This window comes from Ptychodera flava, chromosome 20 (assembly GCF_041260155.1).
Source record: "Ptychodera flava strain L36383 chromosome 20, AS_Pfla_20210202, whole genome shotgun sequence".
Taxonomy (NCBI): domain Eukaryota; kingdom Metazoa; phylum Hemichordata; class Enteropneusta; family Ptychoderidae; genus Ptychodera; species Ptychodera flava.
In genome coordinates, this window is record NC_091947.1 from 34,688,614 (window position 1) to 34,760,702 (window position 72,089).

The window sequence follows — 72,089 nt, forward strand, 5'->3', positions numbered from 1 at the left end:
AATAATCGATGAAATTTTTAGCGCAAACAGTTATTTGGTAATGACATGGCGTCTCTATCACCAGTCTGGCGATGGCGCAGCTGACTTCTTTTGTCCGTATCCGCGTGAATGGCAAACAAAACCATTCACACTTGACTTGATATCGATACCCGGGGTCATTTTAAGGGACCGTCTCAGATTGTAGCATAAGTTCAAAAAGCGAAATTCATTCATTTATGGGGGGGGGGGGGTGTTGACCTCCATTCAAGTAGTGAACTTCACTTTTGCACTTTTATTTTGTGATTAGGGGTGGCCCATTTAATTTCTGAGGTTGGGGGGGGGGGGGGCAGAAGGAAATATGGGAATGGCGACAATTCTCTTTTTGTACCCACCACGGTAGAATTTCATTCCAGAGGTTGCTTCAAAGCAAAATTTTTTTGACTAGTCGAGTCAAAGCAATTTTTTTCAAAATACAAAGTCGGTCTTTAATTTTTGGTAAACAATAGAAACTCATTACCATAAAAATTATATTTGTTGTCATGCAAATTGGCTGCCACTCTACCAGAGAATCCTGGGGAGAATACTGAAGCAGGCATACCTGCTTTTGATGTCATATTGAGATAATTGTTTGTGTATAGCATAGTTTGAATTTTTTGTATGCTAGTTGTTTGTCGTTGTAAAGGTCAGTTTGTTGTTTCTTGCATGTTCTTGCAATATTTTGTTTTAACAGTTCGTTTACTGAGTTGACTTTCATGTGTATCACTTGAGTTGAATTTGTTTTATTTTATCACACCTGGTTTTTTAGGTCGGCCACGTACCGGGCTAGGACAAGGGCCCAGTATTTTTTTAGCAATGTGAATGACATATTAGATAGACCTCTCATGTTTTGCTTACTTTTGAGCTGATATCTTCCTATGTCCATTTTTCCTTTATTTTTGTGGTCATTTTCTTTAGTTTTGTTTCAAAACAATCTCTGCAGTCGCTTGCCTAGTTACTGTGGAATTTGTTTAGAAGTAGACAGGGATGTTTTCTTTCAGTTTTAAATCATGGAAAAATTTGTCATTTTGGTCAAAGTAAAAAAAATTCAGAATCTGCTCATGCTTTTTCTCTGAAATCTGGTTTTATTGGGGTATTCTTATTAAGCATTGTAAAAATTATTGTGAAGTTATCAGTATCATAAATTTTTGGCAATTTTTATCATTTTAGTTATTTTATTCTTAGACACTGTTTTAATTGGAAAACGAGTTTAAAGTTAAAATCTAACAGGTAGACATCAGTGGACTGTTAGAAGTGTTTCACAGAGATTTACATGCTTTGTTCACTTTTTCCTACTTTAAAAGTAGTTAAACATTTTCAGATAAAAAATAGTAAAATTGTTTGAGTATAACACAGTTAATTTTTCATTTATTCTTTGATACTTTTTACGAAGGATTTATCTAAATACAGTAAAATATATTGTTTATTTTGATCCTATCAGGAAGTTTACAAATCTTATCCTTAACATTTCCAGTCATTGTTAGTCCCCACGGACACCGTCTGGGGGACTTATAGGTTTGGTCATGTGCGTCCATGCATGCGTGCGTCTGTGCGTACGTCTGTCCGTTCACGCAGATATCTCAGAGATGCAAGGAGTGATTTCATTCAAACTTGGTACAAGGATTACTTCATACGTGATACAGATGCACGTTGATTTGTTTTGTGATACGATCCAACATGGCTGCCAGGCGGCCATTTTATTACGATTTTTTCATGTACAGAGCCATAACTCAGGCATATCTCAACTGATTTTTTTGAAAGTTGGTACAAGGACATTGACCAATGTCATAGATATGCACGCCAATTTTTTTTGTGATACAATCCAATATGGCTGCCAGGCGGCCATTTTATTACGATTTTTTCATGTACAGAGCCATAACTCAGGCATATCTCAACCAATTTTTTTGAAAGTTGGTACAAGGACATTGACCAATGTCATAGATATGCACGCCAATTTTTTTTGTGATACGATCCAATATGGCCGCCAGGCGGTCATTTTGCGACGATTTTTTTTTTGTACAGAGCCATAACTCAGACATATCTCAACCGATTTTATTCAAAGTTGGTACAAGGACATTAACCCATGCCATACATGTGTACGTCAATTTGTTTGATGATATGGTCCAATATGGCTGCATTGCAGCCATTTTGTTACAATTTTTTCACGTCCTTAGCCAAAACTATTATTATTCGTTAGGGTGATTGCATTTCATCTGGATTTACTGTTACTAATGGTGTAAGACAGGGCGGTGTCCTATCCCCAAAACTGTTTAATGTATATAATGATAACTTGAGTGCTTTGCTTGTAAAATCTCAAGTAGGCTGTAATATCGGTGGAACGTTTATAAACCATTTAATGTATGCCGACGACATTTGCTTGATATGTCCTTCTGTCAAAGGGACGCAGAAATTGATAGATATTTGTAGTTCTTATGGTACCACTCATGACATTGTTTTCAATACAAAGAAAACCGAATACCTGTGGTGTCATCTCTAACAAATCTAGAGTTGTACATTTTCCTAAAGTTTACATAAATGGTATACAAATCGCATTTGTAGAAACTAAGAAGTATCTGGGCTGTCTTCTAACGTCTCACTTTCTAGACGATGCAGATATTGATCGTCAAAAGAGATCATTCTATGTTTCAGCTAATATGCTTCTGAGGAAATTTTCGCTATGTTCTTTAAGGGTAAAATGTATGATTTTTAAAGCCTATTGTTACCAATTGTATGGATCTCACCTTTGGTTTAGATATTCCCTTGGGGCTATGATGAAACTGAGAGTTGCTTAAAATAATGCTGCCCGTACTTTTCTGGGATACAGAAAGTTCAGTAGTGCAAGTTCCATGTTTGTTTCAAACGATCTGTATAATTTTGACAGTTTACTCAGAAAACAAATGTATGGCTTTATGGTACGAATATCTATATGTGATAATGTAATTATTCAGCAAGTGAATCAGTGCTTGAATTTCTCATCTGAATTACGCAAGTTTTGGATTGATTCACTTTTCTAGTGAGATAAGGTTGGCTGTCAGCACCCTCTCCGGTGCTTTATTCCAAGTGTCTTTAAGTTTATTCTTTCATTTCTGTAATAGTGTTTCTATGGACAATTGATGTCCGATTTAAAGAGAAATAAATAAAAACTTGGGCATGTCTCATATGATTTTGTTCAAACTTGGTATAAGGGCATTGACCTGTGTCATACATATGCACATTGATTTGTTTTGTGATACAATCCAATATGGCCGCCTTGTGGCCATTTTGTTACGATTTTTTCATGTCCGGAACCATAACTCAGACATGTATCAAGCGAATTCATTCAAAGTTGGTACAAGGACATTTACTTATTTATACATATGTATGTCGATTGGTTTCACGAGATGGTCCGATATGGCCACATGGTGGCAATTTTGTTATGGTTGTTTCATGTCGAGAGCCACAACTCTGGCAAGTCTCAACTGATCTTATTCAAAGTTGGTACATGGACATTGACTTATGTCATACATATACGTATTGATTTTTTAAACAGTAAGATCAAATATCGCTGCATGGCTGTGATTTTGTTACTTCTAATTTACAGAGCCATAACTCAGACATATTTCCACCAGTACCGTTCAAAGTTGGTACAAGAACACACAGTACGTGGTTTATCCTATGATGCAACTCGATTCGTACACACAGAGATCACCATTCTACCACCGAGGGCGCCATTATATATATGACTAAAGCTGTCCCAAAATAGCCCCCAGCTTGAAATTGAGGTCGAATGCGTACGCATGACTTTTATCCTCGTTCGCACTTACGTCAATGTGATAGCCCGAAAGACGTACATTTTATATTTTTTTCCGGATCTTTATAGCATGTTTCTATCCAAAGATCCATATCATGAAAATTGTTAAGTTTTTATTTTTTTGCCTTTTTGGGGTTATTTTTAGCTATCTCTTCTCTGAGTTTTTTATCAATGATGCCTGAAAGAGTGCATACGCCATTGCCATGCTTGCTCCGAGTAAAAGTATGTTCTCAGATCTTGTTTGACTAATATTTGGAAATTTCAGCGCAATTATTCAGTGAAAAATGAGATTTTTTACGGAATTTTGGCTATTTCTCAATTACAAATGTGGATTTTGAAAAATGATCAATATTGGATTGTCGTGCAACTAAATACGATTCCAACGATATACCGCTTGCCTATGTTGACCCCAAAATCGAGGGAGGAGATAGAGTTTGAAAACGGACAGTCAGATCGGAATGAAATATGTACTTTGCCATGTTATAATTTTGCTTTATATGCACATGCACTGTACTCAGGCTTACGCTCGCTTGTGCCGGGATTAAAATAGTACTAGGGATTTTAGGTCACGTGACATTTGTGTTGAACGTACGCGTTCGATGCAGGTCTAGTCCGAACTTTCGTGTTAATTCTTAAATAGACCAAATAATCAGAGAAAATGAAACTGTAGTGTTGAAGATTATTATTTTAACTTCATTTTGGGAAATTTTCACTTTTGTACTACGATAAATGGCAAAGCAGCACGACTACAAACTCACGCGTACCGGCGATTTTGGCGTCCATTATGAGCGTTGTGCCGTGACCTCGAATGTCCCGCGAAGGAGATCGAACATATACCTCTTTGATAGGCTCTCCGCATGACTTATTCTGATCGCATCACTATTTTTGGGGGTTGGTACGAAAGTAGAGATCATGGGCTTCATTTTGAGGGGGCAAACGTTAAAATCGGCCGAGAAAACTCAATCTGTGATCAAACTTTGTGTTTCGTTGTGTTTTTTTGAAAGAAATCTTGATTTCCTTAAACGTTCGCCCAAAATTAATTTTATGATAAATATTAATTGTAATTCTGCAATAATTACGAGTCTGACGATGCGAAAAATGATGCTTAAGGCCCTTTTTAGCGAGTATGGTTTCACCCAACTTTACATCCGGGCACTCCCAGGAATCACATAAAAGTAATCGGCGCTTCACCGCATGTTCTGTGTCGGAGGTCTAAGCTGAGTTCCGACGTTCATGATTTTGCAGCTAGATTTGTCTTATTTATTATCTAACGCAAGGATCTAGAAAAACATACTTTACCCTTTCAAACGTTTTCTTGTTCGAAGTAGTTTGACTTCCGGGTGATATTTTTCGATAGACACTGGAAGTTGTCAAGCCAGCACTGCACTGCAGTGTAGGCATACGCACGAGCACCACACTTTGCCGATACTATACTGAAATTTTAGTTTCTATCTTTAGTTCACGAGAAGGGGACTATTTTGGTTCTCTCTGAAGAACAAGGCCATAGATTATTAATTTGTTCTTTCCTCATTGATGGTGTCCCGGACTTTGAAAAAGTTGTATTTATACTGGTTTGTATTTCGGACCGCTGACTTCGACATGTTCGAGGGTCTATGTTATTTCCGGGGCAGCTTAACTTTGCATCCAGTTTAATGCAGTTGTTCATCTATAAATGCGTGTTGCTGTTTTACGGCATTGACAAAGGGTTGAGAACGAAGTTTTTTGACTTTTTGGAAAAGTTCTTTGTTTTAACTTTAAATCGACATTAATCAGACATATTTAATAATCATTTAATAAAAGTTGTAATCACACATAAAACTTTAAAAAAAATTCGAAGTTCAAATTAAAAAAAATCTAAAAAAATATTTTGTTAAATTTAAATCAAGTTCTAAAATGTCACAGGTATCATTTGATTGTTTACATGTATTGTTGTTTATTGTTTACCTTGTAAATATAAATCTAAATAACTTTTTCATATATGCAAAGTAAATATGATGGAATATGATTATCATATTTCTGTAGATGTTCACAATACATAATGCATACAGCGATCAATGTCACAGGTATCATTTGATTTTTTACAGGTATTGTTTTTTTGTTTACCTTGTAAACAGCATTCTAAATAACCTTTTTCATTTATAAAAATTAAAAACCATTGAGCATTTCGTCAGCAATATCCACAAAAAATTTCATCAATTTTCAATAAGAAATGCTTGAGTTATTGCAAAAAGCACAAGAAATTGCAATTCTAGTTTCCTCAAACAATGTTCAAAATGGGGTCACCTGGTGGTTATGATAACTACAGGTGTCTACCATGGCATAATTTCTAAATAGGAGAAAGTTTTTTTCAAATTCAACAGGACATATCTCTGCATGTACTGAACCGATTTTCATCAAACAAAATGCAATCAATTGGTCTTGAAGAGAGCTTTCTTTTGATATATAATTTATTATTATTGTAGCTGTCTATCAATTTCATGTAAAATCCCTAATAGTACGAGACACGGCGCTTGAAACAAATACAAATGACATGGCTGTATCTGTGTATTGTGTACCGGTATGTAATTTCTCGATCGCGTGAAATATGAATCAATGTTCATTTTTGAACGGTCCTTGAACTGTAGAGACTAGAACAGATAGGAACGTGGCTTTGCATTGCCAACTGTTGACAAAACCTTTTTGTTAGGACGTGTTTATAGGGTTGCCGGTCTTCTGCCGGGGACCGGCTGATGTAAACAACACTGGCCGTACGTAAAACTACAAAGGCTACGCACTAGTACGCTATCAGTACATACATGTTACTGCACGCTCACAGGATACTGAAGTGTCTACAGAACTTTCACGATCGCTTGTTGAAAATTGTGGTCTATTAAACGTTCACAACCAGCGTCAACAGCTTTTCTGGTTTGGAAGGGGTGTCGATTCAGTGCAGCTTGCGTTCGCGAAATGTGTTTCTGTCACCGCGTAGCCGCAGAGCTCACATTGACAAGTAACTCGGTAATGCATGCTATCAATGTATCATACATCCCCGCATTTGTAATAAAAGTTGCATCCTTATATCTACTGAAACCACAAAAACCGTGTCGTACATATCTCTGGCTGATGATAAATACATATACGAGCATACAAGAAAAACTTTCCACTGTCAGTCTAAATATTTTCGAGGCGATCGCAATGCGCTGATGACTGTAGCTGCATTTACTCAACTAATGTATCGTGTTTCTATGGGTGCATATGCGTAATGGGGATAACGCATGTGTAACGGGCAGGCCGATCTACCTGTGTACATATTGCATTGCATCATGGGTACTTTCACGTACCGTGGGACATTGACCTATTTCATACATATGCTCGTCAATTTGTTTCACGTCATGTAGCAGTAACATGTCAATTATTGAAGTTTTGTAAGTAGGCTGATATGTCAAGAATAGTGCATCAAATTTCATGAAAGTTTGTACAGATGTTAAGCTCACATTGTTTTAACATTGAAAAAGACATTTATCAGTGTCATTTAATTTATTTGTAATTGCATATGTAATGAACTTTCCTGATTAGAGTGATATAGCCACAAATTAATACAATGTCAAATTTGATGAAACTTGATACAGGTGTTGGTCTCATAGTGTTGTAGATACTTCATCAAACTTTATGAAATATGGTACCAGTGATAATCTGTTAAGTGTTAGGATTGTATGCAAAAATGTTTTGCAACATCCTCTTCAATTATTCCTAGTTGACTCATTTTATGAACTTTAGGATGGTGGCCTACATTGGTTTTATGTTTTCATCACCATGGAACTCATCCTTGGCCATTGAGCGCCATCTTTATCGCAGTATTTTTATCACAGGCCTAATTAATGAAGAGGGCTCTATCCTCTCTGAGGACATGTAATCAAAGTACCCATTAACAAGTGGGGACTGTGTCATCAACGATGACTTCTTTAAAGTACACCACGAAGGCAATGTCAACAAATGCTACTGAAGACTTGAGTTAAAGTAATTACGACCAAACGAATATTACAAATCATACATATTTACTGAGATATGAATGGCAGATTAATATTCTTTTCTTCTGCATGAAATAACTGATCAAATGGCATACAACATGACATTGGCATTCACCAGTTTTTTCGTTTTTTTCTAAAATCTATGACAATATGTTAAACAAATATTTTAATAGACATATATCTATTAATGAAGAGTTACCACTTTATGACATTTATTTGTTTATTGATTTCAATCTATTTTTGTAGACTTGACAAACATGTTTATCCTGACACTGGCAGCATTGCATCTATAACACAGCCTTGCAGTTGGGGAGTGCAGCAGCAGAATAAAGTACACATGTACGGTCAGCTGTATGAACGGTCACTCCACACAGAGTGACTGTGCTTCATGCTACTGAGAAGAGGTTCTGTTTCTATAGGTATCCATTCAAAAATGCCGCTGCAGGGTGGCAGCTCCAAGACAATATTAAAGCTGCAAGCAGCCTTCTAGGGGCACAGCAGCGCTTGCATAGTTAATGAGACACATAATGGGTCACCTTGAGATGTCCTATTATAACAAACATGGAGGTTTCGTACAACTGTTACGCAGTTTTAGGTATGTATGTATATTTTAGGTCAAAGGTCATTGAGGTCACATGTATTCAATACCTACGGTATGTCTATGAACCAAAATTCAGACCTCTATCTCTATTTATTAAACCAGCATAAGATATGCACATAATTAAAAGGGTACAAAATGTGCCATCATAAGGTCTCCTATCATACAAAATATGAAGGGTTTAGGACTTGTGGCTACTGAGTTATGGACATATACGTATACTTGAGATCAAAGTTCATTGATATCACGTGACATTTTGCCATAAATATTTGTTTCCATATTATACCTGCATACCAAAAAATTAGACATCTATCTTTATTAGCTATCAAATAATAAGATATGCACATAATTAATGAGTCACATGATATTACACCACAAGGTCTACTATATCACCGCAAATATGCAGGCTCTATCCTGATTTTTAGACATATAAGTATATAAGGGGTCAAAGGTCATCAAGGTCACGTGACAATTTGTCATAAATCATAGACCATATATTATCACTGCATACCAAAAATCAGACCAGCTTTATTGGCTTGCCCAAAATCAGATTTGTACATTATTAATTATCAGATCACTTCAGTGTCAGTTGTCATGACTATAATACTAGAAATTGTCAACTTCAAAACCTAAGTCCACATCATGCAATGACAAATTCGGCCAGTTTGCTGGGTTTTTACCTGGAGGAAGAGTTTGGAATGACATACCTTTTCATATAAAGTCCACAAACTCTTACATAACATTACGGGAAGGCTCCATTAACTTGGATGGTACCTGAAACCCGAGTTGCTGCCTGTCAACTTGGGTGACAAACAGAAGACTTTAATCCCCAAAGGTGTTAATGTTCCATTGTTGCGATTATCTTATCCAGCTGGTGCTATGATAGGAACGTCAGGGCTGTAACGACTCACTCAATACCACGGGCACACACATATGCTTGCACATGGAACTATGTTGACAGGAAAAAGTGAACTACCCTCTTTGCAATGCAAGTAATCTAGTTTCTTCTTTAATTTAGGCTCTAAACTAAGTTTTAGAAATATGGTGAAACAAAATATCGTTCTTCGTTCATTTTCATTCAAGTGTCCTATTTTCGGACGCTTCACTTCAGTAACGCACATTGATCATATATGGAAATGTATAATCAGAACAGCATGGAACGTTCTTTCCACGTGTCAAGCTTTTTCATGCACATGCAAACAACGTAACGTTGGAGGAAGGACTCCAAGAGCTGCTGCGTATCCTGTGACATGACATCTCCTATAGAGCGAAATCAATGAATTGCTAGCTGGATACGTTTGTAGACAGTATGGCCACTCTTACAGAAAGGAGAAATAGTAGAGGCAGTTGATGAGGCCGGTCGGTGGACGGTAGCTCGAGTAATTGATTGTTCATGTTTGATAAAATCCCAAATTGACGATACCCAACGCCAACCTGTATGACACCGTATGTGTACAACACACCTACAGTCGACTATAGTTGATTGTGACACAGTAAGCTTACACACAATGCAATATCGGTCGACCTGAAATTTGACACTGTGATCGACGTAGCGTTTCAAAAGTACGAAAAATGAGACCAAGTAATTGTTTGTTTATTTAGATTTGATCTAAAACCTCCGGCAACCAACAAAGTCATACTCTTACGCAGAAAATCAAAGTTTTCAAGCATAGACTTTCCCTTCCGCTTATAACAACGGCCCCTCCACAAAACGCGATGTCGATCGACTTGAATATTGACACTATGATCGACCATGGATGGATTGACATGGCGTTTCAAAAGTATGAAAAATGAGACTCAGTAACTTTTGGTCGCTTTACATTTGATCAAAAATCTACCAAACCCATCAGACAAGGCCCTACTCTTACGCAGAAAACCAAAGCTCTCAAGCGTCGACTTTCTCTTCCGCGTTTGAGACTTTCTTCTCTTTCGCGTTTGAGAGAAACAAACGTCAGCTTTATTCGGAAATGGTCGGCTATTCGTGGGCGTAATGTCAGTCCAATGGTAAGCTACACCCGGTGTGAACGTCAGAATAATTGGGCTGTAGTCGGGAAAGCAAGGTTGACCTCGACTGCGATTTCCAGTATAGTACACGTTCGCAGATTTCGGTACTACAGGCTGATACTAGATAGCAACAAGTTCACCGCGTAAATTGCTAGACTACATATAGCCACATCGGCACTTCTGAAATGTTATCTCCGGCTTGCAAGACAACAAAAATATCAAAATATTATTATCAAAACCAAATTTGGGGCTAGAGAGTGAAACAAAATACTGTGAAAAGTAGCCAGCTAAAATACGGAAGTCGCTGGTCAATTTGGCCGGCATCCGGCTAAAAATGAACACGCTGCAAACAGAGGGGCTTGTTGCGATGGACAAGTAGCCTTTGGCTCTTTGACCAGAAAAATAAGTCAGTGTTTGTTGATAATTCAAAGACTGGATCCGTTGACACCAAAGTTTGCTCGTGACTTTCCTGATTGAGAGGGCGCTGTTCATATAGCGACCTACGACAGCGTTTCGTGTCTGATAAATCCTAGTTTTTAGTCCCCACGGACACCGTCCGGGGGGACTTATAGGTTTGGTCATGTCCGTGCGTGCGTCCGTGCGTGCGTGTGTGCGTCCGTCCGTGCGTCCGTCCGTTCACGCAGATATCTCAGAGATGCCCAGGTCAATTTCTTTCAAACTTTGCACAAGGATAGTACCCTACCCCATACAGATGCACGTCGATTTGTTTCACAATGCGATCAAATTTGGCCGTGTTAGAGGACTTTTTAGTTTTCACCTCCATAGACTCCCATGTATAAGGCAGTGTCCATAGACTCCCATGTATAAGGCAGTCCATAGACTCCCATGTATAAGGCAGTCCATAGACTCCCATGTATAAGGCAGTCCATAGACTCCCATGTATAAGGCAGTCCATAGACTCCCATGTATAAGGCGAGAAAAATAAAAATTTAGTTTCTCATCGTATCATATTGGCTAATAGATTGGGTCATGTCCGTCCATGAGTCCATCCGTGAGTCCATCCTTTCACGCAGATATCTCAGATATTTTGACAAAATGTCACGTGACCTCGGTGACCTTTGACCTCAAATATTACATATTTGTCCATAACTCAGGAACCACAAGTGGTACACCCTTCATATATGGTATGATGGCACAGCTTATGACGCCACATATTGTACCTCATTAATTATGCGCATATCTAATTTTGAGCAAGCCAATAGAGCTAGAGGTCTGATTTTTGGTATATAGGGATAACTTAGCAATAAAAATTTTTTGACAAAATGTCACGTGACCTCGGTGACCTTTGACCTCAAATATACATATTTGTCCATAACTCAGTAACCACAAGTGCTACACCCTTCATGTATGGTATGATGGGACACTTTATGATGCCACATATTGTACCTCATTAATTATGTGCATATCTAATTTTGAGCAAGCCAATAGAGCTAGAGGTCTGATTTTTGGTATATAGGGATAACTTAGCACTACAATTTTTTTGACAAAATGTCATGTGACCTTGGTGACCTTTGACCTCAAATATACATATTTGTCCATAACTCAGTAACCACAAGTGCTACACCCTTCATATATGGTATGATGGGACAGCTTATGACGCCACATATTGTACCTCATTAATTATGCGCATATCTAATTTTGAGCGAGCCAATAGAGCTAGAGGTCTGATTTTTGGTATATAGGGATAACTTAGCAATACAATGTTTTTGACAAAATGTCATGTGACCTCGGTGACCTTTGACCTCAAATATACATATTTGTCCATAACTCAGTAACCACAAGTGCTACACCCTTCATATATGGTATGATGGGACACCTTATGACGCCACATATTGTACCTCATTAGTTATGTGCATATCTAATTTTGAGCGAGTCAATAGAGCTAGAGGTCTGATTTTTTGTATATAGGGATAACTTAGCAATAACAATTATTTTGACAAAATGTCACATGACCTCGATGACCTTTGACCTCAAATATACATATTTGTCCATAACTCAGTAACCACAAGTGGTACACCCTTCATATATGGTATGATGGGAGACCTTATGATGCTTCATACTGTACCTCATTAATTATGCATATATCTAATTCTGAGCAAACCCATAGAGCTGGATGTCTGTCATACATATGCACATAGATTTGTTCTGTGATACGATCCAATAAGGCCGCCATGTGGCCATTTTATTACAATTCTTTCATGTCCTGAACTACAGCTCAGACATGTATCAAGCGAATTTATTCAAAAGTATTTTTATCACAGACCTAATGAAGAGGACTCTATCCTCTCTGAGGACCTGTAATCAAGTACCCATTAACAAGTGGGGACTGTGTCATCAACGATGACTTGTTATCGTTGTTTTCCTGTTCAGATGTGTGTATTGTTTGTAATCGTCTATAGCAATGTATGCAGATGTCGCTGGTCGTTTCCTGCTTCTGTTTTTACTGGCATTAGAGAGTTTCAGCTATTTTGCAGCTGGCCTGCACCATCACAGTGGACAACAGTATCAACAAGATGGCCGTCTATGGTATAGCTGTGAGTTTCTCTGCAGTCTTCAAACTAACTCTGTTCAGACCCAAGTGACTTTGTCCCCCCAACAATGTGGTCTCACAACTCTTCCAAAGTCGTGGATCTCAGGGTAGAAACAGTAATTTCAAACCAAAGAAACGAGGTAAGAGAGGAGGAGTACGTCTGCGGTGAAGAAACAGGGAATAAAGCGCATGCCGCTTCCGACCATTGTTCTCTCGAACGTACGACCTCTGAAAGGAAAGGTCGACGAACTCCAACGAACGTCGTTTCCAGCATGAGTACAGAAATGCTGGTATACTTGCCTTTACAGAAACGTGGCTGGACGACACTATTCTGATTCAGAGCTATTTCTTGACGGGTTTTGACTATCCACTACGGCCCAAAAGTATGCCTCATTGTACGGTATTCCGCGAAGCTTATTCTATGGAACAGCGCTTTCAGCCGGTCGCTATTGACAACGGCGAACATTGTATCAATTTATTTTCAATAGATTATCGATCGAAAATCTGTTTGGGTGCCGCTCGTGCCGGGCGCTCGTGTGTTGAGGTCACGTCATAAACATTTCCACAATTACCCGTATATTGACTTATACACTTTAACATCAAGGTATCCGTTGGTTTCCTGTACTGAAAGTATATCGACGACACTTTTTTCAGTTTTGGTGATAGTTTTACGTACGTTTCAGCACATTTTGGCGCACTTCTGTGCAGTTTGGCGCCATTGTGAACGGGGAACTACACGCGAGTGAGTGAGAGATCGATAACGTTCACTGCACGATTACAGTGGAGACTCTGTGCCGGTTCGTCTCTGTTCTCTGTTATTTTTGCAGTTTTCTGAATTTTCATAGTTGATATTCGCCAAAATTTGGTGTAAATTACAACAACCTGACAGGTATTGGTCTGTACAATTTAAGGGACGCTAACCGATTAAAATGCGTCAATATAAGACCCTGATTCTGCATATGCAAACGCCGTAAGATCGCCATTTTATTGAGGGCAAGAGCAAAAATTCAGCGATTGAAAAAATAAAATGCAACTAAAACATGTTTCGTCGAGAAATTCAAAAAACTAAAACGACAGGAATTTTGTATATAAATCAAAGAAACACTGTGCCATTTTTCACTATCATTGGTTCAGAATTGAGAAATTTGAACGAGCGAGAGTTGTACGGTCTGTTCAGTACATTAAACGCCATTGTTTTCTATGGGAAATCGAGCTGATTAGACATATCGTAAAATGAAAAATACATCTGAAAAAACAAGGTTTAACTTTTTCATTTCGCTGTTATTTTTTGTAATATTTTGTATGACACATATCATGAGGGGTAACTAAAACTCTATGGTTTTATTTTTTTGAGTTTCCCTCTTATTTTTATGAAATGACGAGTTGAAGATCGTTTTGCTGTTGACTGTGTTTTTACGTAATTTTGCATATGGCTGTTATCGCTTACGTATTTTGGAATTCCCATGTGAAATTCTTCCCAAAATATTATAATTGTAAGGGCAGCATATACGGGAAATAGGACCTGTTACTCTTTATTAATATTTAGCTGTGCAGCAAGGAAATACGGCAAAATTTTCAATATGACGCGGGAGGTGAAATTTACTCTGTGAACGCGCACTCCACGTATGTGTGGCGAAAATTCGGGACGCTAATACCGTACAAAATGGGGCGCCTTTGGGCCGTAGTGATCCGTCCAACCTTGACCGCTAACAAAGAAACAACAGGTAAAGTCTAGGAGGAGGAGGTGGTTATATGTGAACCAGTGCTGGTGCAAGACTGTTGTTATCAGGGAAAAAGTATGTACCTGTGACATCGAGCTCTTGACAGTTCTCCCTCCGTCCTTTCTTCTTACCTCGTGAATTTCAACAACTGTTTGTTACTGTAGTTTATATCCACCCAAAAGCCAATGTAAACAAGGCTGCTGATACAATATTTAACGTATCCAGAAACTGCAGACAATTTCACCTGATGCGCCAAATTTCTTCCTTGGCGACTTTAACCAATGTTCTCTCAAAAAGACCTTACATTCTTTTCATCAGTATGTTACCTGTTCCACACGCCACAATAAGATCTTAGATCTGTGCTACAGATCAATCCCAGGAGCTTACAAATCTTATAGAAAGCCACCTCTCGGTTCTGCTGACCACAATACAGTGTACTTAGTACCAGTCTACAAATCTGTGCTCAAGAGAGAAAAGTTGCAGACACGACAAGTTCGTGTATGGTCTGAGGACAGCATACAATCTCTACAGAGCTGTTAATGCACAGACCGGGACTTGTTTAAGGATACTTGCCACGACATAAATGAACTTACTGATGTTGTTAGTAGTTACATCTCCTTTTGTGAGAGTAACGTAGTACCACAGAAAGTTTGTAAAATTTACCCATTGGAATCAGTATACTAATGTATAACTGGACAGATTTCATTTATCAACAGTAACAATAGTTATTACACTTGTGAAGGACATGTTTTCAAACAATGCACTGTACTTTTAAGGATTCTGTGGGGAGCAGAATATAAACATCAAATGGCATTATTACTAATCATAATGTCTTTATAATATTGTATTTCACTTTTTTTTTCTCAACAGAGTTTTGTTTCACAAAAGAAAACAACTACGAGCTGGATATCAAAGACTTACCCATAACCTCGAAACATTAAATGGTAAGTAAAATTCAACCTTAAGATTCCTAAATGAATAGTACTCTCAGTGAGTCTCTGCAATTCGAGCTTGGCTTAAAGAGGAAGTTTGCCAAGGGTGATATTTACATATGTTCTAGCTTTAAGGTCAATTATTCCGGAAAAGCAATTTTCGCCATTTATAACTGGTGCCGTTTTTTACAAATAAGATAAAATCTGTGGCAAAAGTTGCATTATAGGGCTTCATCACGGGAAAAGGTGCCAAGATTGGTGCTTTCATCAGGTCATATGGCAGGGACCATCTTCCAATGGGTATGGCATTGTCATTCACATTTACACCAGGCTTTATGTATTTGCATAACTATTGTGTATGTTATGCAAATACTCACAGCCTAGCATGAATGTGAGAGAGTGGACAATGCCATACCAATCAGAAGATGTACCCTGCCATATCATGTGATGAAAGCGCCAAGCTTGGTCTATTTTTACCATCATTCAAAATAAATTTAGTTTATGAAGCCCAAAAATGCAACTTCTGCCACTATTTTTATCCATTTTTGTAAAAATTATCAAGTTATAAATGGCAAAAATGGCAATTCTTGAATAAGTGACCAAAAACAAATGTTAAAAATCTTCTTTGGTGAACTCCCCTTTAATACAAAGACCTACCTTTTTCCTATGCTGCATTCCAATTTGACTTGAGAATGTTCATGTAGATATGCAATGAAGTGTACTCAAACCAAATGAGTGGACGTTACGTAGTAGACTCTGTACAATTTTAATTGAATTATACCAATAAACATTTACTTCACTTGAACCTTTGCAAATCATACATAATTGACTGATGAAGTTTTAATTAAATAATAACATACTTGGATAAAATGTTTTGGCATATATACATTAAGATAAAGTACAGATCAATTTTTGTGGCAACGTTTCTGTCTTATTCCGTACATGAATAATTTTAAAAATTCATTGACTTAATAAAGAGGGAATCAACATTTTTTCCTGCAGGATAAATCATCTGAAAAATATATTTTGTTTTATGCCATTGATTCCACTGTCTATGGATATACTAGTTTGAAGCTATTTGCAATATGAACAGATTGATACTTGTACAACAAATCACATCGGGTCATTCGCAAATTGAGGGTACATTATTTTCTGATTACATGCGAATTTCATTCTTCAATGTTTGATGGCTGTGGAAAGAGTCAAAATTGTCAGCTTTTAGCAAGGATTCTAACACACTTGCTCTTAACATTACATATTTTTGTTATAAGCTTTATATCTAACTTGATGTTTTTTTATTTTTTCCAGCATATGCACAGGACAACCTCAAGATAACAGGTCAAGCAATAACTAAAACTGTAACAGACAATCACAGCTCTTTAAAAAGAGCTCATGGTCATGACAATATCAAGTTCTGGACTTTATGGACACTTGAACATTTTTTCAACTTAACAGTTTAATGTTGATTATGTTGATTGGCTTTAAAAATCTGGTGGATTAAATTTTATTCCTACCAAATTTTTTAGCTCTTGCATTATTTTTGTCTGCGCAGCAGAGTGTGTTGAAGTGGTAAGGTGATGGCAGTTTCTCAGCAGCACTGATAAAAAAGTTTCAAGTTGTTGGGGTGACTATAATTCAGAGTGCAGAAGGTAGGTTGATTTTATAAAGCACAGCAGTAGGAAATCTACTAGCAGAGAGGCAGCTAATTGCCAGGTAGAGTGGCAGCTAACCTCCAGAAGAGATAGAGAAAATCTAATTCTGGGCTCTCCGGGAAAGATATTCCACGAGCTCTTGTACCCTTGAGAGGGACCTTCATGGAAGAGGATAGATTCTTGATTGCCAACATGTCAGAGGGGTGTTATGTCCATGTGACAAACATGTTTCATTGAGCAGCACAGATTTCGGGTGCAGCTGCCTGGATTTCAAGCCATACATGTTTCCAACATGTATTGTCCATGTTGTCAATACATAACGAAAAGTTAAAATCAATATGGTCAGACACATGTTTTGAAACCTGTAGGTAACATGCATATGACACATGTTTGTTACCAGTAGGAAACACAATGTAAATGGGTATCATTTCGGTAAGGGATATTATCACAAGGAAACAAATCAGTTGCCTATGCATCAAGATTGATGACAGAGACTGCAGAAATATGACACCTCACTGAAATATACACTTGGGAAGGAACTATTACCAGTTACCAGACATGTTATCGCAAGCATACATCCCTCGATGTGACAGTGATCATGACATGGATGAAGAACTATTAGCAGTTGTACAGCATGTGATGTCAGCACTACCGGTATCAGACAACAAACTAGAGGAGATTAGAAAAGAGACAGCAAATGACCAAACCCTAACAGAACTGAAATCTGTGATATTGAAGGGATGGCCAACAAGCAACAATCAAATACCAATCAGATTAAAGCCATACTGGAAGCACAGAGATGAACTATCGATAATGGATGAGATCATATTCAAAGGTGAGCGAATATTAATTCCGCACAAACTTAATGCTAAAGAACATCCACACAGGCCATAAAGGAATAGAGAAGTCCAAGAAACATGCAAGAGACGTTCTCTTCTGGCCAGGTATGAATACACAAATAGAAAATATGGTATCACAGTGCAGCACTTGTCTGGAACACCGTAAATCAACCAGAAAGAGCCAATGATACCAAGCAAGTACCAAATGACCCCTGGCAAGCAGTCGCTAAAGATCTCTTCACCATCAACAACGTCAACTACTTGGTTGCGATGGACTACTACTCCAAAAATTTTGAAGATGCAAAATTGGACAATACGAAAAACAACACTGGTAAGCTACACCAAATCCATTTCCCAAGACATGGAACACCAATCGAAGTAAGAAGTGACAACGGTCCACAATTCACATCCAGTGAATATCGACGATTCTCCAAAGAATGGAACTTCAAACACACAACTATCAGTCAATCCGATGGTATGGCAGAGATAACCGTACAAAAATCAGACTTACTACGAAAAGCTGCAAAGATGGAAAAGATCCCTATCTCAGCATCCTGGAGTACAGAAACACACCGGTTGATGACATTACTGATGAGTAGAAGATTGCGTTCTATCATACCAATTACTCAAAGTCACCTGAAACCAAAAGCCATCAACCAGGAAACCATCAATGGCAAGTTGAAAGAAAAGCAAGATCGTCAAAAGCAATACTACGACAGAAATGCCAAACCACTCCTGTCACTAAACACAGGACACACCATGAAAATTCAACAACAAGGTAAATGGGAAATAGCAAAGGTCAAAGGTCATGCAGGGAAACCAAGATCGTACTACATTGAAACACCTGAAGGAAAAGCATACCGTCAAAACAGAAGACATCTGATGAAAACCAATGAAAAACCGCCAACTCAAAAATCAACCATCATTGACGACGAAGCAAATGTGACCAAAGAGCATCCATCTTCCACAAAACAACATCCATCGATTGCTATGGAAACAACACCAGCTGAGAAAGAGCGACCGGTCAACCAGAAAGTTACAACAACAAGAAGTGGAAGAGTTGTGGCAAAGCCTGAGAAGTATAAGGATTATGTCTGCAATTGAGGTCAACAAACATAGAGTCAAAAGGGCAGAGTAATCCCTGACTCACTTTAGTTAGAATAGGCACCAGCGGGATAGTCCACCCCGTCTTGTTAGTTAGTTGAAATATACAATCATTCATCATATATAAATTGGCTTGACATTAGAACAGATATAAGGAACTAGGACAAGTCTGCATGAAGATCATGAACACTATGAACACTGTGAACTTGATGACTGAACTCTGAACTCAATAATGCTGCTGACAATTTTACATATCTCATTTGATCAAGAATCGTTACAATAATATTTCATAGTTGCCAATATACAACAAACGAAATTCATAGAAATTTCATGAACATCTCAATCTCAAACGGGGAGTTGTCATGATGTGATTACTCAGCACATCACACTATTCATAACACCCTTCTGTAATGAATGGCACCAAAAATGATTATCACTGTGAAAGGTCCAATTAGAGCGCTGATACCAAACACATCTGTAAATGAGGATTTCTGTGGTACACTGAATTCCAACTTGATTGGACACAACGTTTTTAGTCTTCATTATCATTCTGTAAGATAAAATAGAGATAACAAATCCTCATAGCAACTTTTTCTGGGTTTTTTTTAGTGAAATATCCTGCTATTAATATAGACAAAATAGAACTTCCCCATCTCAGTTCAACATCCTGAATCTGTACTTGCCACCATGATAGTTCTAGAACCTGAATTTCCATTTTGCCAAGAAGACTGAAAGGATCTTTACTTTTTTGTTCATATTATAGCCTAAAGTGAAACCAGATAGCAGAGAAAGTCATGTACTGATAGGTGAAAGCTTACATTTCTGCTATCCAGAATGATTTCAAGTTGAAACTAACAGTTCACGATCTCTGAGATGGTCAAGTCAAATGTTTTCTGCACTAATTAGAAAAAAAAATATTCTGTAAAAATGCTGTGTTTTTGACCTGCAAAACCACATATTGATTGTGAAACAAACTTATTTTTGGAATGGAAGGTTGATGAGACAAGCTTGTAATAAACAGTTTGGTTATAGTCACAAGGACAATGTCAAATCTATTGCTTTTTGAGCCAAAAATTTTTTACCAACAATTTTTCGTTATTTTTCTCTAACAGTAAGACTTATATGGATGATGAAATTACAACAAAAAAATCAATATGTCACCAGATTAATTTGGCAGCTAGGATTTGAAATACACTCACTTTTTTCCCATTTTAATGACAGAAATAAAGTGGTTGCTCAACCCATATAATTACTTTCAGTTCCTTTCTTTAATTGCTGCACTTGTTTTGTTTACATATGTGAACCACATTGAATAATAAATGAATTTCAAAGTTTTAGCTATTTGTCCTCTTAAAATGTGCATAAGAATTAATTATCACTTCTCAGGCCTTCCATAGCAACAGTTAAAGCTTTTGCAAACTTAAAAGTTATGACCTCGCCTTATCCATACTTTGTATAATATTTAGATTTCCAATCAAACAATTTTGTTTCACGTAAATAATTGTTCAGATATTGCACATTATATGCATCAAATAAAAATATGGGGTCATCAGCCTATTAACAATGCTACATTACTTACCATCACCCTCCCCCGTATGTGAAATGGGAAAAATCACAATTTGATGAGAAGTATGTCAGTTTCACATTATTTTGTTGAGATTTTTAAATACTTTGTAAATATATCAACATTCAAACATTTAAAACATACAACTCGAAGATAATATAATGATCATTCAATCATCACTAACAATGTCCACTTTCATGCTACAAGCTCTGACTTACCGTTTATCAATCACTTTTTCTTGTTCTTTCAATTTTATCTTTGGCTGTCAAACATGAAAGATATAAAGGTTAGGACCAGGCTCTTGTACAGCAAATTAGCACAACAATGTTGATTGAGTAGTTTTAAATATTTGAACATGCAGGATACCTTTGATGAAATGCCTCAGGCATTTTTTATTCTATAAGGTCCTCCACTCAATCTGTCATTTTTCAAATACCCTGTTGCTGGCTAAGAGTTGAATAGTAAGCATGATTGGACCACTTTTTGCCTATATTAGCATTGATGTATGTCTGTGCATTCTGTGTATGACCTAGAAAGTCTGATTTTTGATTGCAAAACAAACAAAATGTGTTTAAAGTCCTGATGTTAGTACTGTGTCTAGCAACATTACAGATATACATGTATTGCATATGCATGTCACTATACTTGGGCTGGTCAACTTGTTTAGTTGCCCATAAAATTGCCTTTCTCAATCCTTAATGCGCTTGGGCCATTAGAATATCACAAGACGTATCTTAATCCTCATACATTTGACAATGTCTTCATCTTTTCATAATTCTTATATAATTTCCTTATCCTTTGTTCTTCCTCATCTGTCATTTTTCTTTTCTGTCTTCCGCATTCATCACTCCATCGCTTGAAATCATTCAGCACCCATGATCTGAGTGATGGTTGAACAAAAGGTGTGCGCACCTCTGCAATATATGTCTGCCAGACAAATTTCTCCACATCAGTGATCTGTATTAAATAAAGCTTGAACAACATTAGTGGAAGTTAAGCAATGAAATTGTGGTATTATGTCTGATTACATTGACTGCATTGCAGCCTATAATGTTTAAAATAATTTCTTACTCCATGATATTTCAATATCTTCAACTATGTCCTGACTATCACATTATCATTGTGTCAGTTATTGATGACCACATGATTTCTGTCTAGACTTGAATTCAATTTTAAACATAACAATGCTGACTGTCCACGTATGGCTGTGCTGGGCTTTTTCATAATTTTTCTGGGAGTATACAACAAGAAACTGCAGTGAATACACAAAACAAAACCACACCTAAAAATTAATCGATCATTATAGCTAAAAAGTGACACTATCTTCGATCATGACTCACTTACAGTGATACTGAGTGTATACCTCAAGATGCTTGTAGGAGTACAATAAGAAACTGTTGTTGGCATTAAAAAACAATAGCGTCTGAACTGACATTTGGTTACATGTGGCAAGCCAGAATGAGTGTGTACACGATATTTACTAGCTTCTATGCACCTTAGCTTGTGATATTCATAGTCACGTGCATTTGAACAAATTTTGATGCACTAGCTCTGTCCACTGAAGTATGAAATGGTTGGCAACTTGCAACTGTTGATCACATACACTTACACAACCATGCAACCTAGTACATCGTAACTAGTGATAAAATCAGCCATACAAAACTAAACGTGTCCCTTATAATATAAAATGCATAAAATTAATGTAGACAATATCTGGTCTCTCTACTGTCTATAGTTGCACAATCGAAGACTAAGGTAGATTAATGGGCATCCTCACCTTCCACTGTTAATTAAGCTGCCACACCTACAATAATGCTATATATCCCAAACTGCTACCAAGTTACAGAAGCATTGCAGTGTCACAGATGAATGGGGACAATTCTGAACACAAACACACACACATACACACACACACACACATAAATACACATATATATATATATATATATATATATATATATATATATATATATATAATATATATATATATAGTCAAGTCAGGTGGTGCACACATATGTGCACGTTTATTGCTTTCAAGGCCTCCAGCCCATAAGCAAGGGGTACAACAGTACAGTAAATACACTAGTTTCTCGTGAAATAAGGAAAAAATAAGTCCGTTCATAGTACTGAAAAATCGTACTGAAAACTAAACTATGGCATTTCAGTATTTTCAAAACTTATTCTCTGAACTTGAAAGCTTTATATACAAAGTTACATAGTGATAAGATCATTGATGGATCCTTTTCACTCATAATTCTCAAAAACATTTGGAAGTGAGGATTATTAATATCTTCTCGTGGAAAATATTGCTTTCTCAAATTTGCATCTACAGGACACACAAGTAGAAAATGATACTCATCTTCTACATATTTGCCAGAGCATACCTTACAATGCATTGTAAGGTGTGTGTATATATATATATATATATATATATATATATATATATATATATATATATATATATATATATATATATATATATATATATTTAGGGTTATTACACGAAGTTTGGGCGATACCGCGTCGTATTCGAGTGTTGTGTCCGTATTTTGACGAGTTGCGCAGCAACGAGTCAAAATACGGACACATCACGAGAATACAACGCGGTATCGCCCTAACTTTGTGTAATAACCCCTTTATCACACATGCATGCTTTGGTTATGACTGTTTTCCTACAGACGCTCCGAAATTAGCAACGAAATCAACTTGAAATCGACCTTGCTTCCTCCAGGCTGTACTTATAAAAAGTTGGTTGCTAAGAAGTGATGACAACCCTATCACTTCTTGATATTATTCCACTGCAAAGGAGGGTTTATGGAGCACTTTTAAAGCAAACAATTTAAATATTGCGATGTCGACACAGGTTTTCACAATTTGAAGAAGATTTATTTTTAGTTTAAAATGACGGTGGATGTAAAACATAGGCGGGAGTTTATACAATGGGTGTGTTTTCGTGTTTTAATACATAACCTCATCCCTGCGTGAAAGTTATGAGGCCGCAAAAATTGGGTCAAAATACTCTCGCCACGCTCAAACTCTTATTGAGTATGAACAGCTGAGAGCATAGAGCAAGCAGCTCTGCGACATCTATGAATGCACATACAGTGGATATAATACCCGTACCAGTCAGTTTATCTCGAAGAATTATACATGTTCCCAGATGTCAAATATGCCGAATTTACCATCTCAGTAAGTGGATTAGGGAATATATGAAGTGAGTACACTGTAAGCTGTAGTGTCGTAACTCGTTCGTGATTTTGTTGCTGTACCGTGTACGAATAAAAGTACATTTCAAAGGTATTTCCGTCATCTGCTCGTATATTTTCCTTCCTGGCTTGCCTAAATAGAACTAAACTTCCTTTAACAACCTAAGCGAAAGTTTGACTTTCCCTAGATGGTACATTGTATCAGAAACCCGCACCGCATCGGTGCCACCAGACACGATCATGACCTGTGCACTGGCAGGTACATATTGGAAATATCATGTGCACCTTCAACCTTGTCTGTCGCGAGTATTTTCTGTGCGGTTGGATTTTTGTGGCTCATTTACGACTGTAAACGATGTAATTCACTGCCCAGATACTTTAAGCTCATCAGCGTACAGGAAACTTGTCATAAAGCGATTCTATGCTCTGTCAATTAACCCATATCTTTACGTGTAATCACGGTCCCTCCACAAAAAGGGACTGTGGTGTAATGATCCATGGTGTAATCTTCAGCAGCGTGGACGACACAAAAACACTGCACCGTGCACCGCCACGGGACCGGCCGTGAATTGACAGGTGGGCAAATTATACAAATTTTCAATACGTTTGTTTGTATGTTTTTGGTACAACTGTACTTGTGCCTAAGTGTAATGCCCATGAAGTGACTGCAAACAACAGAATTTTGACCGTAATCATGACGTTTCGGATTGTCATTTGTCTTATTCGCTCAGCTGTTTTATATGTACATATACCAATGAAGGTCATGCATACAGCGAAAGTCACGCGTACGCGTCGCTGTAAGTAATTCGGTTACAGTGAAAATATAATTCGTATTTTCACTAGTTAAAATATGGGCTCATATCAGTACCGTCTGAACAATAGAAGAATGGCAATACAGGCATAGCATGTATGATAAATATATATATATATATATATAAAATATATATATATATATATATATATATATATACAACTGAGGTCATCCTGAGGAACATGGATACCAACTTTCAACTGAGGTCATGCTGAGGAACATGGATACCAACTTTCAAAGCAATTGGAGGAGCCGTTTCAGAGATTTTTTTACTGAAACTGAAAAAATTACCCAAAAAATACAAACACCCAAATTTCATCCAGAGTTGTAAACACCTAATTTAGATTACATAAAGGAACAAACCAAGTTTCAATTAAATCTGACCAATGATAACTGAGTTTTAGCAGTTTGCAGGATTTTTTCTTTTTTTCCCTAATTTGCATATTTTTGACACTGACATGTTCAATTGAATAACTTCACATGATCTCCACCCCTGGGTGCACCTATACACCAAATAAAATAGCTGCTGGGGTTTAGAAGTTTTTGATCTGAACGGACATACATACGTACATACATATATAGTTATGTACATACACACAGACATGTAATTGAGATGCAAATGAAATGATACACCTTATACGATAAGCTCTCTGTGGTATGCCAAATGAAAGCTAATGATACTCAGGCCCCTTAAAGGTATACTGTCACCTGTTCCAATTTTGCCACAGTTACCATGGAAAGAGAAAATCTAACCAATTACAGATTTTAAGTGGGTGGCCGCTTTTCAAAAACAGCACCCTAAAATGGACATCTTGAATACCAAGGAACGCCCCCTTGACCAGATATGGACATATTTAGATTACAGGTGATTGTATACCTTTAAAAGCCTGTAAGGGTTATCCCTTAATAGGAGCCTGATCACAAACTCCCACAACGGATTTGAAGCATCTGTACATCCTTTTACATCTCAAGCAATTCTGCACACAAAGATTATCATTGGCACCTAATTATTGAAAAGTGACAGTGTCTGTGGTTTTATTGCAGTTTGAGGTGATGGCACATTAAACCTATATGTTTCAGTCATTTCTTTCACTTTTAAAATCAATATCATTCCACTTACTTTTCCTTTATCATAAAGGGTAGAGATGGTTTTAATAACTTCATCAACCATCATCCTTTTTAATTTTGGTTCGATCAATTTTGGTACACTCATTTAATTTGGTGTTGAATGCAAGAAGACATTTACATCTAGCCATTCACTGTCTGCCATCCAGTCCTATGATGTACAAGTAACAAAGTTGCAATTAATGAGACATATAGCACTAACATGTAAGAAAACTCATTGTCAAATGTATTTTTAAAATCAACATATGTAGATTATTAATAACACAAATATACGATTAACAATTACTTTCTATAGCATGTTATACACAGTGAGTTGTAAGGGGTTTCGGAGTGGTATGATTGTATTTTCAGTAAAGGATGACATCTGTATCAATTGTACGTCTAAATGTATTGATTAATTTTTGATATCATTCACAGAAGAAAATCAGAACTAATCATGCACAGATAATTTCCAGACTAATTCATTGATTAGTCACTTGGATTTGAGCTCACAATCTATAACATGACTTTGTATTCATGTACAGCAATTTACATATTTCCCACCTTTAAAAACTGGTGTTCAATAACAATGGGACCTAGACTAATTAATGAAAAATGGGTCTCAGAGGACAGCTACAGAGGTTAAGAGTATCTAATATAATGGATATTATAGTTACCATTATTCTCATTTCACTCAGTAAGATGACAAATTCTTACACACTCTGTAATATCACTTATATTCAAATCATATCCTATGCGTTTACACTTTAGGTATAAAATAAGTGCTGTGGTGTGGAAATGCTAGTTCTGAAAAAACATGAGTTTTTGTTTTTCAGCGAAACGCTTATAAACAACACATAAATACCGTCAAAAGACGGCAACTCACAGTTTCCCTTATAGCTCATACTGTGATGATAATATCAATACAATAAGTACCGGTATAATTACCTTATACTGGAGATGGACCATTGTACCCCTCTTTGAAAACCTGTAATGGTGTGGTCCAGAATGCTGACTGATGTCATTGATGGAGTTCTCCAGTATCCTGTAATGTCTAGCATGTACTTGAGTTCAATAGCCTTAACTCAATTGTAGGCCGCCTGGATTGCCATTTTCAGCTGTCCCATAGTTCTCACTTCTGTTTTTTCTAATTTGTGGGAAATCTTTGCAAATAACTGATCTGCATCTGTAATATGAAGATAGTTTATCTGTGGTCAATGAACTGACAGCAAGGGTTGCATGGGTTAAGTTCACATTCTTGATAGAAAGACAAATTTACAGATGACCACAATATAACGCATGAAAGCGATGCCTTCTTTCACTTGCTGTTTTTTTGTTCATGTAATGGCTCTGTTATAAGTATCTTTCCCAGATGTTATGGTCACCACTCTGAATTGGGTTTTGTGCACGACTCACTTGACATTGACAAAATCTATTATCACATTATATGCCAAAACAATATCAGCAATAGACCACTAATTATTATTATTACTTATCATATATGCCTGGTAATAGTTCTCATGGGTGTTACAATCATTTTTCACATGTAACTACATTTTGAGAGGTGTAACTACAACTTGAGCCAATCTGTATCAGTTATTAGCTACTATAGACTATAGTCTATAGAAGCTATTGGGATGGGTATCCGTCCGGCGTCAGTCTGTATGTATGTATGTATGTATGTATGTATGTATGTATGTATGTCCGTTTGTGAGGCGTCCGTCCACTCAAATATCTTGAGAACCGCAGTACTTACTGATTTGATATTTGTTGTGTAGATGAAAAATATGATTTTGAGAAACTGATTTTTTTTTTTAATTTTTTGATATAGTTGAAAATAGGCAAATTAATGCCAAAAAAGGTGTTTTTAGTAAAAAATCTTCTTCTTTATAACCGCTGTTCAGACAGCTTTGTTAATTGGTATACAGGTCCCTAGGGATAACCCAACTTTGATTTGTTCAAATTTTGATGAAATATGCAAATCTGTATTTTTAAGGAATTTTTTTGTCATTTTGGTCAAAATTTGACTTACATTGTATGTAATTATTGTACTGTATAAACCCTATCAATTCACCCAGAAAAAATAATTAATATGATTTTAAATAATTGAATTAATTAGGAAATCATCAAAGCCAAATAATTTTAGTGTGGAATTATCAGAAAGTTCAACTTTTTTTGACAGTTCATAGTGAAATGCTTACCATCTTGGAGGATTAAAACATGTAAAGGCAACTTTCCTGAATCCCAACTTTGATATATTCTGAACCACCATTTATGTTATCTAAAAGAAATTGCTCATAATAGTTTGTCATGATAGGGTGGTCAAATAAATAGAGATAGAGAAAGTTCTAATTTCCATTTATGGTTGACTTGGTAAGGATAAAACAAGATTACTTTTTGAGGAAAAAATAGAGTGGTCAATAAAAGAGTGGTCAAAGTGATAGGGTTTTTTATGGTAAAGCTGGGCTGTAAGATTCCTCATGTGCTATTTATAGCAATTATGCAATCTGTGTAAACAGTGCAATGAAAGTGTAACATGATTCCTTATAATGCTTTTGATGACCTTGAACTTCTTAAGTTTCAAACATTTGTCTCTTCAGTGTGCTTTCTCTGAGTAGGTACAGTCTCAACTTATTCAACAGAACTTACAATGTTAATTTGAAAGTTAAAATGTGCTTGGTTAATAGGATGAAAATACTGATATTAAAAGATAACCAGCTCAAGATTCTGACATATATGCTGTTTTTTTATGACGTAAATCTTGATTTAAGCAAGTCTTGTTTACTTTAATTAGAATGTAATTAACTGTCGTTTATTTGCTATTATTGACTAATATAGTCTGATGAAATAAGCAAATCTGTATTTTTTACGGAATTTTTCCCATTTTTGGTCAGGCCATCCTGAAATGAGCAATCAAAGATATCCACCGTCTTCATCAATACATGTGTCACAAAAGGTTATTCTCTACATAACACAGCAGAGCTCTGTCAACTGTTGAGTCGCTTGTTTTTTCAAAAACGCTGGTCAGACAGCTTTAATATTTGGTTTACATGTCCCTAGGATGACTTTAGTGAGATAATTTCATACAGACAGGAAATACGTATTAATTTTGTATCCATGTCTATAGTAGCTTCAGGGACTTTGGCCCTATGTTATTATATTTAATGTCGCAGGTCCCATATGATTCAATGGTAACTGTTTTCACAATGTGGCCAGAAGCTCACTCATTATTTTATTGAAAGTTATCTATAGTTTTTTTTTAACGGGAAAACTTTGGGATTTTACAATGGTCAAATTATATATTCTTCATAGGAAATCTAGATTTTAGAAAATTATGAACAAAAAGTCTTACACAACACACAGTAAGATGCACAAATTAAATGCACCTTCCAATGATGCAAATCATCCAATATTTTAAAATAATTTTCAAGAACATATGTTGGTCACTTACATTAATCGCAATTATATTGAGTAAAATTTATGTAAGGCTTGTAATAAAACATGGCTCGAACAAGGTTTCTGTATCCCTTTACAAGGCTGATAACCCTTTCACACCTTGTCCCTTGTTCATGTCTTAATTTGTAATTTTGCACTATGTTAATCTCTAACCTGAGTACAGGACTGTGCTTCAACCAATAGATGTAAGGTATATGAGTTGTCAGAGCCAATTGATCATTCACAGAGAATGAGCAATTGCGTCATGTTGGTTTGTTTACCACTCTGGTTATTTGCACATACAGATTGTATTTTCTAGCCTCAAAATTGTAATTGAGATGCTCAAAAGTAGGCTAAAGACAAAAAATGTGTTGTTTTGACTTACTGATAATAAAGTGCTTTCTTTATCAAAACTAGCAAAGGCAACATTTAGGACTGTCACTCAGTCACTATCTATTCAAAAAGTCATGTCAACAATACCCAGTGGTGAACCATAGCCACATTTTAGAGCAGATAGTGTAACGAATGTACTAAATGATTGACAGGTTTGCTTTTGCACACTGTTGAATTTCAAAATTGTACCTCATACATTTCTTATATGATACAACAGCTGTGCACATGTTCATGAAGTTTGGAAGTCTATTTTACAAAAAGACATTATTCCTTACTAATGAATAGTTAAAAAATTTAATTAAAAATTGTGGTGTATATACCTCATTACAAGCATGTTTACAATTTTTTGCCAGTTATGTTCCAACAGTGTACATAATACTCAGCCACCATCGTTTGACCAAAATTAATTGTTGTCAATGGTGATTGTGGACCTGTTTACAGGAAATTTGGGTTGATTTACTTCCTGATCATTTTCAGCATGTCAATGCTCACCTCAGTTTCAGTTTGTAACAAGACAAGAAAACATGTTTTCAGTTCAATTACTATTTCGTGCAATTCAATACTATTACTTGTGATAGATTGTCACTGCATGAATCCAAAGTTCTTGTCAGTCGTTTGCTCTCATAGTCAGTAAAGTCAACACAGGCCAAGACCACTTCTGACACTAGAGGGCGTTTACGCTAGTCTCTTGGCCGGCCAGTAATTGCTGTCAAGAAAAGCCAAGTGATTTGGGGCCAGCCAAGTGACTACACCAGTCTAGGCCAATGGTAGAAACAAAGACTAACTACCGTACTATATATACAAGCATGTTTACAATTTTGTAGGAGGCATCATGGGCCAGTGGCTAGAGCAGTGGACTCACGATCAAAGGATGGTGAGTTCGAGCCCCGGCATGGCTGTGGTGTTGTGTCCTTGGGCAAGGCACTTTATTCCTCATTGCTTCTCCCCACCCAGGAGTGATGGGTACCTGGTAGGACAGAGGTTGTTATGTGTGCGTTTAGCTCTGCTGCGCTTATTGGCTGCACATGTGAGCTGTTGTCTGCTCCCCAGGGAGTTGAGTGGTATCATATTAGGTCCAGTGACCAGGGGTAATAATAATTGTAAAGCGCCTTGATCACATCTACTTGTGGATATGTGCGCTATATAAGAACCAAATATTATATATAAATATATATATAATATATATATATATATATATATATATACTATAAAGATAAGCTTGGGATGTGGTAACTATTGTTATTAGTTATACTTAAGTTAGGGAGACCCTTTTATTTTTTTGCTTCTCATCTCCAGAGGAATTACTCAGGCAGGGCTGGCGGTCGCAATAAAAAAGACAAGTACCCCAAAAAAACCTGTATTTGTTTCAGTTCAATGTTCTGTCCTTTCAGTCACTTCAATTTCTTGTCTTTCGACGGTTCAGTGTTCTGTGCTCTCTGACCTTCCAGCCTGAGTCACTGCAATCTCACAATTTGATGATGGTGGCGCTGTTGCAAGGATGATTGCCTCAGAGGCGGTGCAAATACACATTTTTTTACAGGTTTTTTATTTTCATGTCAACCTGAAATTTACGGTTGGTCGGGAAATGAGAAACAAAATAAAAAATGTCACCCTTATAGAGGTTAAAGGTCCACCTTTGTGCCGAATAAACTAACGGCACACAAATTCGTTGGCCAATTTTGTGTACTTTTTCACAGAATTTTAAAACTATTTAAAAGTTATCTCACTGATAGATTAGGGTTTAGATAGTGATCAAGCACACAGTTAACACACTTTTTTTAATGAAAGTAATGTTTATTATAAAAAAAACTAAAATATCAAAGCTGTCACACAAATGAATTACTGAGAAAAAATACCGTCAAGGACAGTGTGTTCAGATTCAGTTTGATTTGGTCCACAAAGAAATATTTAAACCAGAAAAACAAGAATGACAAAAGCAAATAAGGTCTGCAACTTAGGTACTGGAGGTCATCTTTAGCAACATGCATATCAACTTCTATAGCAATGGGACAAGTAGATCCTACATACATTTATAAAGCAAATGTCAATAAAAAATTAGCCAGAGAAGCTTGACAAAAAAAAGGTGGGAGAGTGGAAAAAGGGCTGGTTGTTGATTATGTTTATATAAGGCTAGATATATATTTACAACTTTTGGGATATTTTACGGATAGTGAAATGCCTTCAACTGTGGGTGGTGATCCAGGATCCAAATTTCTCATCAGTTCTTGTGTGTCTTACATGGAAATATTGCAAAAATTGATCCGCAATGAAAAAAATTACCTCAGCTATGTTTTCTGGATCAAATTTTACTACAAATCGATATTAATTATGACAAAATTATGTTCACAGCCTTTGAAACTCTCTCATAACATATCCCGGGTTGGTGTAGGTCATTTAAGGTCACAAACTGAGAAAATTACCAAAAATATACAAATTTGGGGCTTCCCAACACTTTGCACAGAAATTTATCTAATAACATCCCTCAGGACTTTTGTACCAAATTACAAAGCTTCTCTTACAAGTGACAAGTGTTTTGGGTACAAATTTTCTTGCAGTTGACCAAAAATGACAATATGGTCTTAAAAAATAAAAATTTGTATATGTCAGACAACTTCCACATATCTAACTATTGTCATCCCTGGACATCTGTACACCCAGTATAAAAGATGTCTGTCCAGGCACTTTAAAAATCAAATATTTTTTACAATTTTTTGACCAAAAATGACAAAAATACTGTCAACGACACTGTACTCACATTCAGTTTAAATTGGTAAATTCAAGAAATATTTAAACCAGAAAAACAAGAATGACAAAAGCAAATAAGGTCTGCAACTTAGGTACTGGAGGTCATCTTTAGTAACATGCATATCAACTTCTATAGCAATGGGACAAGCAGATCCTTTAATACATAAGCAAATGTCAACACAAAAATTAGCCAGAGAAGCTTGACAAAAGAAAAGGTGGGAGAGTGGGGAAAAAATAAAGAATTGGAAAAAATGTGCGAGGGATCTGGTAAAAAGTAATGCTACCTCATCAATCTCTATCCCCCACCCCCTCCTGAATACAAATGTTCCACCGCTTGATGGACCATGTTTACATAAGACCAGCTGGTAGGAAATGTATTTACAACTGTAGGGATTTTTTAATTAATGCTATGAGTGCTATCATTCGAATGTAAACAGCACTTAAATCAGTTACAGATAGTGAAATGCCTTCCACTGGGGGGATAACAACATCAGGAATTATCCCGGATTTCAAATTTCTCATCAATTCTTGTGTGTCTTACATAGAAAAATAGCAAAAATTGGTCCCCAATGAAAAAATTCACCTCAGCTTTGTTTTTACAGATCAAATTTTTACTACAAATATATACTAAATATGACAAAATTATGTTCACAGCCTTCAAAACTCTCTCACAACCTAACCTGGGTTGGTGTAGGTCATTTAAAGCCACATAAGAAAATTACCTAAAATATAAAAATTTTGGGGTTTCCCAACACTTTGAGCACAAAATTTATCTAGTAACATCCCTCGGGACGTTTGTTTTAGACAAGTAATTCTGAGAACAAGGTTTTTTGACCAAAAATGACAAAATTGTCTAAAAAACAATTTGTATATTTCAGGACAATTTCCAAATATCTAACTATTGTCATCTCTGGACATCTGTAAACCCAATACAAAGTCAGTCCAGGGGCTTTAAAAAGAATATATTTTTTAAGAATTTTTGACCAAAAATGACAAAAATTGCCCAATTTTGTCATAATTTCAACAATAAGAAGGGTAACACCCTTGCACACATCCAATCCCAAATTTGAGAGCAATTGGGCTGGCGGTTTCATAGAAGAAGAAATTTTCTTAAAATGAGAAATATAACCAAACAATTCAGCAAGAATCCAAAATTCAAGATACCGTCGCAATATTCATTAAACTGATTTTGATCAACCTTAGAAACCTACATACCAAATATCAAAGCTATCAAATTAGTAATTTTTGAATAAAAAAATTTTGACCAAAAATTTGGAAAATTGCCCCAAATCACAAATATGAAAATTTCAATTCAATTTATATACACTTGACTGAGGTCATCCTGAGGAAAATGTATACATGTATACCAACTTTCAAAGCAAACAGACGAATGATTTCAGAGAAAAAACATTTTTTGCCTAAAAACTGAAAAAATTATCCTAAAAATACAAACAAGCAAATTTCATCCCAAATTTTAAAGACCTACTTTAGAATGCCTAAATGAACCTGCACACCAAGTTTCAACCCTATCTGACCTACAGTTACAGATTTTCAGCAATTTGCAGGGTTTTTTAGCTACTACAGACTATAGTCTATAGAAGCTATTGGGATGGGTATCCGTCCGGCGTCCGTCGTCAGTCTGTATGTATGTATGTATGTATAAAAGTATGTATGTATGTATGTCCGTTTGTGAGGCGTCCGTCCACTCAAATATCTTGAGAACCGCAGTACTCACTGATTTGATTTGTTGTGTAGATGAAAAATATGATTTTGAGAAACTTTTTTTTTAATATTTTGATATTGTTGAAAATAGGCAAATTAATGCCAAAAAAGGTGTTTTAGGTAAAAATCTTCTTCATAACCGCTGGTCAGGCAGCTTCGTTATTTGGTATACAGGTCCCTAGGGATAACCCAACTTAGATTTGTTCAAATTGTGATGAAATATGCAAATGTGTATTTTTAAGGAATTTTTTTGTCATTTTGGTCAAAATTTGACTTACATTGTATGTAATTCTTGTACTGTATAAACCCTATCAATTCACCCAGAAAAAAATAATTAATATGATTTTAAATAATTGAATTTTAGTGTGGAATTATCAGAACGTTCAACTTTTTTTGACAGTTCATAGTGAAATGCTTACCATCTTGGAGGATTAAAACATGTAAAGGCAACTTTCCTGAATCCCAACTTTGATATATTCTGAACCACCATTTATGTTATCTAAAAGAAATTGCTCATAATAGTTTGTCAGATAGGGTGGTCATATAAATAGAGATGGAGAAAGTTCTAATTTCCATTTATGGTTGACTTGGTAAGGATAAAATAAGATTACTTTTTGAGGAAAAAAACAGAGTGGTCAATTAAAAGAGTGGTCAAGTGATAGGGTTTTTATGGTAAAGCTGGGCTGTAAGATTCCTCATGTGCTATTTATAGCAATTATAGCAATCTGTGTAAACAGTGCAATGAAAGTGTTACATGATTCCTTATAATGCTTTTGATGACCTTGAACTTCTTAAGTTTCAAACATTTGTCTCTTCAATGTGCTTTCTCTGAGTACGTACAGTCTCAACATTCAACAGAACTTACTTACAATGTTAATTTGAAAGTTAAAATGTGCTTGGTTAATAGGATAAAAATACAGATATAGATAACCAGCTGAAGATTCTTTATAATCTGACAGATATGCTGTTTTATTATGACGTAAATCTTGATTTAAGCAAGTCTTGTTTACTTTAATTAGAATGCAATTAACTCTCGTTTATTTGCTATTATAGACTAATATAGTCTGATGAAATATGCAAATCTGTATTTTTACGGAATTTTTTTCCATTTTTGGTCAGGCCATCCTGAAATGAGCTATCAAAGATATCCACCTTCTTCATCAATACATGTGTCACAAAAGGTTATTCTCTACATAACACAGCAGAGCTCTGTCAACTGTTGAGTCACTTGTTTTTTCAAAACCGCTGGTCAGACAGCTTTAATATTTGGTTTACATGTCCTTAGGATGACCTTAGTGAGATAATTTCATACAGTCAGGAAATACTTAATTTTGTATCCATGTCTATAGTAGCTTCAGGGACTTTGGCCCTATGTTTCCTTTTTCTCGTCATTTGCATATTTTTGACACTGACACGTTCATTTGAACAAATTCACATCTCCAACCCTAGGTGCACCGGCACACCAAATACTGAGACAGTAAGTGCCGCTGTTTAGCTGTTTTTGAGATGGACGGACATACATACACATACATACATACAGACATGCAAATGGCAGGCAAATAACTGATTCAGCTTATCGATTACCTCGCATTGGTATACCAAATGTGAACTACAATTGCCCCAAACAGTAATTTTTCCAATTTGTCGTTAATTTCAACAAATTAGAAGGGTAACACCCTTACAAACATCCAACCCAAATTTGAGAGAAACTGGGCTGGCGGTTTCAGAGAAGAAGAATATTTACTTAAAATGAGGCAAATAACCAGAAAATTCAGCAAAAATACAAAATTCATGATATCTTCACGATATACATAAAACCGCATAAAGTCTACCTAAGGTACTTGCATACCAATTTTCAAAGCAATCAAACTAGCCGTTCTTCAGTTATTGATTTTTCACCATTTTCACATTTTTAAAGCTCATTTGCATAATTTGGGCCCTGCAAACATAATTTGAACATAATTCCATCTACAGCCTAGGATGCATCAACAGACCAAATACCTTGCTAAAAAGAGCAGCGGTTCGTGAGTTTTTGAAGTTGACGGACATATTGTACGTCTGTACATATTTACATCCATTCACACATACATACCGACATAGACGCCGCTGACTTGAGCTTATATGATAATCTCACATTGGTATAACCAAATGTGAGCTAAAAATTCAAAATAACTGATTACATCACTATTGGATGATCTCTATCAAACTGTACACATCTTGTCTTCAAGGGAAGTACCTTGTGCATCTGTTGAATAAAAGATAATATAGGAAATAATTATTCAATCATTATCTTCATTATTCTTACAACTATTTATAAGTTAACTTGAATTCAATTCCATTGTGGCAACATTAATCATCCCAGCCCATACTGTCACAGTGTGTGTAAAGGCAATACATGTATGTTTCTTGCTAATGCTAAACTAAGCATCAGATACAAGGCAAAGTCAGTGTGATTTGAAAATGTTTTAAAGTAGCATGATCAACACTTCCTTTTGTAAGTTAATTACTGTGAGGACGACTTCCTAAAATCCTGCACACCAAATTTCAAAGCTACTGGACACATCCTGTCCTGGAAATGACAACTTTATGATATGATTCCCTCAGAAAACTGAACAGTGTGATGTAAACATAGTCTAGTGCAGAAAAAGGGAATTACACTGAAAGATTAAATTGGTGGAGGCCCATACAGCTATTGTTCTACTTACTGAGAGTGCCTTGCAGGAATAGCCCTGCCAGCAAAGTTACGGGCATTATACTCTAAATTTAGTAGAGAGTTGTGGAATTCTCTACACTCTTCCTCCTCAAGGTCATTTTTTAGAAAGTGTACGTCCTGAAATACAAAATAAAATGTGTATTACATTTATGATGTGTTCTGTTTGGTGGCACAATTACTAGCAGGTTATGACTAAAATATTGAAACACTCTATCTCTTTGTTATGCTTGCTTTTTTTTCAATGACACAGTGGGCAATAGAACTATTGATAAATCACCAAATAACTCTTGCAAGAAAACATGTTCATAGTGACTTGTTATGTCACATTTCAGAATAAGCAGTTACATATATGAGTTTTTTTTGATAACGGTCGAGACATATACTCAAATTAAAATATGTCATCTGCATGTATATATATATATATATATATATATATATATATATATATATATATTTATACACACACACACACAATTGATTATAGAAGAAACAAATGCATCACCCGTTATTTTTCTGATCGAGTGTATGTCACATTACTATATAGGGTAATTATTGACCAATTTTTTGATGAGTTATGATTGAAGATTTTGGAAGTACACATAATTGAACAATTTACTTTTTTATGCATTATTATACTAAATGATAAGCTACTGGTACACAATTTTGGAGTAGCTTGAGCTAAGGCAGAGATAGGAAATATTGCTTGGATATTTGATGTTGCTAAATTTTTGATCATGAAGTATTACTTTTGGATAAATTTGGCAAACTGCATCAAACCTTTAAAGCATTCATTCTGGATATGTCAGTATGATGTAGGTGCACATGAATTTTCACAACCTATTTCTTTTGAACGAAACTCAAGAAATCATCTAATCTGTTATTTTACTGTTTACAAAGGCCAAAGACATAAAGAATGGCAAACTTTCCATCTTTGAATGTTCTCTGCTGTTCTTATTAGCTGAGAGTTGCCTCACTACAGCCATCTGACTGCCATAAAGGCTTTAGTTCAAAAACCAATCATATCTCAGACAAAATTCAGATGTAACCATATTGCCTTACACAGGCAGACTGACATTTTTAACCCTTTCCCTGCCAGACAGTATTAAGACTATTACTTCCCCATCAGCCAAGTCAGTAAAATGCGGTATTCAGCTCAAACATGACGTACTTTCACCCGCTTGGCTTGGTATGTTATAGCATCTTTAGTCCAAAGAAATGAAGTTAACAGTATTTATGTTTTCAACAGCCTTCAAATGTACAGTATTATTAGTTAAAATACACCATATGGAATATTTTGTGTTTCATTAATTTTAACCATATTGACCTGATGGTGAAATATGGACTTGGCAGGGAAAGGGTTAATAGCTTAAACTAAATAGTCTTAGCCAAAGAATTCCTTTGGGGTTACGTCTGGTCATACATGAGATCTTTTATGGAAGAGGGTGTGATCTAGTGAGACAGCTATTGAAAGAGTCAAAATTAAGCAAACTTACAGTTAGTTTGTCTTCTGTAAGTGCTGCCGCCAACAGCAAACAACCCTCGGCAATGGTGTGTGGCAAGTATTTTTGCCTGAGCTCTATATGCTTAAAAACGTCAAGTCTGTGAGGTACTAAAACAATAGGAGAGAGAGAGAGAGAGAGAGAGAGAGAGAGAGAGAGAGAGAGATTAAATTATTGTAGCAAATGCTGTGAAGAAACAAAGTCTAATGTAAATGTGTAACATAGTTTCCCTTCATTCAGTTGCAGTTATAAATAGTGCATGTATATAATAATAATAATAACAAGGCAGTATTGTTGAAGGCAATGAGTACTTGGGCCGTGATAGAGTAATTTTGAGGACAATATATACTACTATTCAAATATGGTCTTGAATTTCCTCCTGTCAATTAGGCATTTGATTAACTGGTTATTAAACGAAGCAATGGCATGACAACGGCAAAATATGTCTAGCAACTTTTGTGGAGTTTGAGGCAGGGGTTCTTTATTTATAGTGGAAATTGCTTAAACTCCTTAAATATTCAAATTACAGCAAATTTCTTTTGTTCTCGATGGTAGATGTCTAATATTTAGATGGGCATATTTAGATTTCTACCCTATAGTTATCCCTATATACCAAAAATTGGACATCCAGCTCTATTGGCTTGCTCAGAATTAGATATGCGCATAATTAATGAGGTACAATATGTGGTGTCATAAGGTGTCCCATCATACCAAATATGAAGGGTGTAGCACTTGTGGTTACTGAGTTGTGGACAAATATATATATTTGAGGTCAAAGGTCATTGAGGTCACGTGACATTTTGTCAAAATAATTGTATTGCTAAGTTATTCCTATATACCAAAAATCAGACCTCTAGCTCTATTGGCTCGCTCAAAATTAGATATGCGCATAATTAATGAGGTACAATATGTGGTGTCATAAGGTGTCCCATCATACCAAATATGAAGGGTGTAGCACTTGTGGTTACTGAGTTGTGGACAAATATATATATTTGAGGTCAAAGGTCACCAAGGTCACATGATATTTTGTCAAAATGTCTGAGATATCTGCGTGAACCGATGGACTCACTGATGGACTCACGGACGGATATGACCCAATCTATAAGCCCCCTGGACTTTATCCGTGGGGACAAAAAACTGTGTCACTGCATCCTTTAGGCAATATGAATACGATGAGAAACTAAATTTTTATTTTTCTTGGCCTTATACATGGGAATCTATGGAGAACTGCCTTATACATGGGAGTCTATGGAGGTGTAAACTAAAAAGTCCTCTAACACGGCCAAATTCGATCGCATTGTGAAACAAATCGACGTGCATCTGTATGGGGTTGGGTACTATTCTTGTGCAAAGTTTGAAAGAAATTGACCAGGGCATGTCTGAGATATCTGCGTGAACGGACGGACGGACGGACGGACTGACATGACCAAACCTATAACTCCCCCAGGACTTCGTCCGTGGGCACTAAAAACAACGCAACAGTTATTACAGCTACACCGGCGGTAGGTTCATATCCAGAGCCCCGTACGGTCTGCCGCCGTCGCTTGAAAACAATCTCATAAACCTGGCCATATGGGCAACTGTGTATGGGCAGCTGGATACTTGACTTCCCGGAGAAGGCGAGCTGTCACGTTCAAGCTCAGGATTATTTGTCGATCAAATTTCAGTAAATTTACCTTACCTAGATGAAATTTGTCTATAGGCTGAAATTTCGCCGAAGTTTGACAAAATTGCATCGATTTTTCAGGTTCATATCCGACATTTTTGAGTTTTGAGTGCAGACAGAAATAAGTTTTGAGGCAACATGGCTGCGACCCCATGTTGACCCCTAGCCCTGCGTACGATGCTATGTGCTACAGCTAACACACAGCATCGTACGCAGGGCTAGCGAGAGAGTTGCCGACATCGACGGTTATTTACGAGAAGTGAATAAAAGACTGTCATTTTTGGAAGCGATCGAGTAGCTGAGGTAGGCTGGGATACGACTTGGGCCCAAGAACGCTGAATTTCGGCAGTAATTTGCTTTTTACGTCAAGTCCAAAATGGATTTGAAGTCACCGACCCTACGTACGGGTCTTTGCAGGGCTGTGGTGAGCGGGGCGATTAGCTGTAGCGGAACACACAGCATCGTACGCAGGGCTAGTTGACCCAAGTGAAAATGTGTTTCGCGATCAAATCTTCCTGTATTTTTTTCAGAATTTTCGACAAAATCATTGCTTCTTAAATCTTTTGTAAAATATAAAATACTTAAATAAAAATGCGATGTGCCATGTCTCCAGATTTCTAATATCGTTCGTTGACCGTTCGACGGAATACTCATTTCGCAAACTTGTGACGCAGTTGAAATTCAATACTGACCGCCAAATAATCTTAATGAGACGAGATCATTCTAGACATCCTCCAAATTATCCAACCATTCGCGTTAGAGTTCAGCTCGCTTAGAGTATCATAACATTCTTCGGCCTTTCGTTTAGATCGACCCTAATCTCTCCCATTTAGGAAATAAATCACAAGCTAACTTGACAAAACTTCGTGCATGCACCATCCAGGACCAAACGCACTACAAATCTGTCTTGACGTCATCATCTCCTTACATGGTAATCGGCATACCGTATTTTTAGCAAAGGAGACACAGAATACGTCGGAGTATTCAGTTTCAAAACGTATTACATTGTGTGATGTTGTCAAAAAAACGTAATGTTACTGCAGTGGTATAAATAAGAAAAACACAAAAGTTCAAATCAGTTTATTTTGGACTGGCTTTACCCAACATTTATATTGTTTCTTATGCCAGATTTGACCACGTGCTTACTGGCGACCCCTTTACATGCAAATTTTGTGTCAAATGGTGTGTTCTCCTGGAAAAACAAACGTACGATTTCTATATGAAGGAGGCGAAATTTGCCCTCAAAACTCGAAACCACCCCTTTAGGGGTGTACCTAGCTATTTTGAACGAGCTTCTCGAATCTGCAGCTCTATTTCGAAATGATGGTCTGGTTTTCTCAGCTCAAGGATAAGTGTTCTCCATCGCTGTGGGCATTACTATTCTCAACTGGGGGTACAGTTTCCAGTCGTAATGTTTTTCATTGTGTCCGGGATATAAAACCTCTCCTTTTACACTTTTACTTTGATTAACACTAGTCCACATCTTGTCAGCGATTAAACATGTTTCAAGTTTAAATGTTAAATTCTGGTCTCGAGCCCTCTTGTTCGACCAAACTGAAATTACCCCTCCCACTTTGGCTCGTCCAGTGGGTGTAGCAAGGGTCGTGCCATCGCCCAGGAAACGGAGGGTGCATTAATTGTTGCATTTCGATGCACATTTTGATTATATTCAGAAGATTTTGTGGCAAAAACTCAGATAGAGAAGCATTAATATTCACATCTCACTTATTCAAGACTGGCTGAGAGCAGCACTTCCATTCAGTTAACATCATTACGCCATTTATTATGCCAAGAAAGATGAAGCCAAGACATTTTGCCCTCCCTGGTCTCAGCCAGAAATGGTTATACCTACAGAGTTTTTTCCCACGGAATGAAAACAAATGTACTTGGGCTGAGGCAGCTGCCCCCCTGGAATTTTCGTGAAAAGTGAAATTTTCATGCCTTGAATTGATGATTTACAAACGTCAAGTGTCTCCGTTATTCACTACTGACTCTTCGCTATTTCTATCTTTGCTGTAGTTTATTGTCTGCTGGATTAATTGAATCAAGTGTTACTTTTCCAGCGCTCTGAATAAAATGTAAGTCTTTTGCAGTTTAAAACAAAATAATAAAACATCTTTGTGCGGGAAAATACAAAAAGAAGCGCGAACGCACATGCACTGTATTTAGTCAAGTAACACGGCAGTTCGACTAGTCGCCTTCACACACTGTCAGCTCTCGCAATTTGCCAAAAATGACAGATAGTGAAAGTCCGAAGAAACGACGTCGTGTTCAGCAATCTATTTTGACATTTGTCAGGAAGCAGGCAGGGTAAGCATACCATTTTGTAGTGGGCTAAAGGAGAAAGTCCGAGGCGTTCAACGTGACGTCAGGTCGCACGCATGCATCGCAGTGGCTACGAGCGCGTTCGTTCGCCTCTTTTTATGGCAGGCAGATCTCTTTTTGGAATATTTGGTGGCCCTGAAAAGGGCCGTTCGTTTTTTGAGCGATCAACATGATCACTCTGAATCAGAGCTTGAAGCCTCTTCTAAGTGTTCAAGTTCGGTACGGGCAAACTGAAACGTTTCTGCATTTTTGAAGTAGGCTTCTATTAATGCAGCAATAGTGCCCCAAACATCTTCAAATATCTCCCCAAACATGTGGTTTAACTGGAGGTGATATAGCTGATCATGAAGCTCTTGCAGAATTCTGGTGTTCCTGAGTGTACAGTCATTCAGAACGCGTTCTAAGAAAGCGCACCTAACAAATGCCGGTCGATGGGAAATGGAACGCAAAATATCCAAACGAAGGGCACATTAACGTTATCCCATAAACTCATGTTGAAGTCGACGGTTTAGTGACTGAAGAGTAACTGTGACAATTCGCTCCACTATTAGCTGAAATAGTAAATACGTCATTGGGCGCATCATCGAATTGTAATACTTTGTAACAGTCATGAATGCCGCCACAGGGATTAATTCATAAGTATTGCGTCCTCAAACTTTCGAATGGTATGCAGTCATAAAATAACAGAAACATTAATTTTTCTAGTACATTATACAACATTCGTAACAAAAGACTTGCGAACAGGAGAGATTAGTGGACTGGTAAAGTCCTATTCAAAACACAGTATGTTTCCATGTCAAACTTCAAAAACACGCGCACCGGGGGGGGGGGGGGGGCAGATAATTTAATTACTTTGGCCTTAGTGAAATGTACTGGTTTGTAGACTGAATGCCAAACACACGTTATCAGTTCGGTACCAAACAACATTTATAATGACATTTTCGATATTTCATATGGAATAAATTACCCCTACTTTCCGATTCTGGGTTTCGACTATACTATAGGCAAGTGAAAAATCACTCTCGTGAACTTTTATTTCATTGGCCCCAAAAGTAAAGCCCTTGCAACTGCACAAAACATAACGGCAACAAGTATGACATCACATGAATGCTAATCACACTAGTAACGATGAAAATTGTTGTCAGCTTTGAAAATTACACTCACTGATCCACTTCTACGCAATCCGTAAAATCATTCTCACACTCGTATTTCAGGTTTTCACAAATGCAATGAATTGCCAGATTTTCTTCAAGTTAGACTAAATTTGATACAAATATTGCGGAAATGTATTTTTTAACATGAAGTTTTTGTTGCTTCTTGAAATGGTGGGTGGGTGGGTGTTCATTTAATTAGGCGAAATTATCCAAGAGCTACAAGATTACGTAACATGTGGGAGTCGGTGGCAGAATTGCAAATAAAATGTTTCACTTTTTTAAACAATATTTCCAATTTCAGCCAAACTGATCATCAGCCTGACTCGATAACCCCATCCACCAGTACGCAAACTGTCCAGAGCAAAGACTTCAGCTCTACGGATGCGGATGATCCAGCAGAAACCTGTAAAAATGAATGGCCCGATGACGTTGTTGACTCAAGTTACCCATATACCGACCCAGCAAACTATAAACAACATCTCGCTGATGAAGATCACAAATTTGCATTCTTGTCGGCAAAATTTAAGCCAAGCGAAACATATGCTTTTCCTGTAATTGCAGGTAGAAGGTACAATACATCTTGGGAAGAAAATAGACCCTGGCTTCGATACAGCGTAAAAAATGACAGTGCATATTGTGCTTATTGCCTTTGTTTTGGTTCTGTCCAACACTCACCTTTCGTAAACCAAGGTTTTAAGAACTGGAAAAAAGCCACAGGTGTTAAAGAGAGTTACCTTAACAACCATGCTTCCAGCGTTGACCACACTGTAACAACTGAAAAAGTTATGAACTTTCTGCATTGTAGGAAAAATACAGGTGATATTCGTGCGAAAATAAACAAAGCAGAACAAAACAAACAATTCAGAATAAAGAAAGGAATCCTTTCTATCATCGACGTTGTTATCGCTTTGGGTCAAAGGGGGATCCCATATCGAGGTAACTGGGTGAAAGAAGACCAAGCTGAAGATGGAAACTTTGCATTTTTCATTGACTGGAAGTCAAAATTTGATCCTGACTTGGCTGATCACCTCCGACATGCCAGTGGAATAGCAAAGTATACTTCACCCCAGATCCAGAATGAAATAATGTTACTGTGTGAGAGTCATATCAGGGAAAGGATTGTCAGCTCAATAACTCAATACTGGAGTGTTATGGCAGATGAAACACAAGATTGCTCAACTTCTGAACAAATCAGCCTGTGTGTACGTTATGTCAAGGGATATGAAGTCTGTGAGGATTTCCTTGGCTTTGTCCAAATACAGCAAATGGATGCAAGTACGATTTCTGCAACAATCATCGAGTCACTCACTAGATGGGGTTTGAATTTGGATAACTTAGTTGGACAAGCACTAGTACAGAAATTTGCGAGAAATGGACACTTTCTCGCTGTATTGCGAGAAGCAAGCGAGAAAACATACTTTCTTGAAATCAAGCTGCGAGAACTGTGCTTTCTCGCATGCATCGGCGAGAAATTGAATTCTTGCAATCAATCAGCGAGAACTATGTTTTCTCGCTCTGCATCTGCGAGAAATTGTGAAATTTTTGTGAAATGCTTACACAGAAGAATACAATTTCTCGCGATGCAAAGCGAGAAAACAAATTTCTCGCTGACTGATTGCGAGAATTCAGTTTCTCACAGATGCGGAGCGAGAAAACACAGTTCTCGCCAGCTGATTGCGAGAAAATTAAATTCTCGCTAGGTTATTGCGAGAAAGTTATGTATTCTCACTTACTTCTTGCAAAAAGCGAGAAAGTGTCCATTTCTCGCAAATTTCTGCACTAGTGAAGGTTATGATGGCGCTGCAGTGATGAGCTCAAATAAAAATGGTGTTCAAGCAATAATTCAGAAACGGTTCCCAAATGCAACGTATGTCCACTGTCGTTCACACGTCCTTGCCCTTGTCCTTGCAGCTGGTTGCAAGCAAGTTCCTGAAATTCGTAACTTGTTTGATAACGTAGAAAAACTAACATGGTTTTTGAGCGGCAGTGCGAAGAGAAGGGCAATTTTCGAGAATGTCAACACTAAAGGAGTAGACAGTGATCTTGATGAACTGCTACACGATGATAATGATGAGGATGAATTCAAGAGATCCAGTACGGAAATTAAGCACGGGTCGCAAAGGAAATGTCTCCCAAAGCTATGTCCGACCCGGTGGTCTGCCAGAGTAGATACCTTATCAGCTTTGATTGCAAAATACAGGCAAGTTTTAGAAGCACTTGAACAAATACGAGACAACAGTGGTGGGGATGCTAAACGAGATGCGGGTGCATATGCCAGGCTTCTTACAGATCCACAATTTTTAGTGTCTTTGGTGTCGCCCATTTCGTCCTAAGCTACGTACTGTGCACCCGTGACAGAGGCACTACAGGCAGTTAACTGTGACCTTGGTAAAGCTTACAAAGACATCCAACTTTGTAAAGAGTGTATGACAAATGGACGCAGTGATTCAACGTGGGACAAACTTTGGAATAGAATAACCATCGTAGCAGATTCCATAAACATCACTGTTTACAAACCTAGAACAGCAAGCACACAACGTCATCGATCAAATGCTGGCCATAGCCAAGAACAAGAACAAAGTAACAGTGACTATTACAAAGTGAACGTATATTTCAGATTTGTTGATCATGTCATCCAGGAACTGGAGACAAGATTTGATGAACAGCACTCTAATTTGGTATCTGCTCAGGCTCTGATTCCGTGCAATATTGACCAGCTGACGTCAACAACTGTGAAATCCATCAGAGAATACTATGGAAAGTTTCTCAGCAGAGGGGATACTTTGGCATTGGATACGGAGATCGACAGGTGGATCACACTCCATAGGAAAACCCAAATAGAGTCCAGACAACAGAATGTTAGTGAAGCATTGGTGGCCTGTGATCCAGAATACTTTCCTGTAATTAACAAAATTCTGGTGATATTCCTGACCACCCCAGTTGGCAGTGTTTCTTGCGAACGTTCCTTTTCCGCATTGCGTCGCCTTAAGCTATGGACAAGGGCAAGTATGGCAGAAGATCGCCTCAGTGCACTTGGGATGCTGTTAGTGCACAGAAATTCGCGTTATATCCCAACTCCAGAGGAAGTGTATTCGAGCAAAACAAACTGGAGAAAGCTGTTAAACTAGTACTGTACGGAGTTAAAATCATACTTATGACTTATTAATATTTCACAAAGCATCATCCATTTTTCTATTTGCTTTCTCATTACTTTGAGTGTGACATTTTTCTACAGCTTCATTCAAAACGTGATAGATATTATTATGTAATTGCATTCGCTTAAATGGATATTATAATGTAAATTACATGCTAATTTATAGCTATATTTCGAAATTTTAAATGCATGATTGCACCATGACAAAATTGAAACTCTGCCCCCCTTGGCGGTTTGGTCAGGCTACGGCCATGGTCGCTGATTAAAACTACACAATGTCATTCCTAAAAAGATAGGTCTTGAGATCGACTTAAAAACATTAAAATTGGGAGATGTTCTGACCCCAAAAGGCAGTTTGTTCCACTAACGTGGGGCACAGACAGCAAAAGACCGCTCACCATAGTATACTGTGTTACAAATCGGTTGATGCAAAGTTATTACCCCCTCAGTAGTTGAACGCAGCAAACGGCCAGGAGTGCGGACATTTAGTAAATCCGTTAAATAGACAGGTGCCATACCATGAACAACTTTATATCTTAAACAAAGAATTTTGAATTCTGTCCTCTAATATACAGGAAGCCGGTGCAAACTAGACAGTATTGGCGTAATGTCTTCTGTCTTTTTGGTTCTAGTGACAAGCCGTGCCGCAGAGTTCTGAATTAGTTGAAGTTTTTTCATTTGATGACTAGGGAGACCATACAATATACTGTTACAATAGTCAAGTCTAGATGTGATGAAAGCATGTACCAATTTTTCAGTTGAACTCTGATCAAGAAAATTACGAATTTTACCGATTTTCCACAATGCAAATGATGCTGATTTGCAAAGACTGGTTACATGAAATGACATAGATGCTGATGCATCAAGCATAACACCAAGGTTATGGACTACAGGTGACGAGTGAACGCTGACTTCTCCCACCTGCAAATTACACTCACGTGACCGGCCCCCATCAGCAGACCTTGAACAAATCACTGACAATGACATAGTCCCCACTTGTAATAGGAGTATGGGGCAGGGAAATATGGTCATTAAGAAGTATCACTGGAGTGTATATGTTGAGATCTGTGGGCACATAGGTCTATGTCGTTTTTTCCCACTTTGAAACACATGAGGCATGTCTAAGTTATGGTTCTAAATCAGGAAAAAAAATCAGACCTCTAGCTGTATTGGCCAGCCAAGAAATACATATGCGCATAATAAATGAGGTACAAGATGTGACATCTTAAGGTCTAATATCCTATCAGAATTGGAGGATATAGAACTTGTGGTTACTGAGTTATGCATATATATGTATAATCAAGGTCAAAGGTCATAAGGTTAAGTGACATTTTGAAAAAAAAATTGTATTGCTAATTAATCCCTATACGCAAAAATCAGACCTCTCGCTCTATTCGCTTGCCCAGAATTAGATGTGTGCATAATTAATGAGGTAAACCGTGTTTTGTCATAAGGTCTCCCATCCTACTAAATATAAAGGACATAGCACTTGTGGTTACGTATTTATCGACGTAAACGTATATTTCAGGTCAAAGGTCATTGGGTCACATGACATTTGGTCAAAAAATTTTACATTATCTTACAGTTATCTCTATATACCAAAAATGAGACATCCAGCTCTATGGGCGTGCTCAGAATTAGATATATGCATAATTAATGAGGTACAGTATGAAGCATCATAAGGTCTCCCATCATACCATATATGAAGGGTGTACCACTTGTATGTATATTTGAGGTCAAAGGTCAACAAGGTCATGTGACATTTTGTAAAAAAAAATTGTATTGCTAAGGCCAAAAAAAAAAAGAAATGTTTCTGGTCAGGTCTTCCTTTAAAAAATGGTGCGGTGACGCGAATTTTTTTTTTATTTTTATTTTTTTTCCCTCAAGGGAGGGAGGAGGGTCAGTTTTATAGTTTTATCAATATAGTCACATATATACTGTTCATGCAGTCACTGATCATGCCCCCCAAAGAATTTTCTCTTTCTCTTCAGCCATTTTGGTTTGGTGTCAGCCACGGCCGCCGGCCACAAACAGAAAACATAGGGCCAAAGTCCCTGAAGCTACAATAGACATGGATACAAAATTAAGTATTTCCTGACTGTATGAAATTATCTCACTTAGGTCATCCTAGGGACTTGTAAACCAAATATTAAAGCTGTCTGACCAGCGGTTTTGAAAAAACAAGCAACTCAACAGTTGACAGAGCTCTGCTGTGTTATGTAGAGAATAACCTTTTGTGACACATGTATTGATGAAGAAGGTGGATATCTTCATTAACATTGTAAGTGAGTTCTGTTGAATAAGTTGAGACTGTACATACTCAGAGAAAGCACACTGAAGAGACAAATGTTTGAAACTTAAGAAGTTCAAGGTCATCAAAAGTATTATAAGGAATCATGTAACTTTCATGCACTGTTTACACAGATTGCACAATTGCTATAAATAGCACATGAGGAATCTTACAGCCAAGCTTTACCATAAAAACCCTATCACTTTGACCACTCTTTTAATTGACCACTCTATTTTTTCCTCAAAAAGTAATTTTATTTTATCCTTACCAAGTCAACCATAAATGGAAATTAGAACTTTCTCTATCTCTATCTCTATTGACTATTTTGAGCAATTTCTTTTAGATAACATACAGGGCACAATAAATGACGGTTCAGAATATGTCAAAGTTGGGATTCAGGAAAGTTGCCTTTACATGTTTAATCCTCCAAGATGGTAAGCATTTCACTATGAACTGTCAAAAAAGGTTGAACTTTCTGATAATTCTACATAAAAATTATTTTGGCTTTGATGATTTCCTAATTAATTCAATTATTTAAAATCATATTAATTATTTTTTTCTGGGTGAATTGATAGGGTTTATACAGTACAAGAATTACATACAATGCAAGTCAAATTTTTGACCAAAAATGACAAAAAAATTCCTTAAAAATACACATTTGCATATTTCATCACAATTTGAACAAATCTAAGTTGGTTACCCCTAGGGACCTGTATACCAAATAACAATAGCTGTCTGACCAGCGGTTATGAAGAAGAAGATTTTTTATCAAAAACACCTTTTTTGGCATTAATTTGCCTATTTTCAACAATATCAAAAAATTAAAAAACAAAGTTTCTCAAAATCATATTTTTAATCTACAACACAAATATCGAATCAGTAAGTACTGCGGTTCTCAAGATATTTGAGTGGACGGACGCCTCACAAACGGACATACATACATACATACATACATACAACATACATACAGACTGACGACGGACGCCGGACGGATACCCATCCCAATAGCTTCTATAGACTATAGTCTATAGTAACTAAAAAAGGGTGACGCGCTATTGTTCAAGTGACACGCGCTGACCAGAAACATTTCATTTTCTTTTTTTGGCCTAAGTTATCCCTACATACAAAAATCAGACCTCTAGCTCTATTGGCTCGCTGAAAATTAGATATGCGCATAATTAATGAGGTACAATATGTGGCGTCATAAGGTGTCCCATCATACCAAATATGAAGGGTGTAGTACTTGTGGTTACTGAGTTATGGACAAATATGTATATTTGAGGTCAAAGGTCACTGAGGTCACGTGACATTTTGTCAAACAATATTGTATTGCTAAGTTATCCCTTTATACCAAAAATCAGACCTCTAGCTGTATTGGCTCGCTCAAAATTAGATATGTGCATAATTAATGAGGTGCAATATGTGGCATCATAAGCTGTCCCATCCTACCATACATGAAGGGTGTAGCACTTGTGATTACTGAGTTATGGACAAATATGTATATTTGAGGTCAAAGGTCACCGAGGTCACCTGACATTTGAAAAAAAAAATAATATTGCTAAGTTATCCCTTTATACCAAAAATCAGACCTCCAGCTGTATTGGCTCGCTCAAAATTAGATATGTGCATAATTAATGAGGTGCAATATGTGGCGTCATAAGCTGTCCCATCATACCAATATGAAGGGTGTAGCACTTGTGGTTACTGAGTTATGGACAAATATGTATATTTGAGGTCAAAGGTCACCGAGGTCACTGTGACATTTTGTAAAAAAATTGTATTGCTAAGTTATTCCTATATACCAAAATTCAGACCTCTAGCTCTATTGGCTTTGCTCAAAATTAGATATGCACATAATTAATGAGGTACAATATGTGGCATCATAAGCTGTCCCATCATACCATACATGAAGGGTGTAGCACTTGTGATTACTGAGTTTTGACAAATATGTATATTGAGGTCAAAGGTCACCGAGGTCACGTGACATTTTGAAAAAAAAAATTAATATTGCTAAGTTATCCCTATATACCAAAAATCAGACCTCCAACTCTATGTGCTTGCTCAGAATTAGATATATGCATTATTAATGAGGTACTGCGTGAAGCATCATAAGGTCTCCCATCATACCATATATGAAGGGTGTAGCATTTGTGGTTACTTAGTTATGGCCAAATATATATATATTTGAGGTCAAAGGTCACCAGGGTCACGTGATATTTTGTCAAAATATCTGAGATATCTGCGTGAACGGATGGACTCATGGATGGACTCACGGACGGACATGACCCAATCTATAAGTCCCCAAGACTTCATCCGTGGGGACAAAAAACTGTGTCACTGCATCCTTTTTGCAATATGAATACGATGAGAAACTAAATTTTTATTTTTCTTGGCCTTGTACATGGGAGTCTATGGACTGCCTTATACATGGGAGTCTATGGAGACTGCCTTGTACATGGGAGTCTATGGAGGTGAAAACTAAAAAGTCCTCTAACACGGCCAAATTTGATCGCATTGTGAAACAAATCGACGTGCATCTGTATGGGGTAGGGTACTATCCTGAAAGAAATTGACCTAGGCATGTCTGAGACATCTGCGTGAACGGAGGGACGCACGCACGCACGCACGCACGCACACACGCACGGACATGACCAAACCTATAAGTCCCCCCGGACGGTGTCCATGGGGACTAAAAATGAATTACTTCAGTTTTACCTTCATTAAGTGCTAACATGTTGTCACCCATCCACTGACGAACATCACTAATACAACCCTCAATTTGAGTAATGGGAACAAAGTCACGGGAGCAAGTTATATACAGTTGAGAGTCGTCACCATAAAACATAGAATCTAAGCCATGCCTGACAATAATATCCTCAAGGGGTGCAACATATAAACTAAACAGTATCGGTCCTAAGACCGAACCCTGGGGGACACCACATTCAACCGGCTGTGCCTCCGATACCGCCGACAAAACACAAACTCTCATTGTTCTATTCTTCAAGTAAGATTTAATCCACTCAAGCACAGTACCATCAATTCTAAACCTACAGCGTAGCCTATGTATTAAGATATTGTGGTCGATGGTATCGAAGGCAGCAGACAGGTCAAGAAGAATTAAAATTACGTCATTACGTGTGTCTAAAGCACGCAGCACATCATTCTGCACGCGCACCAATGCAGTCTCTGTACTATGAGCCTCGCGATAAGCGGACTGAGACTTAGCATATAAATTGTTATTACACAAATATGAATTAATTTGAAGTAAGGCTGCCTTTTCAATCAGCTTAGATAAATAGGGCAAATTAGAGACAGGCCTATAATTTTTCAATGCATTACAGTCAAGACCTGGCTTCTTAAGCAATGGTCGAACAATGGCAGATTTACATGAATGGGGAAATATACCATTAGCGAGTGAAGAATTGATTTATGTGTAATAGTAGAGCAATTTGATGCAAACACTGTTTTAACAAAGAAGCTGGCATTGGGTCAAGCGTAGAGGATTTCACTGGTAAATTACTTATTAATTTCACTACAAACTCAATATATATTATCTCAAAACGACACAAACTAAAACTTGAAAATGTGAAAGGGTCTGATGGTTGAATAAATGGCAAACTCTCGCGAATTCTATCAACCTTGGATCGAAAGAATTCTGAAAAAACATCTGGTAATATAGCAGGGTCAATATCAGGTTTAATCAAAGCCAATGCTCCCTTCGTACCAATGATACTATCAATGATGCGGAAAAGAGTTTTAGTATCAGCACCAACAATACGGTCTCTGTGATAGGTAGCATGAGCATCCCTCAGTTTACTCACATACATGCAACGAGCCGATTTAAAAATCTGTTCGTCTACAACAAGTCCGGATTTCCTCCATCGTCGCTCCAATCGCCGAAGATCCTGATGTGCTCTGATGAATGCTTCTGTAAACCAGGGAGCACGGGCTTTGTCCAAAACTGTTAACGTTTGTGAACAACTGGTGCAAGATCGTCCATAATTCCGATTAAAGCACTATTGTAAGAATTTACAATATCAGTTGGACAACAGTCACTCATTGAAATTACCGATTGCAGTGATGACGTAAGTTTTTGTTGGAGTTCCAGTATATTGATGTTCGCAAGCTTTCTTGAAGACCTAGTTATTTTCAGTGGGAGTGGTCGTGTAAAAGCAGTCAAAAAATGAAGTGCCGCATGGTCAGATGGCAAAAGCCAGTCACATCTCATGTTAGAAACACATGGGTCAGCTTCCCTAGTGATGATTAGATCCAGAGTGTGACCCTTACTGTGAGTAGGACCAATCACATGCTGTGTCAATGCCATAGAGTTGAGTAGATCAATAAACTTTGCAGCATCGTTATTAGTCGGATCATCCACGTGAATATTAAAATCGCCGACGATATCACTCTCCTTGTGAGTGGATCAAACTCTCCAAGTAATTTGGCAAATTCATCTAAGAAATTAGTAATGGCCTCCCTCGGCGGTCGATAAACAACAACAAGTCTAATTACAGTTGACAAACAATCTATTTTACCATCCATTACTTCAAACGACTTAAAGGCTGCAGTCTTGTTCTTGATAAACTTTAAGTTTGATTTAGTAATAACTGCTGTACCGCCGCCCTTTTTTCTTGAACGTGGTACTTGGTGTATGGTGTAACCATTATGAGAAGACGAAAAACGTGCTGCGATGTTATCATCGGAATCCTTGAACCATGTTTCTGTCACCACGAAGACATCAGTCTTGTTTTGCATTATAGAATCAGAGACGGATGGCAACTTCTTTTCTACAGAGCATGCATTCCATAGAGTAAACTGAATATTGTGAGGCATGAATGTAGAAGACTGTCGATGTACAGTTATGAGATTTGATGGATTACTTGAGCGCAACTTGGGTGATCGTTGAAAAATGTTCATCACTGTGTTAATGCTCCCAAAATCTGTACACCGTGTTAATGCTCCCAAAATCTGTACACACGGAGATGTCACTGCAAGATTGTATCTGTGTCGAATCCTGATGACTTTCGGTGTAAACACCGTCGACGTCATTTGATGGTAGACGCGTGTTGATTCATCACCCACCTGCTTGAATGTTGGAATATGCTGTAATACTGAAGTCCGAGTATGTCCGTGATAGTTCTTTCGGGTGCGATAGTAGTTAACAATAGTTGGAATTCGGAATGTGGGTTTGGGATGTTTCAGTCCAGCTTTTCTCCCACGTGGCCTGAAAGGCTCTCGGATATGATTGGTTGCATTCCGCAGAGCAGAACTAAAGGTGCGACAAGCAAAAGAAAACGAGCGTCGGGCTGCCATGCTATAGTTTTCAACCTTGTACTACGACTTGAACAAGAAAAGTCAATGGTAAAATCAGCAACGATAATACGCTAGATCTGACAGAAGTATCACCACTGGTACAGCAAACATTCACAAAGTTACAGGTCAAAAGTGAATCAATAAATCGCCGAATAGATCCAAAAACTGTGGAAAAACTGGAGAGAGTAATCCCAAGTATAAGTTGTAAAGAAAAAATTGCATGTTTTAATCAATCATGCAATGTAAGACATTTCTAATAAGAGTATTAATTTTCTTTGTAGACTAGGTTAAAGTTATCAGCCTTTAGACTGCTGGTCAAAATCCATTGAAACAACAAATACCCTAGCAGGGATAAATATTTTGCCTGTTCACAACTTATTTGTATCTTAGAGACATCACGAAGAAAACCATACTCACCGTCCCTCCAGCCACCGGTCTGGAAACAGCTCCTGTTTCTTTGTTCCGATGCACGTTACAGGTAAACATATCAATTACAAAAAATCCGTGAATCTTTGACACCTTAAAGGTGACAAGTACGTGAATTTGCATGAAAAATATGCTAATTTTAACCAAAATGACCAGAATACACTGCGCTATTCACTACAGCGATTTTGCTGAATAAACTTGTCGATATTGTAACACAAACGTTTCGATATTGAGCTAGGAGCCTCAAGGTTCTTTCACATTTTTATACATAAAAATTCATTTCTTATCAAAGCTGTTGCGTACTCTTTTGGCCTCCAAAACAGATTGAGCTTGCAAGGAATCGCCGCTAGACAACTGTACGCGATTGTACCCCTAAGTCTTAAAACGGATAAACAAAGACACAAACAAAATCACTATCCCAAAAATCATCCTTTCAGACGAAAAAACATCAAAATAAGTGTCTCACCATTCGTAAAATATCGAAAATTTATCGAAAATGTTCAATGACTGAAATATGCTTAGTTGGATTAGATTCAAACATGGAAGGGAGGAAAACACTTCGTGAATGAAGAACCAACGTGCGCGATCGAAGTTTCAAAATGGCGTCGCGGCAAACTCAACAGCATTCCGAAACATCCAAAGCATAAATTTCGAGTAATGTTAGAATGAAAATCGATTCTAGAAAATAAACTTTTAGGAAGGTATACACCTCGCAAGTCAAAATTCACGGGGAATTTTACGGGTTGATTGGCAATTTTCGTTGTTCAAAACACGCATGGCCGACGTATGGTGGCCGCCATCTTGATTTTTAACAACAAATTCATCGTCGAAAACTCGGGCGTTTTCTACAACAGAACAGAGTAAACGACAAAAAACGCATACTACCAATTTTAAAATCCCCATCGCTGATTGATCACGCCAAAGTCGTTTCGATTTATTCTTATTTCTACAAGTGACAGGGGGGGAAAACTTTCATACTATACTATAAGGTGCCTCTTCCTACCCAGCGAGGTCAAATTTGGTAGGCGAAAATTCAACGGAAAAACACGGAAAATCATAGACGAAAATCTAAAAAGAAATTACTCTCAATAAACACAGTTTCTCAGTTGTAGCAGAAATCCTGGCTATGGTAACAAAGTTACCTGAGGAGCAAAGACATGACAATGAATAATTAAAAATACTCTGCACTGCAAGATGTTGCCAAACGCTGCCGATGGCGTCCCCAAGCAAGCATTTACATCCGTAACGCGCTTCGTACCAATTGTAGAGCAATTAACACCTTTAAACTATAGCGCACGTGTTGCGTTTCCAGACCGGTGGGTGGAGGGACGGTGCCATACTGTAGATTTGTAAATCTCTGTTTAGATGATAGCCAGCTGTACCTGTGCTGTGATATCCTACATTTGCAGGGTATCATTGGTATATGTGCTGGCATTTTAGTTTGTGATTACTCCACATTCAGTACCAGGAAAGTTTGATGCACCAACTTTTTAAAGCCACTTTTAGCATGGAAATATTTTCTTGTTGTGATGCATATTGTTTCTCCAGCTTTATTAGTCAAGTGAACAAAACCTGAAAGCTTTATTGGAGGCTCAAATTGTAACTTCAAAATCATTTTTCAACAATATTAAGAATTTTGTCAATGTGACACTAATGACTTGTTCAAATATCATTGTAGTATGTTATGAATGAAAAGTGCATGCAGTTTACAGTTCTCACCTTTGTGACTAATCTTGTGGGTTCCTGTATTTGTGGGAATAACTCCCACATCAAATGCAGCAGAATTGCAATTGGTGTCGTGGACAGTTTGTATTTCATAGTTTTGAGCAACAACCGCTCCATCCCGCAGATGTCGGCGGCTGTGTAGGAGCCAGCGGTGTAGTGAGCAAACACACTGGCTTCAGTCACCTCTGTTTTCATGTACTTTGCTGTTATAACAGAATAGAAACCATTATTACGGAAAGTGAGTTTAAGCAATATGTAAATGTAATATAATATTAATTAAAAGGAAAGCATTTCTTAACCAAGAAACTGGTGGTGATGTACTCAAGTGGTCAATTCACACATTATTTGGTTTTATAATTAGATAAAATGTAAGCATACAAGTCTATCATATTACCCTAATAAATATATCTAATAATTGTGTGCTATTGTACTTTTAAGTTGTACTAAACTATACTAATTCTACTTAACAAATGTATGTAGCAAAGCTCAAAAATACTGCCAATGATGTGGTGTTGCTCACATTTGATTGGTCGGATTCCCTTATCCTAAAGATTCATTTATTCCTAGATGTGACAAAGAAAAATTGCTTTCCTTCTGAATGGCATTAATGCTCTGTATACAGGTCCAACTTTACCATAGAAAACAATGGATTTGGAACAAACCATGGTGGTTAAAGGGTCAAAATAACAACATTGCAGGTTAGTTCACAGTAGGAACAAAGCTGAAAGTGTAAGCATTGGAAATTGTCATAAAAATATTTGAGTTTCACCACAATTTGCAGGGACTAAATTAAGATTGACACTAAAAATATGCATACCTAATCAAATAAGCAATTTTGGGGAAGATAATTAAGTATTTCCTGACTCATGACTGTATGAAATTATCTCACTAAGGTCATCTTAGGGACCTGTAAACCAAATCGGTTATGAAGATTTTTCACCAAAAACGCCTTTGTTGGCGCCAATTTGCATATTTTCAACAATATCAAAAAAATTAACAAAACGAGTTTCTCAAAATCATATTTTTCATCTACACGACAAATATCAAATCAGTAAGTACTGCGGTTCTCAAGATATTTGAGTGTACGGACGCCTCACAAACGGAAAATACATACCTACAGACTGATGCAGGACGGATACCTATCCCAGTACTAGCTTCTATAGACTGTAGTCTATAGTAGCTAAAAATGAAATTTGGGATCATGGATGCTGAGTTTCAAAAAATTGGACATTGATTTGTAAAGAAGATTTTTTTATGAAAATGTCACGTAAGGAACCTGCATACCATGTTGTTTAAACTAAATATGGCTTGTGGTCACAGACTTTTAGTAATTTGTACTATTTGCCTTTTTTAACTCATTTTGCATTAATTTTACTGATATGTGCTTTTGAATAAATTCACATATGAATCCCTGGGTGCACCTGTACACAAAATACATGCTGCAGTTTCTTGAGTTTATGAGGAGGATTGACAGGTAATACATACAGATTCAACCAAGCATTCAAATGAATACATGTTAGTGTCAAAAATAAACAATGGAAGTAAAAAACTAAATCAGCAAATTTATAACTACCAACCAATTTGGTTGAAATTGAGTATGTAAGACCCTGTTATTGGTAAAAAAATAAATTCATCTTCTCTGAAAGCATTGTCCATTTTTTGAAACTTTGAGTGTATGATCCTAGGGTTGACCTCTGTTCGTTTTGTTCAAAGCATGGCTAAATTTTTGTAGTTGCACTTTTGGGGCAATTTCCCCTTTTTTGATCAAATATTAACTTCTCTGAAAATATATATGTAAGATTGTTTATTGATGCTTATTGATTGATAATGGAGTGTATATGGAAAACAAGAAATCTTTGACTACATGTTGAGTTTCAATCTAAAGCAGTAACTGCAAAGTCATGGTAAAACAATTTCCATTGCTACAAACAGGATTGAGACTTTGATGACCTTGACATGATTTACTGTAACAGCGATATTAGACACATAGCACTGAAACTTCCAAAAGCAAATAACTTAAAACCTCGCTCCAAATCCAACACTACTTGAAGAGAGTAGTTCCGTCAAGTCCGAAAACATTTATTCCACCATTAAGACATCGACAACTGAGAGTGAGACGACAATAAAACTGTATCATGTCCGATTTGTGTTATACATTCCTACACACAGCATGCAGTAGAGTTGCTATCGATGTAAGTACCAATGCAGTGATCTATTCTTGACCGTGGAGTTACGTCACTTTCACTAGCTAGGTTAAGGCAAAATTTGAAAGTCGATTAAACATCACAGAAATAGTGTGATTAGATGTAAAATTGACAGCAGAGGAGAATGCAATTTAAATTTTCAAAATCTGTTCATCAGAAGTCGATTTATAGCAATTTTTCTGAATATTTTTTCTTCATTAATCAGGACAATACACTAGTTAGCTTGGACACACAAATATGGCCCCATTTTAAGACAATGTAGGGTTATTATGGGGGGGGGATACATTATGCAATGACTGAATATTTAAAAACTGCTGGCCTTATGTCTACCTTCTCAGCGTAGGTATTGATTCTCCTATTGAAATTCTATTCTATGGAATAACTTAAAATAAACAAATTAGCATATTTGCATAATTTTGCATACATTATTTGTTGCTTTAGTGTATTTATATATGCATAATTTTTCATCTGTATATTTCCCTGAAAGGTAGACATGTAGGTTTAGCGTGTTTTGACACTCACACATCAACAAACAAACCAAATAAAGTAATGTAAATGATTTGATGTGTACAAATAAATATATATGAATATGTAAATAAACATGAATATGTAAATAATATGTAAATAATGAACTTGCTTTCACAAATAAAAATGTAAGTAGCAATGTAAATAATTAAATAAATAAATAATGAATGAAGATAGTGATAAACACACAAATATTTTCAAATGAAATCATGTAAATTGATGCTTAAAATAAATTATAGAAAACTATTAAGACAAACATTTTTCCCCTTTCATCAGTTTTGTGAATGCAACAATGTCTGTCCATGACATCCATCGAATATAAAGTACTGTACTAAGTTTGTTTCTCATTTGTTCAGAATTAAATTTTACTCAAATGATGTAGATGTATGAATGGGAGATAAAGCAATCATCATAGTAAAATAACCCAACCAATGCATTTTTAGCTCCCATATAATATGCATATGTATATATGCAAATGGGAGGTATTCGTATAAGGTGGAAAATGAAGTATTATGTATGTATGTATGTATGTCCGTCCACATCAAAAACTCCTAAACCGTAGCACCTACTGTCTTAGTATTTGGTGTACAGGTGCACCTAGGGGTGGAGATGTGAATTTGTTCAAATGAACATGTCAGTGCCAAAAATATGCAAATGAGGGGGAAAAAAAGGAAAAATCCTGCAAATGGCTAAAACTCAGTAAGCAGTGGTCAGATTTAGTTGAAACGTGGTATGCAGATTTTTTTAGGTATTCTAAAGTATGTGTGCAAAAATTGGGATGAAATTTGCATGTTTGTATTTTTAGGGTATTTTTTTCCATTTTTAGTCAAAAAATCTTGTTCTCTGAAATCGCTCATCTGATTGCTATGAAACTTCATATTCATATTCCTCAGAATGACCTCAGTCATGCTTGTGCAAATTGTATTGATATTGTCATATTTGTAATTTTGGGGCAATTTTCATAATTTTTGATAAAACAATTTTTTATCCCAAAACTACTGATTTGATAGCTTTGATATTTGGTATACAGGTATCTAAGATTATTCCCAATATAATGTATTGAAGGTATGTTGAAACTGGCAATTTTTTTATTTTGGGGCAATTTTTCCCTTTTTTGGTCAAAAACTTTTTCTCCTGAAACTTGTGATCTGGTAGCTTTGATATCTAGTGTACAGGTCCTTGGGTTTATGTTAAATGATATATTTAAAATTAGGATGAAATCTGCAATTTTGTATTTTTGGGGGCAATTTTTCTCATTTTGGTCAAAAAATTTGTGTCTCAAAATTTACCAGTCTGATTGCTTTGATATTTAGTAAACACGTTCTTAGGGTTTTGTTAATAAGATATATTGAAATTAAGTTGAAATCCGGAATTTTGAATCTTTGGGGCAACTTTGCGAAACTTTCAGTTTTACTGGGATATCTTTCATTTTGTATTTTAAGATTTCTTTTGGTAATTTTATACCTACTGCAACTAAGAGTACTAAGGTATTATAATGTGGTGATTTAGTAAGCATTTGATATGGTAAACTGTATTTGGTGTTGAAATGCAGTGAAAAAATCCTGGCAGATTTTGAAAAAATTCCAAACAAATAAATAAAAAATTCAGCCAGAGAAGGTTTGACAAAACGAAAAGATGGGAGAGTGGGGAAAAAAGAATGTACAATGGATAAAAGATACTGTAATGTACCTCATCGATCTTCCAGACACCGTCCCTTATCAAATAGTCCACCCCGATGTATTTTTGTGCGCAATTAACCATGCAGTGTATTTTAGTTTAAGATGTCAAGTTAGGTAAGGATTTGAAAGGGATGGTCAAGTTCACCACAGTTTAATTTACCTCTTGTTTCATCATCCTTGTGTATTTGGTTAAGTTTGTAAGTTGTTCCAGATGTTGATGCACCAGCTGTTCTGGAAGAAAACAATGTTTACTTTTCCGTGTAGGGTTTCTGAGTTGATGATTGTATGTTGAAATTTCTCCATGTATCTGGTGTATAGGCAAAGTGTAAACACTGGTTGCATGTAATGTATTTCAGTCTTTGTCAAATATTGTAAATGAAAAATCAAAAACAGTTTACTGTGTACTTGTAAAAGATAACATATTTGTCGATACATAAACTGCCTTGCAGATTGATTGTCTTAAAGATTATCACAGGAGTAGAAAAGGAAAAGAAACTAATCAACTAATCAAATTGCTGTAACATATTCACTCTCAGTGCCTGTATAGGTCTATACTTAATTAACTATTTGATCATAACATTCAGCTGTTCGTTATCTCCATGAGCCAAGGCACACTTGGGGTCAATGTCATCACTCTGTGCCAGTCTGTGTATGTCAGTCTGTCTGTATATGTATGTCCATGTTTCATACAATTGTTGACTTGTTTTGATAACTATATGGGAGCGAACAGTGATGTTGTCACTATTTTTTCAAATGCCACCGTCTCTTGGCAAAAGAGACAAAAAATGTATATTTCACAGGGTTCTTCATGGTTTCATTGGCCAATAAAATTAATCGTCAACAATTTTCAATGAGCCATTATTACCATAGTAGTTTCTAACAATGGATACTCAAACACTGTCTGCAAATCATCATCCTCGTCCTCTGAATCACTAGAACATTCAGGATTTGTTTCTATGTCATAAAAAATTTCAACAATAGCTTAGTTATTTTGCTTTCGGCCAGATGCTTTATGGACAACTTTCATTATTGTTCCAAGATATACGACCAGTGTACCAGGATGCTCCTCATCCTCAAAGGTATGCTCGACATGTTTGCCAACCAGATACTCTGGAGTTATACGTGATAGCTTTGATTTCCTTGCAGACACAAGCTCATTTGCTTTTCTCTTTCTACCACTGATACACCAGGCATCCCTAGTACTTTCCTCCCTTGAGGTTCATTCTCACAATTTCTGGCGTGACTTTCTCTCCAACGTTCATTTTTAGCCTCGGTTAATTGCAATGTTCTTTTAGTTTCGTTTTCAGCAACTGGAGTTTAGCTTTTCTCAGTCATCTTGTGAAATGCCTATGGTCCACTTTCACTTGCACTGACTGGATCTGCATAGGTGGCAGCAGCACAGGTAATGACAGATTTTAGGTTGTCACGGAGTTTGGTGTTTGATAACATATGCCCCCTTTTCTGTTGCTGGAACAGAGATTTATCATCTACTGGTGTTCCCAGGACGGTTTTGTGATATTTCAGTTGCCATTTAAGTGCTGGCCTGGCCTCTTTGCCTGTGGATGACTGGAAAAACTCTTCTACTTGTTGATGTGTCTTCCACTCTCCACCCAACTTTGCAACTTCATCAATTTTTAGTCACTTTTCCTGTGCACGTTTTCTCTGGGTTTCTTCTCTCTCAAGTTTTTTCTTCACCAACCGCTGAGCTATGCTCTCTTTCACCAGCTTTCTCCTTTCTTTATACTTGTCGATCACTTTGGACATCATCTTCCGAGCTTGGTCCATGGATTTAATTTTATCAACATCATCTAGGCCATCCAGCCATTATATATCTGTATGGTTCATGTTAAACATGATGGAGCTCTCCAGATTAAGTGTAGTTGCCCCATGTCTTTCCCTCATCAATCTGTCAAATCTCTAGCTAAATCAGAAATACTTGTTGGTGCCATTTCTATCTTAGAATCTGGTGTTGTTGTGACTCTCTTTTTAGAACTAAAATATCGTACTGAGAATTATTTGAAGAGGTAGGTGTTTCCAATTTGGACTCATTGTATGAATGGTCTCCAAAGGGCAAGTTTAATACTTGCAGTTTGATCACCAATTATGTAACACTGTGCATTGCTTCACCAGAGCTGAGTGTGTGTGTATCCTGCTCTCCAAGACAGATCGCAGTGGCAATAGTACCAGTCTGAGAGAAATAGATTACTGTATGTTACGGGTGGCATATTAAAAACGTCTATGCATTTATATGAAAGTAGCAAAGTGCATTGCCTAAAAGTAAAACTAACAAAATTTTTAAGTTGTGTTCAAATTGAAAGATGCATATGATTTCGGAATGAAGATCATGTACTTTTTAGAATGCAATCCTTAAAGAAGGATAAATAATGGATGAAAATGAAAAGCATTGATGTAAAAATTAAACTGATGTTAGTCTAGTATTATGCAGAGTTAGTAAGCCTTTGCAGTATGCAAAAACACTTTTCAAAGTTGAAAATAAGACTATATTCTTAAATTGAAAAATTCCTGAGTCGGTGAATTTTTGACAAAGTATGGATATGAGCAATACTTAGATGAAAAATTTGAAAATAACTATCAAACTACAGATATTGTTAACAACCTAGGAAAACAAAGTACATACCTGTTAATATGGTGCAACAGTGTCAATGATATGCTGTATGGTTGATACTCCTGCAGTATCTGTTTTGTTGACATTGGTGTCGTAGCTAAATTTCAGCTTCTTGACAATAGAAAGACTGCACATTGTATGTCATTCTTTGTAGGGTCTTGCGGGACTGAGCTTTCACATTTTCCAATTTGACAGCACTTCTGCAAAGAAAACCGAGAAATGTTATTATAGTTAAATAAGGACTATTTTGAGCTATGCTGCAGTAATTAAAGTTGTTATCACAGAGTATGTGTATAATAAATGAATTCTCACTGCTGTTGAAGATTTACATTTGAATAACAGTATTCAAGCTGTATCGAGAAGATGAATGTGGTCTATTGTGTACCATTCACGCAAAGGAACGACACTGAGACAAGTGTTTGGCCGAAATCCGGGGTTATGTACTGCCATGGCGGGGGCGACGAGGCCCGGATGGCGGACCCTGCTTTCCTGGTGACCATCATAACGTGCCATTACATTGTCAACCATGGTCGATGATGTTTTGACCATCAGTGACAATGTCCGCTGACTGTCATCCAAACTGACAATGTTTTGACAATCATCAACCGACGTTTACTCATTGTCACAACATGGTCTTCACATGGTAAAAAAAAATAATGACAGTGAAACATGGTCATATTATGGTCATCACATTGACAATGATTTGATGATGACTGACTGAAGATTATGACCATGAAACACTGTCATATCATCATCACCTCATTGTAAATGATTTGACCATGTTTGATGGTCACAATCTGTCATGATAGATACTATGAGGTTATCCCTCGATATCACCTCTTGGTGGGGTCGTATTGCTGCGAGTGCGGTTGTGGGCCGCATCGCACGAGTTGAAGACGAGTGTGATGCGGCCCACAACCGCACGAGCAGCAATATGACCCTACCAAGAGGTGATATCGAGGGATAATCTCTTTATCATATACCTATGCCCACGTTATTGAATGAATAAATCTCGTATATTAAAATATGATACGTTTCACTGTGGTTTTTCTTGATGGACTACATTTGTTTGCGTCATCTTGCTAAGGCGGATTGATATACTAGCGTCTGACGTAATCTATCAGCTGGCTCATTGACGGTTGAGCAGAGAAATGCTTGAACTCTGTTATCAAACATGTAGGATATCTACCGAATCGGTACAGTACATGCAAGTGTTGTGTTTGGTATTATTTTCCAGAACGCATTTACCATGAATACATGATATTTTTGAAAGTTTTTGCCGGTCCTCCGACATGTCCGATAGCACTTTAATTGCTTGTCGTCTGCGCGTCTATGCATATGCACGGACGGAACAGCGGTCTGTCATCGATCTGTCTCAGTGCCCGTACGGTGTGATGCTCTGCTCTTTAATTTGTTCAAATTGGTAGCACTGCGAGCAGGTTAATCCGATATCGACACATGTGTTTTATTTAGTTACCCCGCATTTTCCTGTGCTTCAAAACCCTGCCACTTTTGGAGATCGGACATGATATCGTAGTCAAAGTCAAAATCATAGACGGGCACCATGGTTTGTTTTGATTAGGGGGCCACCATGTAAGTAGTCCGGTATGCAAATCAACAGGCCGTATCTGGCTTTGTTATGTAAATCAACAGGTCGTATCACTTTTTCATATGCAAATATTCAATTGAATGAAAGAAAGACGCGCTGATCATTCCTTTCATATGCAAATCAGCAAGGCGTATCACTTTATTGACATGCAAATAAACATGATAAATCATGTCACTGAACTCAGTACAGACACAATACAGGGCATAGGTATATGATAAACTGTCATTACACGGTCATGGAAAAAATTGCGACCATGAAGCACAGCCATATCATCATCACCTCATAATAAATGATTTGACCATGTTTGATGGTCACTGTTTTTTTGGACCATCGAATGAACATGTTTTAACAATGATTATCTGTGACAATCAATGATTGTTTAAACGCGGTCAGAACTGGTCAAGGAAGAAATTGGCCATGAAACATATTTATATCATTGTCCTACTGATTAAGATAGATTTGACCATATTTGATGGTCAAGACCATCTAATGACCATGTTTAGACAATCATTTGTAGTTGAAAATCAGTTACCATTGTTTGCTGTCATTGTAAATATGATAGTCTGAAATATTAAAACTATAGACCATGAATCATAACATATTCATCTCAGCATCAATTACATCACACTCTTTGTTGAATATTACTATTACTGACAGAGCATTGGTTATTGAGTCATAGTAATTGAAGACTAAAATTTACGACAAGTGACCATGAAACAAAGACATATCATCTCCATAACATCTTCAATGATACTGATTGATTAGCTGTAGACTACTGTCAATCATTATCTTATGTAGATTGCTGATGGAAAAAAGAGACTATATAACATAAATAAAACCAAATAGACAAGGATTTTATGATTATTTGCTTTTATTCTACAATTCTTTTTGACAAAACTGAGTATACATTATGGTTAAATAAATGGTGACCAAGAAAGACTGATGTAACACTGTTGAGTAAGACCTATTAACTGTCAACAAATTTTGACTACATCAGCCAAATTCTAGCAAGTTTTATGTCCAAGCCACTACATATAAATGTCGTTATCAACCACAGATGACACTAACTTATCAAAAAATTCTGATAGACTCTACAATAAAATAGCAAAAGCTTTGTAAACTTTTAAGCAAGTTACTTTGAAATGAAATCTGTACTTACATGTAGTATTCTTCCATGTTTATACATGAAATTGAAAGCTTTGAGAGGGCCATAAATTTGAGGTTTAGTCATATGGGAAAACTAATTTCATCAAAATCAATTTTCAAGCTCCCTCAATAGCACTTTGTGATCACAGTACACTTTAATACCAAATCATTTACAAATGATATTATTCATAAGTATAAGGTACACCATGCAGCAAACTGCTATTATGAAAAATGGTAATATACCTTCTTTGGAAACCATTCACATATATGATTCACATCTTTTTGGTTTTACAATCATAAATGATCCTTGATGAAAAGAATGGCGATCTCTGCAGGGTTTGCAACCTCCTCTGGAACTCATTATCATTCAAATATGTGTTGGAAAAGTTCTGATTTGTTATAATTTTGTTTTGAAACAACAATTGTATTTTGTCTATGCAGAATATTCATAAACTCCACTCTTTACTTAGAGGTTATAAACGGCAACCGAGGATATTTGGTTGCGGATATAAGACCTCTGGGGTGAAAATTAGCATATTTCACCCAAATATGCTAGTTTTCACCCCAGAGGTTTTATATCCGGTTTTTAGTTTTAGGTTTTTAGTTTCTTACAGAAACTCTTCATTTGTTGGTTCGTCAAGCTGCACTAGACTAAAATTTAACAATCAAAATCAATCTGAAGCCATAGACTTGTTCGACATTATGGCGCATTGAGCTCTCAAGTTCGCGTTCAAAATTTGCGCGAGCTCAAAAATGTTACGCTGTGCACCGGTCTTCTTGTTGAGAATATAAACCCCTGCTCCAGCCAATCAGATTGCCTGATTCCAGCTAAGCATGTTATAATGTTAAATAATGTTGTTCAGAAATCTTTGGAAGCTCCTTCCTAATTTAATAGGGATTTCAATACATTATTTTACTAGGGGGAATTCTTTTCTGGAGTGGAGTAAATAGAAAGAGCATACTTTAAATAGTAAGATGCAGTTTAGCTGATCAAAATTAACCAATTCTGTCAAAAGTAATGACAATTTGAATTACATTGAAATTACGGGCAAAGTGGGACATATTCTCCCAGTGGGACATATCCTCCCCATGGGTCCTGTTATGTATGCAGTACTATGGATGGTACCATCCCCCATAGAGGGAATGTATTATAATGCAATGGTGACAAGTTGCATTGGGGGAACTCATTTCCTGCATATGTAAGAGTTCAGTACAAAATATTTCAGTTGTGAATTACATTATCCAATTCCTATTATTTCAATCAGTCAGTCAGTCAATCAATCAATCAATAGATAATTCAATCAATCAATCAACCAATCATTCAATCAATCAATCAATCAATAATTATTAACCAATTTATACCTCACGAATACAATTTTATTATGTTTTTAAGAATGAAACTAAGATTCCTATGTACGGTTCTCATTACAGGCATGTTATACATGCATACAATTCTACAAAGGAAAGGTCATGAACAGGAATATACAATTACATATTTATGCAAATCAGCTAGGTCAAAGGTCATGTGTTGCAATATGAAAGTTCGTGTTTAAAAGTTACATTGACCTAGCGAATCCTAGGCAGTTTTCTCGTTGCAGGTACTTCACATGTCATAGCAATAATCATATCCAAAAATATTTTTATGCAAATATGTATGTCAAAGTTCACTTTCACTTTATAATGCTGTCAATATTAGCAGGTCAAAGGTCACATATTCTTACAACATATACAGCTTTCACTCCTTTTTCCTTCAACCATGTGTATCACACTCATGTCAGAAATTTATTTTATACATGTATTACATGTTATTTATAGAGTCAGAGTCGTGTGGATTCTGGCAAATGCGGAAATCAAATTAAATGAAGATAAATTCAACTGTAATGAATCTCAGCACTTTCATATGCATTGTCTGATTTTAAATACTAGCCCTTCTACTCTTTTATTATTAAGTCCCCCTTTTTTAGATTACGTACGTAACAAATCAAAAACGTAACTCTCATCTGGTGTATAATCACACCAATCCATTATCCAATAACACTAGGTCAAAATTTGTAAGGCAATAGTTGTAAACATAGACACAAAACAGCACAGAACACACAGTAAATAGACGGTACACAAACAAAGTCAAATTCATGAAAGAAAGATATATGGACCTCTGGCCAAAAGACCAAGAAGTGATGTCAGGTGTTTCGGAAATAGTAAGCGCATCCTGCCCCACATGTGGCACCCGCCATATCAATCTGTAAGTCAGATAGGTAGTGGTCACTAACAAAGGCCCCATGTCACCAATGCCATCAGTGATCATTTGTCAAAGAGAGATATTGTATTTATCTACCAGTTTGCGATACCTACCAAAAAAGCGTTTGAATGTAGAGACAAGTCTTGCTCTGGTTTAACCTTGATTTAACAGTTTGTAAGAGAGATGGCCATATCTCTCTACAAAATCACCATATGAACTGCATGCTCTTGCATATCCAATAAGCTGGGAAATGTATACCCCATAAGCAGATGAGAGTGGAATATTACTGATGGTGTGTGGAAAATTGATTATACTAAAGTTGAAATCATCTCTCTTGTCATATAGCCTAGTAGTCTCAACACATTTAATTTGATATTTAGTCGCTAAGGAATTTAAAGAAATGATATTGATAACTTTTGCCTCGTACCACTGGGGAACATGGCCATCATCAAAACACTGGTGGAGGACTGATTTATCAAGTTTTCCGTGATCATTTACATACACTGGTAGCAGCTCCTTTTGTTGGCTGATGACAAGTTTTTCTCTTGCTTTTTTGACTTTGTGTATCATGTTTCTCTTTTCACTCTGCACAATATCTTTCATTTCATTTATATTTGCATAATGTAACTGTTTTTTTCCTCCTTGTCCACTTTCAATAGCATTTTCATTTTCCTTCAAAATTAATTTCAGATTACTGGTAATTTCAATCAATGTATAATGATGCCCCAGTCTGCTCCTCTGAAACCAATGCCCTTGGCCTTTGCATTTTAGTATCATATAATAGAACTGAATCTGTGTCCACACCACTTCTATTATTTCTCTATCTCTTTTGTCTTTTTCTCTTAGCTCTTTGATATTATTATCGATGTCTGAGAGAGACCATGGACCTCCACACATTGTTATTTTCTTTGTCAAATTCAAATTTGTAATCATTTCCCTTTCTTCCCTTTTTGTCTTTTTCAATTGTTTTTCTTCAAGTGCTTTTATTTTATGCTCTTTGATTTTAATCTTCAATTTCTGAACAACTCTTTTATTTCACTTGAACTTTTCCGTGCACTATCGTCTTTCACTCTCTGTTTTGCTGTTTAACCATAGAGATGTTTTATTGTTTGTCCTCATTATGATTGATTCGTAGCATATTGTTGTACCAGCTGGTTTTATTCTAACTAACAAATCCAAACTCCCAAAGTCTCTCTCAGACACAGTATTAGTTTTTCTCACATATTTTGCTTGTTCTTTAAGACGGTCATCAGGGTCAAAGTATTCAAATTACCACCCGGCAGCTGATCCTTTGCGTGCCTATCGGATCTAGAATTATCAATAAAGCATGCATAAGGAGTTCAAGGGCCAGTTGGGTATAGCTATCTAAATCAGCATCGTTGGTCTCTGCAAACAATTCTGTATACATATCATCATTATGGACTGGTATGTCCATAAACAAAGGTTGTCCCTCCATAAGAGGTGATGCATTATTACCCCACTTTTCTAGTGTCTCCCTTAGTTGCTTTAAATATGGATTCAAGGTGAGTATTCCACCCTCCCCCTCAAACAACCTCCACATGGGACCTGTGATGATTTTGTCTATAATACTGAGTGCTTGAATTTCAGCTATATACAATTTTTCCTTATATAAAAATCAACAGATTTTATCAAATCATTTGGAATGATTTGATTATTTTAAAAATTGCATGTCATTACAATGATAGTAAAGGGCAGCACTGTTATAATACAATACATTAAACCTATTCCCTCGACAAGTTATCAGCTTGTTTTTACTCGCCTTTCGGAGTCTTTATGATTCTAGCCAATGAACGGCGAGTCTTGATGATTCTCGCTAGTGAATTTCAATTCTCGCTGTACTTAGTGAGAATTTCCATTCTCACCGGTGAGAATTTGTTCTCACACTTGATTCTTGCCAAGGAGTGCATTTCTCACCAATCTCCAGTGGAGATTAAAATTTTCTCACCGACAGCGGCGAGAATAAGAACAGATTCTCACTGATTGCGCTCTAGTCAAGCACTTTTTCCCTATAGTGCTTGTAACGCAACCCAGTACAATTTACTGAAGCACACAAAAAAGAATTAGGATCCTCTGGGAATGGTTGTTTGCATTCTGGGCAGTAATGTACTGTATGAAATGAACCACCTAAGTTCACCCTTGAAAATAAATCATAGTATGACTTGATATCATGCCTAGGCAGGGAAGCTTCAGTAATATGATTGTCTTCAATAAAAGAATCAGAGTCACTTTCACTGATACAAGAATCATCAGTAAATATTTCATCTGAATCACTAAGTGAACTATCTGAACATATTGTTTCATTTAAAACAGATTCACAACATGAACCTCTGAGCTGGATATTGTTGAAATATCGAGATCTTTCACATTGTCAGTTTGGGAATGTTCTGGTGCACGTGTGTATGCCCAATTACTTTTAGAGTTATCATCATCTTCATGCTCAAAAAGCTGAAATTCTGATGAAGGATACTTTTTTGTCTTGTCATCCATGTTTTCACACATATCAGATTGTACTATATTACAACATTGGGAATGAATGTCAACAAAGCTGTTTTCTTCCATACCAGTATTGGGCTGTACGGCTTCACTTTCATTCGTCTGAGCAGCAGATTTGGCACGCCTGTTATAACAATGTGGTTCTAGGAATTATAATTGTAGGATCATCAAGATACTTCTCCTTTTTCCTATGAGCAGGCTCTGAAAAACAATCAAATCTATTACATAAGATCATAGCTATAGGTTGTATGCTAAAATCAGAATATGAACTTTCTTCACAATTTATGCAGTGACATTTTACAATCAGTTGCGTTTACAATCAGTTACAGTACAATCAGTTATTCAGTGAGTAAACTTTGCCTAAAATAAGTACCATCATATCATACAATAAAAAAGCAATTATTAAAATCAACATTGCCACTTTGACCACTCATTGGAGACAAGCAGTACCAGAGAAGAACTGTCAATCACAATGGGATCAAACAATTACTGTGCACAAGGGATCATATGTAAAGAATGGATAAGCATAAAGAATGAAGAAGCAATCTATGTCATGGAAAAATACTTGACTAATGATTACTGCATGCCTAAATTTCATGTCACTTTGATATACCAGTATGTGACCGGTACAAAAGGCATCCCTGCTCCTGTACCGGTATATGTATAGTGAGTCCATTGTGACATTGTTGATAAATTGAAAAAAGTTTTTTGTCATTATTGACAATGCTGACTCCACTAAAAGGTTAAAGGAAAATGTGTATATATATAAAAATAATTTTTTACCTTGCCCATGTGCAGTGGGTCAAGTGGGAACAAAGACGTTCATGGCTGCTCAAATTCTTGTTACATACATGGCATACATGTGCACGTTGTTGCTCCATGTTTAAATCTGGTTGGAAGAAATGACACATTCAAATTCTGTACCAATCTCCTGTTATCATTATCACAATTCAGTTCTCATGTTTTTGTCAAAATACATGGCGGTGGCCAATTATAGGTTCAAGCTTTAAGTGAAATCGAAGAGATTGTCTGCTGTAAACAACACCATCAAGTCTAGATCCTGTATCTGCAAAAGAGAATTTGTTCCGA

The 72,089-nt window shown here is 36.8% G+C and overlaps 2 protein-coding genes and 2 long non-coding RNA genes across 4 annotated transcripts; 3 read left to right on the top strand and 1 right to left on the bottom strand.

Annotated features, from left to right (window-relative positions):
* The first annotated feature begins 14,878 nt into the window (after window positions 1-14,878).
* On the top strand, window positions 14,879-17,136 carry LOC139120782 (uncharacterized). Its single transcript, XR_011549144.1, has 2 exons — window positions 14,879-15,630; window positions 16,927-17,136. It is a non-coding gene; the product is annotated as an uncharacterized lncRNA (long non-coding RNA).
* A 737-nt stretch (window positions 17,137-17,873) lies between these two features.
* Window positions 17,874-19,213, top strand: LOC139119588 (uncharacterized). The gene is made up of 2 exons (XM_070683431.1): window positions 17,874-18,105; window positions 18,285-19,213. The coding sequence occupies exons 1-2, from the start codon at window positions 17,874-17,876 to the stop codon at window positions 19,211-19,213; spliced, it is 1,161 nt and encodes a 386-aa protein (XP_070539532.1).
* A 16,605-nt stretch (window positions 19,214-35,818) lies between these two features.
* LOC139120784 (uncharacterized) lies at window positions 35,819-39,388 on the bottom strand. Its single transcript, XR_011549145.1, has 3 exons — window positions 38,400-39,388; window positions 36,899-37,023; window positions 35,819-36,438 (listed from the first exon to the last, which is right to left on the bottom strand). It is a non-coding gene; the product is annotated as an uncharacterized lncRNA (long non-coding RNA).
* A 2,916-nt stretch (window positions 39,389-42,304) lies between these two features.
* LOC139119589 (zinc finger MYM-type protein 1-like) lies at window positions 42,305-46,678 on the top strand. Its single transcript, XM_070683432.1, has 5 exons — window positions 42,305-42,381; window positions 43,852-44,118; window positions 44,356-44,825; window positions 45,462-45,644; window positions 45,885-46,678. The coding sequence occupies exons 1-5, from the start codon at window positions 42,305-42,307 to the stop codon at window positions 46,676-46,678; spliced, it is 1,791 nt and encodes a 596-aa protein (XP_070539533.1).
* Window positions 46,679-72,089: the final 25,411 nt, after the last annotated feature.

Excerpts from the sequence above, each read along its gene's own strand:
- LOC139119588 (XM_070683431.1), top strand. The coding sequence starts at position 17,874 with ATGGATGAAGAACTATTAGCAGTTGTACAGCATGTGATGTCAGCACTA. Across the intron at positions 18,106-18,284 it reads GGATGAGATCATATTCAAAG|AAAGAGCCAATGATACCAAG; the intron begins GTGAGCGAATAT and ends TAAATCAACCAG.
- LOC139119589 (XM_070683432.1), top strand. The coding sequence starts at position 42,305 with ATGACAGATAGTGAAAGTCCGAAGAAACGACGTCGTGTTCAGCAATCT. Across the intron at positions 42,382-43,851 it reads TTTGTCAGGAAGCAGGCAGG|CCAAACTGATCATCAGCCTG; the intron begins GTAAGCATACCA and ends TTCCAATTTCAG. Across the intron at positions 44,119-44,355 it reads CCTGTAATTGCAGGTAGAAG|GAAAAATACAGGTGATATTC; the intron begins GTACAATACATC and ends TCTGCATTGTAG.